The following is a 72,089-nucleotide window of genomic DNA, read 5'->3' on the forward strand; positions in this document are numbered from 1 at the left end:
GATGAGGAGGAACTGATTTGGGTCGTTTGTTATAAATCATTGGTTCCTAAAGATAAAACATTTAGACACCTCTGAATTATGGTGTGATGTTTCTTTCTTAATGGAAGTCTTTCAGACAAACAGGGCTGAGGAGTCACTGCTGAAAGCTTAGTTCCTCTGTTTGAGCAAGACTTCTCAGAAACTTCAGACTCTTGTTGATGTTTTTACCAAATAGTTGTAACTTTACAGAATTGTTGAATATCTGCCCTTTCACTTTTTTCTAAACTTGTAATCATTAGGTGGGTACTCTTAATTACAGACACCTCCCTTGCCTGGGAAGCTACGGTATTTGGGCTGTCACCAGTTCAACAGTACAAAATCCGTGGATAAAACCAGCACCTGGCAAGCAATCGGAGTAGCTACGATCCAGTGTGTGTATCTTTATAGCACTCATAAACAGTTTAATGAAGAACAGGCTATGGAGTTAAAGGCTAGGCCAAAGCCTCACCCTGGGGAGGGAGGTGTCTCTGAAGCCTTTTTCAAGAAGAATGAGAGATTAACCCAGATAGGGGAAGGAGGGTAAGAGGCAAACTATATACATATTCCCTCCCTCTCTCCCTCCCTTTACACCGCCCTTTCCCTTCACTAGCTTCCTGATCATCTGAGTAGCTTAGCCTGAAAGGCAGCAAAAAAAGTGAAGAACATATATTGAAGCTGAAAGAAGGCAGCTTTATTTGGGAGGGGGAAAAAAATCTAACAAAGCTGAAGAGTGAGAGTTTGCAATTATGTCTTCTCTCTGACTTTCTGAAACAGTGGTGAAGACAGGAAGTGTGAGAAGTTGTTGGAGTTGCTTCAGCCAGAGACAGTGGCAAAGAGTTACTACAGCTAGCTGGAGATGACAGCAGGAGGCAAGAACACATGGCTGGATCTGCCATAGGATTCCCAGGCCTGGTAAGTATCCATAACCTATTGCATCTTTGGCAAAGGGGACTGTACAGAGATGAAGACTGAGTGTATAAATGAATTGAGTATGAGTTTCCTCACAATATGTACTGTATCTGTGTGAACACACACACATAAATGAATGGTACTGTGGTTGACAAGCATAAAAGCAGATCAGAATATGTCCCAAAGGTGCTTTTGAAAAGGCAACTGGACTTTCTTGGGGTTCCCCCCCCCCTTGAAAATGTTTCGCTTATCATCCAAGAAGCTTCTTCAGTTCTGAGATCAAAGTATCTTCTCCACAAATTTTACTGATGTGCTGACAGTGCAGTCCTATGGTATTTATGTTTCTTTGGAATTTACTATGTTCACGAGTCTTAATCCCTGATACTTTAGTTTGAGATGACATTAGAGATATAATAAAATATTGTAAAAATCTTAATCAGGAGAATTGCAACTGCAATTTGAAACTTGTAAATATCACTTGTTATATATAGATATATAACATTCAGCTATATTAACATTGGTATCGCCCTAGTCTGCATTCATAACTCATAACATTTCCTAAGTGTTTAAAAAGACATTACAAAATTTACATCATGAGAATCTGAGCTGTCATTTACTCAAAAGTGGTAAGGTTGGCATTACTCACAATGGAGAAATGGTTGGTGAAGACTAAATTAACCTTTTTGATTAGAGAAAAAAGCTGTATCAACACTTATGGCTGAAAAGAAACCCCTTATAAATTTTTTTTGCATGAAACAGAAAAATGCAGTTTTGATTTGTAGTTTTGATGATTTGAAAAAAAGATGGGTAACAGAAAACAATTAGCTTTTCTGTAGTCAGGAAATAAGAGAATTTTGTAATAGTATTTATGTTTGCAGCAAAGAAAATCAAAAGCTGCCTTTTCTTTTCTTTTTGCATGTTTTATTTTTTCTTCCTTTCTTTATGGCTGTTATTCTTTGTTAGTTTGTTAGTTTTTATGTTCTTTGTAAAATATTTATATAAATATTTATATAAATATTTATATACATATGTATTCTGAACTGTCAGTATCAGTACTGAATTTGAAATACAGTGCATTATAAGGATCAAGGAATAACAAAGTGAAATCTTTCTGCATGAATGAAAATAATGGTTTCATTAATTTTAGGACTGAGCAAGAAATAAATACAAACTTTTAATTTTAGTAATTACACTTTAATCTATAGATCAGAGAAGTTCTCAGACCCTGTGTGATACAGTAGGTGTCCACTAAGGCTTTATGAAGGCAAAATGAAGATCGAAATCCAGAATCAGTTTTGATATTCCCACTTTGCCAAAACAAGTCTGATCAAAGACTTTTTTTAATAGTGACTCCTCTCCAAGTTGCTTATAAACTCCTGACATGGTGGTTTCATTCAGCAGATTGAGCACTGCTGGCACATGCTTTGCAGATTGATGCCAACATTCATGACACACCTTTTAAAAAAAGATGAAGTATAAAGTGTAATTATATCTTTCTCTGTTCAAGATTTCAAAAGGTGTATATTTATATTAACCTTTGTTATTATAATCTCCAGCAGTATTACTACAGTGGCCTCAACTGTTCCCCTCCAAATTCCAGTCCCTAACTAACAATGATTCCTGCTCACCTATTTATTCATCGAAATTGAGAACAACTTTGTGAGTCAGGTTAGGCCAAGAAATTGTGAGACTAGACATAGGCCATTGTGAGTTTTAATGGGCAAGAAGAGAGTTATGCCAGATACCACATAATCCTACTCATCATAGAGATCTTTGCTTTCATGAAAAATTTATTTTGGAAAGCTGTATGTTTCATACCACCCATGACCACATTTTATTCTAGACAGCCATAGCCTAAGACAAGGAACCTGAAGGCATTCAGAAGTCCTTTGCAGGAGTGTCCATAGTAGGTATGTCCAACCTGTGTCCTGCAGGCCACATGTAGCCCTAGACAGCTAGTAATGCAGCCCCAAGGATCATAAACTAATGTATTTATATACATTGATTAGGGATGCAGTGGCTCAGTGGGTTAGGACGCTGAGCTTGTTGATCAGGAGGTCAGCAGTTTGGTGGGTCAAATCCCGAGTGCTGTGTAACAGAGTGAGCGCCTGTTACTTGTCCCAGCTTCTGCCAACCTAGCAGTTCGAAAGCATGTAAAAATGCAAGTAGAAAAATAGGGACCACTACAGTGGGAAGGTAACAGCGTTCCGTGCGCCTTTGGCGTCTAGTCATGTTGGCCACATGACCACGGAGACGTCCTCGGACAAGTGCTGGCTCTTCGGCTTTGAAACGGAGAAAAGCACTGGCCCCTAGAGTCGGAAACGACTAGCATGCATGTACGGGGGAACCTTTACCTTTTACCTTTATACATTGATTATATTTTAAATGTGACCCAAGATCATTTATCTTCACTCAATGTGGCCCAGGCAAGTCAAAAGGTTTATACTTTCAGGAAACAAGTGAGTTTAAAATATTTTTTCCAGAAGTCTTAGTTACTGTGTATATAAATTAGCTGCTCCGTTCTATGATATTTAGAATTGTGACAAAGTTTAATATTTGGAACTGTGTGTGCATGTGAATGGCATGCATACTTCTGCCTTGTTATATGTACAATATTGTGCTTCTTGTGTGAATGGAAGTAAAGACTACAATAATTCAGGGGCAACTCATTTGTTCAAGTAATTATGCAACTCCTACCATCTCTCCCCTTTCTACTCCCAGTTTCTGACTACTTTCTTTCTTTTTTTCCTCCCTCCCTTTCTAATTTGGGGTTTCATAAGCACCTTCTGACTCCGAAGAGTGGAATTTTCCTGCCCTTTTGCTGTCAGCAGGTGTGAGTTTAGGCATACAGGGCAATCTCTATGTGTGATTTAAGCCCCAAGAAATGTGACTCTAGCAATAAAGCTGCTATCATTGCAAATGGGAGAATAAGAGCAGAACGTCCGTCAACTGGAATTTCCTTCAGGCCAAAAAAGGACAACGTTCAACTGGCACCGAATGCCTTGAGAATATTTTCCTTCAGACACTTTTTGTTTTAAAGACTATGCCCCTAACAGGCAGTAGAGGGCTTACTTGCTCCATTCACGATAAAGCTTGGCTTTGGTATCTCCATAACTCAGATCAATATTAGGCTATTTCACTTCTAAGGCAAAAAGGCAGTTACTTCAGACCAGGTAGGCTTCTAAGCATCTCATCTACAGAAGTCATTCTTAATCCCGTGGCAGATTGCAGTAGGTGATGGTATTAATTTTTGGTGTGTGTTTTGATGTGTTCTTGGAGCTGATTCTTGCTTGCAGTCCTCATCCTGCCCAGACAATTCTCATCTCTTCCAATTCATTGCTCCAAGATTTGTTCGTTTTATCTTCAGCCTTGTGTTGTCCTTGTATTAAATAAAAATACCCTGCCCCCGCCCCCTTAAACTGATTTTATCCTACTCAGATTAAAGGCAAGCAAAATGTGTGACATCTGTTATCCTGAGTTGTGGACATAAGAAGAGGTGTGTTCAGTGTGTATTTGGCATGGCCATTAGCCAACACCTCCTGAATCCACTTCTCTCCTGGTGTTTGTACTCCCCATTTGTTTCTTCTTATGCTACCATCTCTCTTTATGTTTAAAGCCAGTTTCTCTCCAGGCTTCCAACAAGGGAGGTGTGCTGAGATCAGATCCTCAGTATTTAATCTGAGCAAGAAAAGGGGGATATTTATTCAGCACCAGGTTAGCACTATGCTTAGAAGCAGTATTTTTATTTTCGGGTGTGGGATAGTCACTTTTTTCTCCCAGTAGGATTCTGAAAATCATGAGGGACCTCAAACGGTGCCTTTGTTGGTCATTGGCTGGTTTTACTCACCTTGCACAGCAGCTAGTCAGCTTTAGTTAACCCTATTTAGAGGACATGGTTCATTGCACAATCATAGCAGAATGTGCCTTCTTCTTCTTAGTGATTATTTCTATTCTAATGTTTCTCTGTTCAAAATTTCATATTTTAACTTGGGAGATGTATAGATGGGATGTGACAGGAGGGGCAGGCCAGGCTAGAAAAGAATCCCCCCAACCAGGCCCACCCCATTCATGCTGCAGTGCCCTGGTTGGTGCTGATTTTTCCCACTGCCTGGTGATTTTCTGAAGGAGGATAGCAACTTAACCAGAGAAGACTAACCACTGATTATAATGACTGACATATGTGCAAATCCCTATGACACAACTTGACAGTGGCATAGGACGGATGCCAAAGAGACAAAGTAGGAATTGGTGATAGGCACAGCAAAGTTAATGATGGCATTGTGTTTTGTGCCAACACAAGGAATGAATAACATGCAATAGTAGGGAAAGTCCCACAGTTATTTAGGTATCACTGAGTCTTGTTTGCCTCTGAGTAACTGTTTGAGCAAATGTTTGCTAGCTTGCCTTGTCTTTAATAAAAGTCATAGCTTTTCTAAGACATTCCAGTAAACTCTTGGATTCTATTCATCCATCCAATTGGTTATTTTCCTCTCCCATTTCCCTCAACCTTGCCAAGCACCTGAATTGGCTGCTGGCCTGAGTCCACAGCTTCTGGGGAATACATGACCTTGAGAAGCACCACCTTGTCTCCCTCCCACCTTGTCACTGAAACCACCATGAAGTGGACTAGCAGCTCTTTGCTCCAAATGCTGGTGGTGATTTCGTGCTATTTACATTTAAGCACCAGAGGACCAGGCACTGAGAAGCACTAGGACTTTGGGTAGATGTTTGGGAAGGATTGTGGTGAGTGTTTTTTTCCAGACTGGATATATCCAATTGGGGGGATACCTATTTTCTCTCTGGGTGTGAGATACGTAGTAGAGGCAACAATATCCTTCTCAGGTAATGCCAGTCTGCAGTTGTTAGTGTGGGATGTTATAGTATGTTGATTGATGTGATGGATTATCGATCTGAAGTTCTACTCTGTGCATGAGTAGAAGTGAATTAAGGTTTCTGAGAAGCTAGTTGGTTAGAGAGTAGATGGTTGCATCATATTTGAAACTAGGGGAAAGCTTCCAGGTTTGGGGATGGTTGGTTCAATCGGGGGAGGGGTGGGAAAGGCGGTTGCCACTTGCTGGAGATAGGCAGAGAGAGATATGGCAGGAGATGGGCAGCTCAGGGAAAGTGTACTCAAGTTTCTTGTACCAATTCTGCCTTCTAGACCCCTGGCTCAACTCCAGCACTAGTCACTGATTTCTTAGGGGTCCTTAATGCCATCTTGCTCTGTAATAAACCATTCCTTCATTCTGGATCTTATTATGGATGACAGAGCCAACATAGCATGTCTTACCAAGGCTTGGATAGCCATCTTTGTGTATATTTCCGACTTTGAATTATTTGAGGCATTTGTCATGTAATATCACTTAGATTATTCCTTAGTGGATTCCAGTTTGACACAGCTACCTATCTGAGAAAAGTTTGTGCTTGTTCATCTCAAGGATGAACCCTACCCCTACCCCTAATCCTAACCCATCGGACTTCAGACTTTGGCACAGTAACAGGAGCCATAATCAGAGGGTGGGCATGAGTGGGACTTCCCAATCCAAGAATAGGCAGAGTTGGTGGGCAAGATGAATTTGTGCAAAAGCCTGAGTCACAGCTGCCACCCGCTCTTCATATAGGAATTGTGAATCCTACGTGCATGTGTCAAGCAAGTAATTTTTCTTTCTATGCTGGGACCATCAGTCTTTGCAGCTCTGGTCCAGTTATACTGCCTGGCTGAGGAATTTTGGGAATTGAAGTCCACAAGTCATAAAAGGGCCAGGTTTGAAGACCCCTGCTGTAATGGTATGTGGGAATGATCACAGAAGGAAGAGCGGCAGTCTAGACAGTGATCTGAGAAACAAAATCTGAGTCTGAAGGAGGAGTGGAGGAGGAGGAAGCATCTCAGCCCTCCCTAGTTTTTGACACAGTAAAAGTAAGGAGGGGGGGAAGGACTTTCAGACTTACAAGATTGTGTTACTGAATTCTTACAATAATGGTAGCATTAGTAATTATGATTGGTGCTTCTTGTGTGGACTGCCTCTAGTGGCAAGGCAACTTCAGTATATTTTTGATTGCAACTCTCTTTTTCGGTATGTGTGTGTATGTGTGTGTGTGTATAACATGATATATGAAGCAGCTTTTTCTTAGTCTCATTTTTTGTAGCGGTTATTCTATATTTTCTTCTTCATTCACAAACTCTTTCACTTCATCATTCCACCAGGCAAATGTTTTCTTTTCCCATTAGTGAAAAGATACACACTTCTGTGGCATTTTATAACTGTAAAATAATTGTTTTCAATTTGTTCCAAGGAGCCATATCCTCTGTCCATATAGCCAGTTTCCATTCTTTCTCTGCCTTCCAATTCTCTTTCAGTATTTTTTATTCTAACTTCTGTTCCTTGTTTCTTTTTTCCAACAAGAAACCATTCTTGACATCACCAGTGTAAAGACAGTGTGGGAAGTCACCCCCCCAAGAAGGAAATATTAAAGAGGCAGAAAAGCATGCCCAGTTTTTCTTAATATTCCCAAGTCTCCCTCTCCCAAGCAGAAACCAGATCTGTAGAAATGCAGATGTAGACCATTCAGGAAGGTTGAAGCTAGACCAGGGGTAGGCAACCTTGGCTCTTTTATGACTCATGGACTTCAACTCCCAGAAATCCTGAGCCAGCATAGCATAGCTGGCTCAGGAGTTCTGGGAGTTGAAGTCCATGAGTCATAAAAGAGCCAAGGTTGCCTACCCAAGCTAGACAGTTAAGAAGACACCTAAAATCTACATACCCCACCCAAACTCTAAGACAGGATATAATAGGATTAATCCACAGATGCCAAAGGGACACAGGTCAAAGTACATGACACAGGAAATGCAAAGTCTCAAACAGGAACAGGAAACAACCTCAAGAGCCCCAGGGGGTATAAAATCCCACTCCCTACATGTGCTCACTCTCCTTTCTTCCAGAGCCATCTTCCTGTCTGACTCTTCTCTTCAATAAACTGAAACCTTCTTTCTAAAGCAGTTGCCATGTTATTCCCAGCTTGGACTGAACCATGATGAAGACTTTTCCTTCAACAACAGGAGGTTGCCTGTTTCACATCCAAAACCTTTCACCACTCATATATTCTTCAATAGTTCTCTTTTTTTCCATTGTAGTTAAATCAATCATATTTTTAGATTCATTTTGTGTAACGTGTACATATTCGAAACAACTACTGTAAACCTTTCCTGAATAAATACTCACCAAACCTTCCTCATTCTTTCTGGGTCACTGAATGGGTGGGCCACTTCTGTATTTTCTCAACTTGTTCCCAAACATCCATTTATGTGAATCAACAAAATAATTTTCCTCCTCCCCCAATTGTATTTAATTTTAATAATGAAGATAAAGTAGCACACTTGTGTTGGCCCTTCTAGGTAGGGCAGATCAAAACACAAGACACTACAGGCATTCCAGAAATGCTACTTTACTATTGTAGGTTATAACAACAGAAACTTGAAAACCTACCACATTTTCCTCTGTCCCTTTTTATACTAAACAACATTAAGGTAGGGTTATTTTGAGTTTCTTTCTCATGCTTCCTTCAATCTCTTGTCCAAGTACCTTCTTAACAGCTTGTTCATGCCTTCCCAAAGGTCAGTTTTTAATTCTTTATAACTTGAATCTATGAAAATGGAAGCTTATATAGAATAAGGATATGGTATATATCCTATGTAAGGATCAGATAGAGCAACAATTAGATTAAAATGTTGTGGCTACTTTGATGTTAGATCAATGCTTTTCTACATTATTAAAGAGAGTAATGGGATTTATTAATTGCCTTTGTCCAGTTGTAAGAAACTACTGAGCAACTATTTCATATTTAGCTGTATTGAAAATACAATAGAAATAGGTAACCACACAGTTCTGGACTTTAAAAATGCTTCAACTCCTTTTCCCTAAGTAGAGTTCTTGCATACTTCCATTATGGTCATCTTCCTTGCACTTTACACACACACATTGCATAACCTCTAAGGTTGTAATAAAAAAGATTGTAGGAATGTTCTATCATCTCTGATGCGAATTTGATTATTATCTTTCAACATTTTGGAGGGATGTCTTTAACAAAATGACACTTATAAACAAAGACTGGGTTCTTACCATGTTTAGACCTTCTAGGTTTAGACCTTCTGTATTTGATAGAAGGAGTAAAAAGTTATGAAACAAGAGTGTTGTTGTCTAACTGCAGTAAAGTTAATCATTTCTCACCAGTGGAAATATTCGGATAATCTCTTACTCAAAAACTGGTTTGATAAGACTTGGTCAATAGATCTGCTTGAGAATGTCTTTGATGAAATTTATTTGTGTGTGTGTGTGTGTGTGTGTGTGTGTGTGTGTGTGTGTAAGAGAGAGAGAGAGAGAGAGAGAGAATCTAGCCTCTAGCCCCCTCCTCTTGGTTTCTCCCCCCCCCCATTGTTTCCTTGAGTCTTCTGAGAGAAGGATGGTGGTGGATGGAACAAATTGCTTGCAATGTAGAGAGGTTTTGGTCTGCTTGTAACTCGTTTAGCCCCCATCAGGACGAGTGATAAATTGATGGCAGAGAGGGGTGAAACTGCTTATAGCCCGCTGTTTGTTTGTGTCTGTGTGTCTGTCTGTCTCTCTCTTTCTCTCTCTTTCTCTCTCTGTCTGTCTGTCTCTCTCTCTCTCTCTCTCTCTCTCTCTGTGTATGTGAGAGAGAGAGAGAGAGGGAGAGAGGGAGAGGGAGAGAGAGAGAGAGAAAGAGAGAACATTATTTTATTGGGACTATCAGGATTGTATCTGTTTTATACAAGATGAAATGAATAATCCTTTAGGATATGGAAAATTTAAAGGGCCTATTTAATGTAGGAATGTCTTGTATAATACTATTTTTTTAGAATAAAAAATGCTTTATGCCACAAAGATAAGGGAGTCAAACTATTCACCAAAGCACCTGAAGGCAGGACAAGAAGCAATGGATGGAAACTAATCAAGGAGAGAAGCAACCTAGAACTAAGGAGAAACTTCCTGACAGTAGGAACAATTAACCAGTGGAACAACCTGCCTCCAGAAGTTGTGAATGCTCCAACACTGGACATTTTTAAGAAGAGATTAGACAACCATTTATCAGAAATGGTATAGGGTTTTCTGCCAGAGCAGGGAGTTGGACTAGAGCAGGGCTTTCAACCTTTTCACCCATTGTACCACTTTTAGGATATGGCAACATCCGAGTACCACCAGTCGCCTAGCAAGGTGTCAAAAACTTGATGACCCAAAAAAAAGGAAAAAAGTTGATGAAGTACAGGTAGTCCTCGACTTACAACAGTTTGCTTAGTGACTGTTCGAAGTTACAATGGCACTTAAAAAAGGGCCCCCAAGCCACAGCCGAGCAAGACACCTGCCTGTCCGCCCGGCGGCGCTCTTCCTCCTGTCCGAGGTTTTCATTGTTGTGAACATTTCTGTTGAGGCTTGGCAGGTGGGGTGGGGGTGTGTGTTTGGTTATTATCCCCCCATCTGCTGTGTGGTTACAGCAGGTTTTGGTCACTTCACATGACCCTGGGACCCTGTGACCATCATAAATATGAATCAGTTGCCAAGCATCTGAATGTAAATCACAAGACCCTGGAGATGCTGCAACATTCCAGCTGATTGGTGCTTCTTCTGGGCTCAGAACCACTGGGATCAGTGCCGAGCTCCAGCTGGAGCCTGGCATTGATCCTAGCGCTTCCGCTGAGCCCTGACAGCCCTGCAGCTCCAGCCGCCTCTTGCTTAGGTTTGTGCGGTGCTGCCACCGGTTCAGCTCATTCCCCTCCCCTGCTACCACTTTTCAAGGATGGTCGCGTACCACCTGCCAGGTGCCAATGTACCACAAGTGGTACCCGTACCACTGGTTGAAAAGCCCTGGACTAGAAGGCCTCCAAGGTCCCTTCCAATTCTGTTATTCTGTTGTTATTCAGTTATACCTATTAAATTCCAAACTGCAATCTTCCATATGCCATATAATGACAAGATGAGCCCAATAAATGTTGAATTCTGTTGCCCAGGTGTTATATATCAACACCTTATATAATTTTCTTTTTATTAAGGCACCAGGTTAGAAAGCAGGGGACTGTCACTTCTAGTCCTGCCTTACCGATGAAAGCGGACTAGATGATTTTATGGCAGTCACTCTCTCAGCCCAACTCACCTCACAGGGTTGTTGTTGTGGGGAGAATAGGAGGAGGGAAATACGTTGGATATGTTTGCCTCCATGAATTATTTGTAAAAATAATAAGAGCAGGATATAAATAAAATAATAAAATAAAATAAAATAGGTTACCAAGCTATTCATTTTTATCCTCAAACAATCTGAGTAAACATTCATCATCACTTAGTCTATTCCAGTCTACATTCTGAAACAAATCATGCTACAATTATTTTTCTTGCATACATGACTAAATCCTTCACAAAAAGAATCCTTGGCAACCTTTTGACTCAGCAGGCATTGAATAAGGTTCTTTCTGAGTCAGAGTCTTTCTTCATCCTCCACAGTCTCCTGATTCATGTAATTCATCTCCTAGTGGGATGCTCAGATGGATTGTTTCTATTTTCATTTTGGCTAAAATCATACTTTTCTTGACTTTGTGTTATGCACTTTCCTTTTCCCTGAGCAATCACTCTTTCCAGGTGAGAACTTTAGGTTAATCAAACTCAGAGTGTCAGTGAATACAAGAAACTTTTATTCTGTTACATTTTATTACATTTTGTCCTTGCTATAAGAAGAAAAACCTCTTTTCTCTTGTTTTGCTTTTTCCTTTCACTGCTGGGCTAATTATATTTCTATACTTACTCATGGCCAACTTAGGTTTTAGCGAAGAACAAGCCTGCCTTCTATTTTTTTCCTCCTCCTCCTCCTCCTCCTCCTCCTCCTCCTCCTCCTCCTCCTCCTCCTCCTCCTCCCCCTCCCTTTACCCTTGAGTCCACCTCCCTGCTTTTCTGTTGTTATTCTAAAAAATCCTTGACATTATTGCATCCTTCCCCTACTACAGCGATGGCGAACCTTTTAGACATTGAGTGCCAAAACCGCAACCCAAAACCCCTTTATTTATTGCAAAGTGCCAGGGCTGCATCGGCATTGTGGTGCCCTTGGGGGGGCAGGGAAGCATCTCTGAGTGCTGCAAAAACCAGGGGTGCAAAAATGGGCCACCGTGCTGCAAGGTGCAAAAATGGCCACCGCCACACCACGGGGTGCAGATACAAGGCGCTGCACCATGCAAGAACAGGGCAGGGCTAGTATCACGCAGGCGCTAGCCCCGGCCCATTTGCAGCCCCTCCCTTATCTTCCAATCCACCAATCGACAATGCTTGGTGACCTCTGCTCTACCACCTCTACTCGAGTTTGCTAATCGGCCACTTCACCTCCTTTGTGCTGGATGGGGCTCCTGCTCCGGGCAGTGGTGACAGCCTGATGGACCTGCTGCTGATGGCGGTGGCACGCGTGCCATAGGCTCTGAGTGCCGCCTCTGGCACGCGTGCCATAGGTTCGCCACCACTGCCCTACTACTTAGAAAAGATTACCTCTCCCAGGTAGAGCTCAGTAACCATTGACCTTTACCTGAATAAATGCATTGTTGAATTTCTTCCTATTTACAGTATACTAGGTAAGGCTTGTTAAGTACTTATAAATGAGAAGTTCTGTGAACGGTCCTGCCTAGCACCCTCCTTAACTGCTGCTAATAGCTCAGTATCCTGACCGTTGAAGCCCATCAAGATGACCCCTCTCCCATTGTTTTATAATAATCCTCTTTGTGGTTTGCACTGTTCTATTGACTGAATCTTCTTTGTATATAAAAGAAATGTACAGGTAGCCCTTGACCTAATATAGGAATTCGCCTGGAATTTTGGCTGTAAGTAGTCACGTTCATTAAGTGACTGCCTTACTCGATGACCACAATCTGAGTTCTCCCTTTTGTGATCATTAAGAGACTGCCCAGGGATGCTTCAGGGGAGGCCTTGAGAGGCCTGGTGCCCACCAGCATGCTAAAGTTTGCCATGGGCTGGGAGGCATCAGCCAGCTACGCCCAATGGCGCACAGACCCTAATGCTGCCTCACCACGCCCTGGTCCATTTACCTTTCTGTTTCCTTGTTCCATCCTGCATGGGGGCCCTATTCTCGTGGTTGTATGGAAGGCTCCTTCTTCAAATCGTGCAGTTTGGATAAAAGACCTTCCCAACAATCATGAGACCAACAGCATTTGCTCGTGTTTTCTCCTCCACAGAGGAAGACACTAGTGAAACCAGCATTCTGAAAGGCTCTGAGCCTCAGGCTTTCAAAATGCCAGCTTTGCTACAATTTTCAATAGATTTGAAATCTGCTCTTCCAGCGCACAATCTCAGGTCAACCCCAAAATGTGGCCCTGTGACCTGGGGGAGGGCAGGACAACATTTTTCAATGCTTTATGGCCAGTTATGACTATGGAAAGTAGTAAAATAACTGGTCATAAGTCAAGGACTAACTGTATTTAAAATTTTATCAATATATTTTAAAGAAGACAAGGGTGTAACATGGTAAGGGAAACAAGGATACGTTGAATTCTTCCTAATTCCAAAATTTTAAAACACAGTATCATTGCCTTTTGTCCTGCCTGCATGTACTAGCAGTTGATCATTGGAACAGACTAGAATGAAGAGTGATATATGAAGTTTCAAATTGAATAATCATAATCAAATGCAAAACTTTGATGATAAAGGTAGACCTCCAAAATTGGATATGTTTAGATTAATTATGAAATGCATTGAGTCATGCATATCACTCTGTTTTGGTGGATGCCATTTCAACTGTTGGAGACTGAGATTAATGAGATTACCATTTTTTTCAGAAATATGGTAGTTAGGTTCAAGAGATTTCATGGCCTAGCAAACATTACTTGAATCTATGGGTCTCATCAATCTGCCATATAGGTATCTTTGACTTACGACTGGTTGCTTAACAACCATTCAAAGTTATGATGGAATTCCAAAACATTACTTAAAGTTACTGTCTTCGAAGTTATGACTACCACTCAGTTCTCATAGTCATCGCATTTTGGGTGCTTGGCAAACAGCTCCCATATACAATTGGTGGCAGCATCCCACAGTGATGCCTTTTGTGATGCTTTTGGGTTTTTTTCTGGCAAAAAACGCACTTTGAATAAGCTGGAATTGGACTTACAACCATGTGATTTGCTTAACGACCACATGGTTCTCTTAACAGCTATTGTAAAAACGGTTGTCAAATTGAATCCGGTCATGTGGTCATATGATTGTAACACGACCAAAATTCTGGGCTCATAAATCAAGGACCACCTGTATGCTTCTATAGCACTTTGCTGTACATATTATATGTTCTTCACATCATCAGGTGCTAGGCACATTCATTTTATTGAATATTTTCTCTCCTATGGATAAACAGGCATGTGTTACTTTGTGCACTCTGTTCCCTCTCTTTCACAGGCATCCATACTACCAGCTAGTCTGCCACTTTCGGTCAACAACTGTTACTCCCATTTGTGTTGTCATGTTGTCAGAGTCACACTGGAGGAGTCTCCGTCATACCTTGCTGGTGCTCTTCTCAGCCACCCTTCTCATTGGCATAACCATGCTGGCCATCTCCTCTGAAATCAATCCCATTGGAGTTTTCTTTCTTGTGGCAGGGGGCTTGTGTTTGGTTGGCTACCTCATTAGTGTGGCAGTTGAACAATGCCTGAAGCATCAGAACGCAGAAGAGGAGACTCAGGCAGCCCCAGGAAGACAAAATCACGATGGGTAAGACCATGTAATTGTGCCAATTCCCACATATCTTAATCACAGGAAATAAGCATCCATTTCTGACAGCAGTTTAAGGGAAAGTGGCTGAGACCAAGGAGTTTTCTAGTTTAGCAGCCTAATTCCAGTGATGACTGCTCAAGAGTTTTGGGAAATCTATAAGCAAGACATGAAGATAGTAACCCTTCACTGTTGCCTATCTGTGGCTTCTAGAACTCACACTATTAGACCAACAATTGCAGAGCAGAATGTTGCCAGATTGAAAACAATGTTTCTTCATATACCCACTGAGGGCAGACATGCACATGTGCATTTATTCATTCATTCTGTAATAAAATCACTCAAGGCATCTAGCCTTTGATGCTGCTAGAGTTTAATTCATATTACCACTCTCTGGCTTTCTCCAGATGGATTGAGAATGCAGTTCCTAGAATTCTAAGGCAACTTGATAAGAGAGCCATCTGACAGGGAATTCTGTTCTGTAATCCCAACACATCTGAAGGCTGATCCATTGGATAACATTGAACTTCAAGTAGTCCTCAACTTACAACAGTTTGTTTAGTGACTGTTCAAAGTTGCAACGGCACTCAAAAAAAAATGTCTGTTGACTGTCGTTAGTTCCACTTATGACAGTTGCAGCATCCCTGTGGTCACATGATTAAAATGTGGACGCTTGGCAACTGACTCATATTTATGACGATTGCAGTGTCCCGGGGTCATGTGATCACAACCTTCTGACAAGCAAAGTCAATGGAGGAAGCTGGAATCACTTAACCGTGTTATTAACTTAACAACCGCAGTGATTCACTTAACAACCGTGGCAAGAAAGGTTGTAAAATGGGGCACAGCTGTTTTGACCATTGATCAAAACATTATCTTTTTTAGTTACGTCCATCTGATGTGCTATGATAGTCTGGGGAAGCAGTGTGATAGCCAGAACTAGAGGTTTCTCAGTTGTAGCAGCTCAGTCAGGGAACTCTTCCAAGGGGAAGGCAAGTAGACCCCCTGGCTGTGTTTTAAATGACTATCCAGCAAAGTAGGTGTGCTTCAGGTCCCTTTTATAGAAAACAATGTCACCTAGTGGAACTGGAAAGGACACTTTCTCTGTTACAGTGATTACTCTTTGGAACAGCATAGTCTCTGAGATTTGGATGGTTCTGACTGTGTTGGCTTTCCATAAGGTTTGAAAACCCATTTTTCCCCCTGGGTTTAGGGCCAGAATGTGGGATATGCTCTTCTGTAATGATTTTGGATTAGACTAAGCTGTGACGTGGTCTCAGTTATGCTCCACTGCAGTGCATCTAAGCATTTTGTTCCTTATGCTTTTGTCCATATGTAAACCACTTAGTCACCGTTCATGAGTTGGGTGGCCATACTCAATCATTCAATCAATCAGAGACATGTCGGTTAACCCAGGCATTTTTTTAAAAAAAATCCATTTATATCCCGCCCTTCTCCGAAGACTCAGGGCGGCTTACAAGCTTAGCAGTAGCCTTCATTCTATGTATATGCCTGCTTATTAGGGCTTTCACACACACACCCCAAGCGGCATTATTACAAAGTCAGCTTAATTGCCCCCAACAATCTGGGTCCTCATTTTACCTACCTCGGAAGGATGGAAGGCTGAGTCAACCTTGAGCCTGGTGGGACTCGAACCTGCACTAATTGCAGGCAGCTGGTGTTACTTAAGGAGGCATCAGCCCACTGCTCCACCAAGGCTCTTAGAACAACAATTTGTTCCATTACAGATTGCCTTTTAGGTTGCCCAATTTACTGTATTCCTTTTCTTTTTTTTTAAAGTGAAACTTGTTAATTGTTGTTTTTATTGCATTTAAAAATGGTTGGTTTAATTATTTTCTTTTTCACTTAAGATTTTCTCGGGAACTGCTCTAGGCTTATCAGGGAGAGTTGTACTGAAATAAAATTAATAATAATTATAACCATTGCATTACATGCCCAGTAGTGCATGAAAGAGATGACAATCTACCGGAAGAATACTAGATTCTTGTCAGGGCTTATTTATCTCAGTGATAGTTCTGAAGTTGAAACGTATAGCATAATTTGCAGAAAAAGAGAATGATTTTGTATTCTTGCAGGGTAATAATTAAATGGGATATAGAATGCAATTATGGGGATTAAGTAAAAATTAAACCCACTTGGTTGAAATGATTTAGAATCCTGCTTGTGTCTCATTAAAAAAAATAGGTAACTGTTCCTCATGGAACTAGGAAGCAGTTATTTTGAACTTTCCTCCCTTTTTGTTTTAATGCAGAGACAATGCAACCTACGAAGCACCAACATATGAGGAAGTGGTGGCCACTGGCTACTTGTCAGATTCAGCACCCACAATTTGGACCATCACATCTAGTCCTGGAACAACCCAAGTAGAACCCCCTCCGTATAGTGTGGTTATTGAGACTCCTCCTCATGGAGAGACTGTGGTAGAGACATTAAGTGTCTCAGTGGCACCAGGTGCACGGCGGGCCTCCGAAGCAGATCTGCACTCCAGGCTGCGCCTCCGACTAGTCCTACCCCCAAGACTAAAACGCTTTGTCTCAGATACTCATGAACTCAAAGGGACTGAAGAGCGTCTGGAACGCCTGGAGCCTCTCACCCCACCTCCTGCATATGAGAATGTGACTGGTGATGAGGTCTTTGAAGGACACTTTCAACCTTCAAAACCTTGACTGAAAGGCTGGAGATTGATAAACAGTGCCAGTATTACCACATGACTTCTTCTGAGCCCATTATCAGCTGGCTGCTGTAGCCTGTATTACATTTGGAACAAAAGTTGGTTTGCGAGGGCTTGGCTCTCTTTGATGAAAAATGCATGCGTTATAGACATGCATGGTAAGGATTCCTTTGCTTCCTTTGGAGTTTCTTCCAGGGACCGGGGGAAAGGTAGCAAGGTTCTTAGACATTTCATCTGATGGTTGGACATTTCCAAAGTCATTCATATGCTCTTAGCATTGAACAATAGCTTAGGCTACCTAGGGAGAACGAAAGACAGGTTGTCATACCAGGAGGCAGATTGTAGGCACAGATTGTTAATCATCCTGCCTAGCTCATATAAACAGAAGTCGGGAGAGAAGGAAGAACAGGGCAGGGCAGAGAGCCAGTGAAATAAAGATTTTTTAAAAAGCAGGAAGTTGCCTTTAATTTTTTTAACTCAAGTTCCACTGATAAACTAGTCCAGATCCAGGAATTGCTTAAAAGATCTTCCTGGAAAGATTAAAATCAGCCCATACACTGGTGATGATTCATCTTAAAACTGATTTACCTTATTTTCTGTGTCATACCTGTCATAATAAGTGTTAGCATTTGTATTTGTCTGTGTTTTTCAGTCAGGAGTAGGCAATTTATCCAAACATTTATTTCAACATTTTTCTGAATGGAAGCTAACCGTAACAATGAGCATGTTCCTTAAAGTCAAGTACGGGCAAGTAGGGACTCTGTAAGGCAGAGAATAGCACCCTAAGAATACTATTGAAGTGTCCCCTTTCTCTTATTTATTGAAACTGGGCTTGCTTTATACGAATCACGATATGTACATGAGGAGTATTTCCTGTTATGATGATAATGAATACAGTATGGATCTCTGTCACAACCTTAGAATCTGTCAGGATGAAAATAAGCTTTTATATACAACAGTTCATACAAGCTAGTGCAATTAAAATTTTTCAGATCTGTCTTTGGTGAAGGGGGCTAGTAAATCAGATTTCACTAATTTTACCTGAAATAGACACAACATTGTATGTGGTAACTGCTCCAGGTAAAATAAAGATTTATGAAATAAAGCAAGCCTTGGTGGCAAATTTGAAATTCAAATAATACTAAGGCTGCCACTTTAAGATTTTTTAAAATAGATAAATCTGAATAATTTCCAGGTATGTTCAAAAGATTCATGTCTGAAAATTATGCATCAGTTGCTAAAAGCAGTAGTAATGAGTAATATATGTTCTTTTTATGGCTGTCATATTGATTGTTAAGGTGCAGAAGGATGAATTTTAATATTTTTTTAAATATGCAAAATTTTAAAAGCTGAGTATACAAAATATATTTAATAGCTTGCTAGATTTTAAAAGCATAAATCCAGCACTGCAAAGAATGCTAAAACAAAATAAAATATTTGAATACAGAAAATCTATGGGTTGATCTCTTGCATCCAGAATAACAAGCAATGGAAGATATTAGCTGAGTAAGTCTTTTCCTTCCAAGCAATGCACTTTTAGGAATCCCTGGAAATAGACCAGCTATACGATTCCTGTGTCTATTAGGCTGAGGGGTAGTCACAAAAGAATAGGGCGCTGGAAATGGAAAACAGAACTTTCTATTAAAAGATAGTTCTTTCAGGCACACTCATTCCTGGATAGAGGAAGAGGATTCAGCCCATATCTTCTAGTTTGAATTAATTCTAGGGTGGACAATTGCCTATATTCATGAGTTTCATGTGCCCCACAGAACTCTCTTGGGTTCTTCTAACTGTTCTTCATGACAGTTATTTTGGGCAATCACACATTCTATATGTTGCCAAAATACAATGACTTTCAATAGAAGAGAATATATGTACCTCAGGGCTGAACTATGAAGTCCTTGGTGCTCTGAGCTTTCTTACTTCTGAGAACTTATTTGGGGACATTAGCAGAAAGATGTTCCACCAAGCAGTTTTTATCAAGTGTTGTGAACATGACTAAGACTTCATTTATGCTGAAGGCATTTGGGTATATGAAGAATATAGTAGTGGCATTGTCCAAAACCCATTTGTCATTTAATAGAAACACAACAAACAGTTCAGCACCATATCTATACCATTTCTGAAGTGAGCATACAGCATACACTTTAAAAACTTTTGGACACAGAAGTATTGTATGTTTTTTTTAAAAAAATCTGCAATTACACTTCACTTGCAAGCTTCAATTGCCACAGCATTTTTTGCTTTTGGTCCAATTTTCAATCTGCAAGAATTTGAACACTGATTTTCTGTGTTGAAAGTCAATTTTTATTTCCCCCCAACCCAACCCAACCCAACCCAACCCAACCCAACGCAACCCAATGGAATGTTAGAAAGCTATTCTGTAAAATGGCTTGGGCGTCTAGCAAACAACTTGCACCTGAACATCGGTAAGGCAAAGGAGATGGTGCTAGACTTCCAGAAGAAAAGAGAGGAACCTGCCCCACTTTACATCGGGGTGGGATGGGGGGCTGTGTGGAGAGAGTTTCCTCCTTTAAATTCCTGGGAGTCTACCTCTGTGAAGATCTTACCTGGAAAGTCAATACAACCCAGGTGGCCAGAAAGGCCCAACAGAGACTCCACTTCCTCAGGGTCTTGTGGAAGAACAGGGTAGAATGACCTTCTTTTACTGGTCTACTATAGAGAGCGTCCTCTCGCACTGTATTGTGGTTTGGTATGCTGGCCTGACAGTCACGGGTAGGAAGATATTACAGAGGGTGGTGAGCACAGCACAAAACATCGTGGGCTGTCCCCTGACACCACTGGATGACATCGCCAGGGCTCGCTGCCTTGGAAGTGTGAGGAAAATTCTCAGGGATGACTCACACCCTGGTCAGTACCTCTTTACTCTCCTACCGTCAGGTAGGAGATACAGGAGTATAGCCAGCCATACCAACAGGCTGAAGAACAGCTTCTATCCATGGACTGTCAGGCTCTTGAATGGGAAATAACTTTATGTATGATTGACTTTCAAGGCTGGTGTGTTGTGCAATTAGCTCACATGGTGTAACAAGATGGTGGGTTTGTTGTCACTGTGAGTTGTGGGGGGGCACGAAGGGAGGCTCAGCCAATCTCAATGTATACATGGTTGTTCTTTGACAATAAAGGTTTATTCATTCATTCACATTCTGTAAAATGGCTTGGGAACTGAGAGTGGAATAACTCTCCAAAAACAGAATGGCTCCAAAATTTGGGAGGAGAAGCTGGGGGAAAAATGATAATAATGTATAGTGGCTAGGAGAGCCCTCACATAGGTTTGAATTGTGTGCCAGTTGTGGCCATTTCTAGATTGGGAGGCTCTGCTCACAGTCACTCACAAAGCTATAATTCAGCTATCCTTTTCTTGTATAAGTTGATTACCAGGGTTTTTTAGAGAAAAACATGATTTTCACAACTCATTAAAGTAATAACAAGTCTCATTCAGGTCAAGGTCAATTCTTGATTTCAAGTCCATGTAGTTTGCTTGACAAGGATATGAATATGGCTTGGGGTTGCATTCTTCACCAACGTTTACTGTCAAACCAATCTAATCCAAGGGATTGGATTATTTTTTTCTGGACATAGCCAAAGTTGGACTGATGCTGCCACCTGCTGACTGAATGGTTAAAAGGCTTCCTTATTTATCAGCATCATTTTTCTAGTACTGAATAAGTAAGGTAAAGTTTGATAGCTTTAATATAAATAAAGGTAGTCTTTGACTTACAACAGTTCATTTAGTGACAGTTCAAAGTTACAGTAACACTGAAAAATGTGACTTATGGCCCTTTTCCCCAGTTACAGTTTTGCAGGATCCTCATGATCATGTGATCAAAATTCAGCTGATTGGTAACTGGTTCATATTTATGACCATTTTTCTGTCCCAAGGTCAGGTGATGACCTTTTTGTGACCTTCTGACAAGCAAAGTCAATGGGGAAGCCAGATTCACTTAACAATCGTGTTACTAACTCATCAACTGCAGCGATTCACTTAACTGTGGCAGGAAAAGTCATAAAATGGGGCAAAACCCATTTAACAAATGTCTCACTTAACCACAGAAATGTTGGGCTCAATTGTGGTTGTAAGTCGAGGACTCCCCGTAGAGCCAAAAATTATAAGAGTTTATTTTACCCTAACATAACATAACATACCCTAACGTAACATACATACCCTAACGTACCCTACCCTAACATAACATAACATACCCTAACGTAACATAAATTGTGCTAATTATTGCTTATAATGGACAGTCCTCTCTTTGCATTTCTTTTCCATCTAATTCATATTTAAAGACAATAAGTTATTTGGAGAAATCAAGCATATCTTCATAAATATTGTAATTTGATCTAAACATATATATTACTTCTTTCACTTCCTCTAAGATATATAACTGGGTAATTAATAATGTTGAAATTACTTTAGTAAAGCAATACAAATTTTAGACCAGTTGAAAATACTGGAAAAGGAATAACAAGTTCATTTAATCTCATCACAATATAAGTAATTACAAAGCCTTTGTTAGAAGAAAATGTACTGAATTAGTAGCTCTTTTTATTTACTCCAGCAGTTCATGAGATTTGATGTTTGATCTAGACAGGGAATAGCTATGGATATTGAGATTGTAATTAAAGCAAGACTTAAGAAATGTGGTTATATTTTACAAAAAAAGAGAAATTTACTGTAGAATTTTTCCCAAAAGGTTTAGGTATTTTTCATGTAACAAATTTAAGGCAGAGTAGAAACAACTTTACAGAAATAATGGATAAAATATTTGAACTTTCTATGCAACAGATGAAATGCAATGGAAGTTTGTATTTTTTTAAAAAAAGATCTCAAAATTCTCCAAACTCCTGTGATTCAATGTAATGTGATATATATATTGGACAGTTTTTGGATTAATTTTGGAAGAAACAGGCTGTTTTATAGTAGTTCTTTCCAAAGATAGCAAAAATATATAAAAGTCAGAATGTAACTCCTTCATTCATGCAGTCTCATTTGAACTTCCAAAATGACCTCAGGCTTATTAAAGCAAGATAATTACATACATGGAGAATACTCTATGTGATTGACCTTGGAGAATAACATCAGAATGGCAGCCTACAATACAGTTGCAAATTAATTTGTTTATGCTCATTGCTCTAGTAATGGACTAAAAGTATTAAAATAATTCTTTGCAAAAAATATATCCCCTATCGAAATGTTACTTTCCATTGTATCATTTGTAATAGTGCTGTTTTGGACCACAAGGCTTTACCACAAGTTACAATTTTAAATTCTAACAGCCTTCCAAGAACCATATTAACAGTCTTTTAAGTTCAACTGTTATCAAGGCCTAAAATGTGTGTCAGCAAAACTCCTTTATCTTGAAATGTGTTGCTTTTTGGAAAACTGTATTGTTGTACATTTTAAAAACAAGATTTACAACTGAATTTTCAAGCTACCTAAGTTACCATGACTATTAATTTCAAAGTTAGAACTATTTTAACTGGCCCTTCAAACTTTTAAATTGAAAATAGTGTATCTTTCCAATTCTAGTTAAATTATTTGCAATATTTTCCATAGAAAGAGAACACTATTATTATTTTTTTTCCTTTGGGGTTTACCAAACTGAATTTCCTACCTAATTGTAACAGTAGTGCTTCACTTAACATTATAACTTCTTTTGACCATTATATCGTACAGCTTTTATTTCATAAAATATTATTTTAAATTAGTATTTTATTTATTCAAATTTATTTGCTGCTCATCTTGTGGTTCAAGGCGATTCTCGTGTTAAAATCAGGGCAAATTCCTACTTTTAATATTAGAGATTCTTTGACAAATTAAAATTCTAGCTCAAATTTTCTTATCAGAATGAAAAGTGACTTAGTTTTCAGTAAATCAGCAGGAGAAACAAATTATTCTGATGTTAAGCCACTTTAATCCCATTACAGTCAGTAAGGGGAAGGTTGTGATATTTAGCATATTACACAAAGAAAATCCATTTAACTCACTAAATTTAACTTCCCTTTAATGTCCCTAAGAATGAATTTGAACTAGCTCAACTATCGATGTTTGGCCTTAATTTGATACAAAGTCTTCAGAATTCAGGTCACAGTACAGTAACCATTAATACCCAGTCATGTTTATTCCATTATTTGACCAACATAAAATGTAAAGTAGACAAAACAGTATTCAATAACTTTATATTTGTAATGTTAGGTGTTAACAATGTTAAATATAGGGCATAAAATATTATAAACTAAAATCTCCAAATACGTAATTGTACAAGTTTAAAATCTATTATATCTTTCTATAATAAAATAATAAGGCTGGTAATATTATTGTTAATATTATATTTTTATATCTTGAGTTGCTTCAATATTTACTAAAACTTGTTTAGCTTAAATAACTTAAATAACCTGGCCTTGCTCTAATCCTAACTTGGGATAACATTTAATGAAATTAAAACATTAGTTATCAGTTAACTTTTAAAAAGTCTACAATAACATCAGGTATTAAGATACAAACACAAATATAGCATGTTTCTAACCCCTTAAATATTTTGTCCTCTGTTCAGTTGTGTCTAATTCTGAGACATTGCCCTACACTTGCAGTTTTCTTGGTAAGATTTTAGAAGTAATTTGCCATTGCTTCCTTCCTAGGGCTGAAAGAAAGTGACTGGCCCAAGGTCACCTGCTGGCTTTATGCCTAAGGTAGAACCTGAACTGATAAGTTTTCCAATTTCTAGCCTGATGCCTTAACTACTATACCAAACTGGCTCTTAATTAACACTTACTAGATATAAATCTCGGTCACATTTATATGCTGATGCACAGAATTTGGCACAATTATGAGTAATAGAAAAGTGATTAGATTTCAACAGAACTACTGTGGAGTAAAATTATGTTTGCTGGACACATTTACAAATTTGACTGGCAGTGGCTCAGTGGGTTAGGACGCTGAGGTTGTCGATCAGAAGGTCGGCAGTTTGGCGGGTCGAATCCCGAGTGCCGCGTAGCAGAGTGAGCGCCTGTTACTCGTCCCAGCTTCTGCCAACCTAGCAGTTCGAAAGCACGTGAAAATGCAAGTAGAAAAATAGGGACCACTAAGGTGGGAAGGTAACAGTGTTCCGTGTGCCTTTGGTGTCTAGTCATGCCGGCCACATGACCACGGAGACGTCCTCGGACAAGCGCTGGCTCTTTGGCTTTGAAACGGAGATGAGCACCGGCCCCTAGAGTTGGAAACGACTAGCACGCATGTGCGGGGGAACCTTTACCTTTACCTTTTACCTTTACCCTAAACGATGAGTGAAAAGCTGTGCTTACTCAGCATGCTAAATTCTGGATAGTTGAATCATGTTTTACTGAGCAAAGTAATTGGCGCAGTTCCTGCAACACATTAAATCATAAATTGCTAGTTTACAACAATAGTAATGAAAATGATAAAACCAGCTGTCTGGAGAAGGGTTTAATGTTGGGAAAGGTGCAAGGAAAGAGAAGAAGAGAAAGACCACCAGCAAGGTGGATGGACTCAATGACATTTGCAATGGATGCGCCATGGGAAGAATGGGAAGGGCCAGGTTAGGGACAGATCTTCATGAAGAAAATCTATTTCTGTGGTTGCTAAGGGTTAACAGACTTCAGGGTACATTATCAATTAGCATGGAATTCTTGTACCTATTACTTCAATATATTATGGTTCAGTTAAGGATAGCTAGCAAGCAGGCAGGGTAAAGTAAATTACAACAAACAGGAGTAATCACTAACCTGCGAGATTGCCAAATGTCGCTGAACTACAACGCCCCAAACCCTTTACTATTGAACCTGCTAGCTGAGGTTGCTGGGAGTTGTAGTTCAGCGGCATCTGGCGCAACGACATTTTCCCGTCTTGCTTTTAACTCAGTGAAAACAATGTGCAGAAGGGAAGGACCTGCAAGAAAGCCACAGGGAAATGTTTTTCATTAAGGGACGCAGTTGCAAGAAAGGCAGATTATAACGTCCAAAGAATTGGAGAAATCAGTGAAAACAGCCGCCGCCTGGATGTAGAGCAGGTTAACAATCCCGAATTCTAGTATAAACGAACCTCGGGGACCTTTTTCCCTCGCGCTGGGGAGGGGGGTGGGTGGGTGGGAAAAAAAAAAGAAATGACAGAACTGCGCGCGCGCACACCGCCACTCGCGCAAGCGCCCAGAGGGCAGGAGGCGAAGTGCGCCCACGTGACCGAGGATGCTCGCTCCTTTTCTTTCCTGCTGGCTAAAGAGCGAGGAATTTGAGCGGGAAACCGCTTTTCCGCCTGGGGCCTAGCCCGGGTGGCGCCGCTAAAAAGGAGGACCGGCTAACGCGCCGTGTGTGCATCGCTGGCGGTGGCTTCCGCGGCGCGCTTCTTAGTCAGGGTCCGACGCCAAAGGGACGGGAGTGGAGCAGGTAGAATTAGATCGAGGGCGCCTGGGGGGAAGCCTTCCCGCCTGCAGGGCAAAGAAGGGACGGAGCAGAAGAAGGAGCGCCCGCTCTGGCGGGCTCTGCATTGCAACTGCAGAGCCTTCTTGGGAGGGTGAGGCTGTCCTGGGGGCCGCGAGTTCCCACTTGCGGCTTTGACGTTTCCTCCTGAGCGTCTTGCCTGCTTTCCTCCCCCTCCCGCCTGCCCTGATTTTCCCCCGCCTCTTACTTTGCTCGGCTCGGCATGCCGAAGTCTGGATTGGGAGTAACACGTTAGGTTTCTGAAACTCTTTTCGCGTTCGCTATTTGACTGCCGATTTGGGCAGCCGTCCCATCATCACTTGAGTTTCTCTTCTCCCTCTTTAAGTGCAAGCGGAGCGAGAGGAAATAATGACTTCCTTTTTAGGAGATCACCTGAGGACTAAGAAGTTCATACTCGGGAGAGGCTGAAGGCAGGATTTGCATGAAGGGATGTTCCGATTAAAAAAAAAAATCAGCTTTAGAAATTCTAAAGTTACGAAAGATCGGTGGGCTTGTATAGCATTGGAAGTTTTTTTTCTCTCTCTCTGCAAAGACCCTTGCACAAAATTAAAGCTCTTTTCTGTTTTTTCCTGATTACGGAATAACGGTTATATACATCTGTTGTAGCACTGTCATTGATCTCAGTTATTATATGACTGGAGTTTCCCATTCTTTGTGTGTAAAATGAAAGTGAATTCAGCAAAATCCGTGTCTGGATTATTTAAAGAGCCATGAATGCATCGATCATAAATATTTGCTGTGACATAGCTGTCGTTACCTTGCTGGGGTTTATTTTGAAAATCCGGGTATAGCTTTTAAATACTATCACTTAATAGTATGAAGTTGACATGAAGTTGACTATTATCAGGACTTGAGGTAAAATTGGTTTGGAATAGAGTTGTATTCCTCGAAAAGACAAATTTTCTGTTTGGGAATTCTCCTTGAACCTATTAATAATAATACCTTGGTAATGTGTGAGATATTTATAAAAACTGTATAATTGTTAATTCCAGATAGAATGATGTATCTGTTGAGAGTAATGTTTGTTGACTCTGGTAGTATATAAACATAATAAATATAGCAGAATACATTTTTTTAAAATATATCTTTCAATAGGAATCACCCATTTGGAAAGCGAAAGCTGTGAAGGAAACTTGTTCCAGTTGCCTCAAGTTGATGAGCTTTGGTGTGCTTTTTACTGTTGTCTGAGGGACTTTGAAGTAAATGCTAAGCACATTGTGCTTTAGATTGTAAGCCGCCCTGAGTCTTCGGAGAAGGGCGGGATATAAATGGGATTAAAAAAAATGCCCCATTAAAAACAATTGTGTTGGTTTTATGCTGACTTAAATCACCAAATATAAAATTATTGTTTTGAAAAGAAAGAAGCTATGACCAACATTTCAAGTCACCATTCTATTTTTGAATAGACTTATCTGTCCAACATCAGGTAATAACATACCACATTGGTGTGATATTTCAGTAGCTGATTTGCACTTTATGGTAGCTGTTGGTTTATTGGAGCAGCTAAGTAATTAAGATGAGATAAAATTATCCTATTAAGAAGTAATAGAAAATGTGTATATTTATAGTTCACAGTCTTAGTTGGGTATATTACTGTGCTGCAAGAAGTGGTTTCATATGCGTCCATTGTTTTGACCTTGATCTTAATTGATTGCAGGTCTGAGTAAGTTTGGCAGAGCCTATAATATCTGTATTCTAATGCTTAAGGATAAATTTAAAACTTAAATTGGAAATGTACCTATTATAGACATTAGTAGAGTTGGAATTATACTCTAGACAAAAATGGTTAAATTAAATGTTCAAACACTTGCCTCTTATGTGCTTGTTGTAAGTTTTAAACATTATGTAAGATGGGAAGAGCAGATATAATATTTCCATTTAGATTTGTTTTGTTTCCAGGATGCTGGGTGCATGTGGCATGCAGAAATGTCACCAAGAAGTGTTGAAAAAGAACCGTGTATTCCTAGCAAGTCAGCTAGTGTTGAAGGAATTACTGGAACATCTTATAGAAAAGGATATTATCACGGAAACAATGATGGAGATGATACAGGTGTGTTTGGTTTTATCATAACTGGGCTTAATTTTAATTATCCCAAGTGACCTTTACTCTAACATACTGTTTATGCTTTCAAATGTTAACATTGCATTCTTCATGAATTAATACCAGCAGTTTCAGGTAGCATCTACCGTATTTTCCGGCGTATAAGACGACTAGGCGTATAAGACGACCCCCCAACTTTTGAGATGATTTTCAAGATTTTTCGTCTTATACGCTGGAAAATCAGCGAGCCCGGGAAGGCACACCCTCCCCTCTCACTCTGGAGGAAGCAGGGCAGGCTGGCGGGAGCTGGCAGGGCAGTCCTGTGCACGTGCGCGCTCCCCGGCTGTTAAGGAGCACTCCTTAACAGCCGGGGAGCGCGCACGCACGCAGGACTGCCCTGCCGGCTCCCGCCAGACACCAGCCTGCCCTGCTTCCTCCACAGTGAGAGGGGAGGGCGTGCCTTCCCGGGCTCGCTGATTTTCCAGCGTATAAGACGACTGGGCGTATAAGACGACCCCCCAACTTTTGAGATGATTTTCATGGGTTAAAAAGTCGTCTTATATGCCGGAAAATACGGTAGTGGTATAACTAAACACTTATAGATGAATGAAAGTTTATAGTGTCTTGTTTGATCATCTGTGGTGAGAATTGCCTCTAAATAGAAATGAGAACACTATAAGTGGAACAAATATTTCTCCCTTTTTACTTTTAGTCCACCAGTGCTGAGGCAGGGAAGCTAATAGCAATAGAACCCTGTTTGATAAATTTTCTGTCTTCCAAGCTACTCTGCAGAGTAAGAAGTAGAAGAGGAAATAGAACGAATAAGTTTTAGCAGGCAGTGCTTACATAAGTAATCAAAATATAGCTATTGATGTAAAAACCTATTTTGCTTCCCAGTACTCAAAAGTTATTTGCTTCCCAGTACTCAAAAGTTATTTTTTAAAAAATCATTTGCATCATTAAACATAGTAACTTAAATTATTGGAATGCTTTTGAAATATTCATATTCCATATTCTTCCCAAATTGCAATTGTCTTGCTGTGTGTTGAATGATGAAAATTTGACCAATATATTGTAGGAATGTAAATGTTCGAAAGCATTATAATTTTCTAGCTATCAAGCTGTGAGAAAAACTCCCCAATAACAATAATAGAAAAATTTATTTCTATTCCTATTTATTAAAAGAAAGAAAAACTGTGTTATATAGTACCATATGTTATATTTATGAGGTCTGAAGTTCTTTATATGTCATTGTGCTTAATTGCATGATGAACTTTAAAATTATTATGTAGGGTTTTTTATTGTCACTATCTTAAGCATTGTATGTTCAGTGAAACAAAATAAATCTTTTATATTTATACTTATCATCTATGAGTTTTCTGTCTGGGTATATAATGTTTGAGAGCCAATTTGGTATAGTGGTTAAGGCATAAGGCTAGAAGCCAGGAGACTGTGAGTTCTAGCCTAACCTTAGGGACAAAGCCAGCTGGATGACCATGGATTGGTCATTCTCTCAGATCTAGAAAGGTGACAGGGCAAACCACCTCGGAAAAATCTTGCCGAGAAAACTGCAGGGACTTGTCCAGGTAGTCTCTGTCAATAGGACACGTTTGAACAGAGGAACAAAAAAACCCAAAAACTTAAGTTGCTTTTTTGTGAGACAAAAGATAATATAAGCAAGAGATTAATGAAAACTATGAGCATTCAGTTGACGAAAATATAATTCGGTGGAATATTTTATTTATTGATTGATTTTTTACATTTTTGACCCCCCCTCAATCTCTCTCAGAGAGGGGGACTCTAGGTGGTGTACAATAAAACTCTAAAATATAAAAACAGCATATCATCATCTTCCTAATGTTATTCCCACAGGCAAAGCGTCTGCTTTTCAGATTGACAAATGCCACCTTGCATGATCAAATGCAACATCCTGGTCATGTCTGCATTTTGACAGAGATGGCTATAGATCATTGGTTGCAAAAAAGAAAAAAGAAAAAAAACTGACTGACAGGCTTATTGCCTGGGTCTGACCTTGATTTGGTCTGTGCTCATCACTGCCCTAATAGGCGGATAGTATCCAGCAGCACCACTAGGAAAAGCAAACCTTACTGCCAAAAATAAAAATAGCATATAAGAATTAAAAATTAAAAAATAATTAGAATTTAAAAAGAAGCAAGGTTGATTGAACCCTGTTAAAAATTGGTTAAAAATGTGAAGGGAGAGTTCTCAGACGCCAACCAGCCCCATAGCTGCGGGTCCCTCTGGGGTCCCCCACACAAGAGTACAGAGCCATATTTTAAACTTCTTTTCCAGAAGGCCAGGAGAGGGGATAATGTTCCACAGGGCTGGTGCGATGGCAGAAAAGACTCCTCCTAGATTCTGCCAGTTGAAATTCCTTAACTTAAGGCATCTGCAACATACCTTCCCTCCTGACTGGGTGGGATGGGTTACAAAACAACAACAACAACAATTGAGCATTGGTTTTTAACTGGAAAAAGAAGCCTATGCACAGTCTATACCTGAAAGACATTGAAGGAAAGGTAGATACAAAACTAACAGGGAGCTGGTTGAGATCTGGAGTGCTGAAGACAGAAACTGAAGGCTTCATTTTGGCTGCCCGAGAACAAACCTTGTAGACCAATTCTGTGAAAGCAAAAATTCAACATGTCAGCAAGAACAACAAATGTTGCTTATGCAACGAGAAAGATGAAACAGTGGATCACCTTATTAGTGGCTGCAGTAAAATCTCACAGACTGATTATCTACAACGTCGTGATCGAGTTGCCAAAGTTATACATTGGAAGCTTTGACAAACGTTTGGGTCTGAGTGCAGCAAAAATTACTGGGAACACCAAATTGACAAGGTTCTTGAAAACGAGCACGTCAAGATCCAGTGGAACTTTTGGATCCAAACAGACAGTCATTTGGCCCACAACATGCCTGACATCACTATTGTGGAAAAGAAAAAAGTCTGATTCATTGATATTGCGATACCAGATGATGCACGAATTGAAGAGAAACAATTAGAAAATATAACAAAGTATCATGATTTGCACATTGAAGTTGAGCGATTGTGGAGGAAGAAATCAATGGTTCTACCAATAATAATAGGAGCAATACCCAATACATGGAAATTTTGAACCTATTAGACATGAATATCTGACTTTGTGAAAAACCACCCTACTTGGAACTGCCAATATACTCAGACTCTATCTTAATAGCTCTTAGGTCCTTGGTTAGGACTTGAACTGTTAAGTTTTTACCAATCCCAGACTGTGAATCGAATTGAAGATTAAATTTATAATAGTAATAGTAGTAACAACAACAACAACCATCAAACAACATCTACCTACTTCAGATCCTTTGGATTGCTAGATGAATAAAAATGGTAAATCCAGTCTAAACATACGACTGTGTGAACAACCGTAATTAAAACTATCCTGTTTTGGAACTGCCTATAATCTTAGACGCTATCTTAATCATTCTTAGGGTGTTGGTTATGATTTGTATTGTTAAGTCTTAGACTGTGAATCTAACTATAACAACCATACATTTAATACCATCAAACAACAACACCTGCCTATCCTAAGTTCTTGGAAAGGGTTTGATAGGTGGATAAAAATGCCAAATCCAGTTTAAACAACTGGCTGACTGGCCAGCCATAATAACAATGTTAACGTGGGCAAAATTTCATCATTGCAAGCAATGTTCTCATAGCAAAGATAGTGATAATATCCTCTAGGTCTGGATAGCTTTTTGTTGTTATTGCTGCTGTTTTATATTTTTTCAGTGGTATGTATTTTTGCATCAATACAGGCGAAGTCTGGAAATTTTAGCCAAAACATAGAATTCTTGAATTTGCTTCCAAAGAGGGGCCCCAAAGCCTTTTCAGCCTTTTGTGAAGCTTTACGAGAAACTAAACAACAGCACTTGGAAGAAATGCTCTTCAGCACTATTCCCTGCCATACGACTGAGGCTGTAAAGGTAAGGAAAGATAAAATATAAAATTAAGGAGCATATTTAGTGTTAGTGATTCCATATTGCTCTTTCATGCAATACCAGTATGATATTTTCAGCCCCCCTGGATCCTGTGTATTCAGCTTCCTAAACTTAGAAAGCTACGTAGAGAAGACATTTGGCTTAGTTTTCATTATAAGTAGTTTTACAAGCATTGGGAGTTTTGGATCTCATTGCATCTTCAAGCAAGCAAATTTTAGAACTGATATATTCCATTAGGACTGTATAGTGGTTTGCACACACTTCTTGCTCTGAAGCTATTTTTTCTTATATTTTGAGAAGTATTTACTAGGAATTGCTTTGAAGCTCATTATGGTGATTGTAAGATTAAAAGTGATAGAACCGTATTTCAGCCCTCTTTATTTGTATACTGGCTTAATATGAATTTATAATTAGTAGATTTAAGAAATTTTATTTTACTCTTTACTTTAGATAGTGAAAATAACACAAAATAGGGTTACTTTTGAATTCTTCTGCAATAAATATATGTTATAGCAATTCAGCCTTATCAGGACAGATCTGACAGTGAACAAAGCTAAAGTTATATGGAAGGTACCTGCAAGTTCAGTAAAGTGCTTGTAATGTATTTTTTCCAAATCCAGAATGACTTGTCTAGAATTTAGAGAATTCCATTTGAGATTTTTGAAGAGAATGAACATGAACCTTGCCTTCTCACTTTTCATTCTGCTAGAACAGGAGAGAGGGCAACAGTAGTAGTAGTAGTTACTTAATTAGTAAATACTAATTAATAATATTAATTTAATAAGTAATAATAACACCAGCTAAGGAACAGCTGTGACTTCAATTTTTTTTTAATCCCATTTATATCCCGCCCTTCTCCGAAGACTCAGGGTGGCTTACAATCTAAGCACAAATCAATGTGATTTGTTGTGAACAGATAATAATTGGACACAAGCTGAACTGGACAGTTTGGACTGAAAAAACAAGAAAACTAATCACTATTCTGTATACATTACATCTCCATAATGATATTGATAGAATTGCTTCAACAGTGAGATGGGTGGCATTATTAAATAATTAAATTAATAGATATAGATAGATAGATAGATAGATAGATAGATAGATAGATAGATAGATAGATAGATAGATTGATTATACTTGTTCTGCAGAAATGCATGTTTACTTCAGGTGAAGTAAACTGTTGAAGAAGAAAAGTGCATTCGCTGATCATGTAAAAGACAGCCAAGAACAAGCATTGATGTAAGTTAAAAATTGGAACTTTCTAAATGTATGGGAAACAAAAGTGAATATGAAAATAATATAATAAAACCACGAAGAGAATACTGACAAAGAAAAGCATTACAGGGCCAATTTCTACAAGAGATTGAGGGGAAAGTGGGTAATAATAAAACCTGTGAATGGCTTACAACTGGGACATTAAAAAAAGAAAGTTAAAGCTTGGTTTTGGCTGTGCAAGAGCAAACTATTGGAACTAAATAGTCAATGCCAACACCACGTAAAGAATTGGCAGCTGTGACTTCATATTGTGAACAGATGTAATAATAATAATGTATTACATTGATATGCTGACTGATTCCCAGTGACTGGGTGGTTTGCAATTGTTTAAACTCTTGAAAAACAAAGAACAATACAAAAAAATAACATTTTTTCTTCATATTTGTGAAATATGTGTTATCTACATGCACTTGTTAGAAATGTTCTTTGAGGAGCTTGCTTAATTTTTTTTTAAAAGATCTAGATTAAGACTATAAAACAGTATATATCTTTATATAAAGGTAAATCTGTCCGAGTGATCATAAAATTATAAAAGGCAATATATAAATACATTTGTGCATGCATCTGGTTGAATATGATGAAGTATAGCCTCCGGTCAGAGAATGCCGGCTGGTGGCCCCCAGGGGGAGGGCCTTCTCTGTGGGCGCTCCGGCCCTGTGGAATCAACTGCCGGTTGAGCTCCGGATGGCACCGGATCTCCGCTCCTTCCGGCGCGGGTTAAAGACCCACTTATTCGAACAAGCTGGCCTGGCCTGATGGGGAGTCAATTTAGGGTTTTAATTATTTGTATATTCCTATTGTTTTATTTTGGGCATTAATTTAATTCTTTTTTTTTAACTTTTGTACTTTTGTATTTTTATTATATGCCCTGTTCACCGCCCTGAGTCCTTCGGGAGAAGGGCGGTATAAAAATCCAATAAAACTGAAACTGAAAACTGAAATTTGATTCAGTAGGAAAACATTGATTCAAATTTGGTTCAGTAGGAATCTATTGCGTGGTAAGTTCTGTGGGCAGAACTGTCAATAGTTTCTGATCATTGCTCACTATGACAGGATTCTCTGGTGCAATTAAGTATGTCCTAGCATACTACAGTTGCAAGAAAAAGTATGTGAACCCTTTGGGATTATGTGGTTTTTTGCATGAATTGGCCATAAAATGCGCTCTAAACGTCATGTAAGTCACAACAATAGAAAAACACAGTCTGCTTAAAATAATACTACACAAACATTAGCTGTTGTCATGTTTTAATTGAAGATAAAATGGAAACATTCACAGTGCAGGATGGAAAAAGTATGTGAACCTTTGGACTTAATAACTGGTTGACCCTCCTTTGGCAGCAATAACCTCAAACAAACGTTTCCTGTAGTTGCAGATCAGACCTGCACAACGATCTGGAGTAATTTTGGACCACTCCTCTGCACAAAACTGTTTCAGTGTAGCAATATTCTTGGGATGTCTGGTGTGAATCGCTCTCTTAAGGTCATGCCACAGCATTACAATCGGGTTGAGGTCAGGACTCTGACTGGGCCACTCCAGAACATGTATTCTGTTCTGTTGAAGCCATTGTTTTGTTGAATTACTTGTATGCTTTGGGTCATTGTCCTGTTGCATCACCCATCCTCTGCGGAGCTCCAGTGGCGGACAGATGATCGTACGTTTTCCTGCAAAATGTCCTGATAAACTCTGGAATGCATTTTCCCATCAATGACAACAATCCGCCCAGGCCCTGAGGCAGCAAAGCAGCCCCAAACCATGATGCTCCCTCCGCCATGTTTTACTTTGGGGATGAGGTTTTGATGTTGCTGTGCTGTGCTATTTTTTCTCCACACATAGTGTTGTGTGTTTTTCCCAGACAACTCAATTTTGGTTTCATCTGTCCATGTTTGAAGTTTGCAAAAGAGCACCTGGATGTTCCACAGCATTACTGGCAAAATATACTGTGGACAGATGAAACCAAAATTGAGTTGTCTGGGAAAAACACACAACACTATGTGTGGAGAAAAAATGGCACAGCACAGCAACATCAAAACCTCATCCCCAAAGTAAAACATGGCGGAGGGAGCATCATGGTTTGGGGCTGCTTTGCTGCCTCAGGGCCTGGGCGGATTATTGTCATTGATGGGAAAATGTATTCCAGAGTTTATCAGGACATTTTGCAGGAAAACGTACGACCATCTGTCCGCCACTGGAGCTCCGCAGAGGATGGGTGATGCAACAGGACAATGACCCAAAGCATACAAGTAATTCAACAAAACAATGGCTTCAACAGAACAGAATACACGTTCTGGAGTGGCCCAGTCAGAGTCCTGACCTCAACCCGATTGAAATACTGTGGCATGACCTTAAGAGAGCGATTCACACCAGACATCCCAAGAATATTGCTACACTGAAACAGTTTTGTGCAGAGGAGTGGTCCAAAATTACTCCAGATCGTTGTGCAGGTCTGATCTGCAACTACAGGAAACGTTTGGTTGAGGTTATTGCTGCCAAAGGAGGGTCAACCAGTTATTAAGTCCAAAGGTTCACATACTTTTTCCATCCTGCACTGTGAATGTTTCCATCTTATCTTCAATTAAAACATGACAACAGCTAATGTTTGTGTAGTATTATTTTAAGCAGACTGTGTTTTTCTATTGTTGTGACTTACATGACGTTTAGAGCGCATTTTATGGCCAATTCATGCAAAAAACCACATAATCCCAAAGGGTTCACATACTTTTTCTTGCAACTGTACTTGACTGTTAAGCCATGATAAGAGTCAGTATATCTTGCGAACTGACTGGCTTTAGGAATAATTTATATCCGTGTGCATATGCACACATATTTGCACTATCATAGATAGTGGAAATTACTTCCTCTTTTGTCCCCATCTCTCATCTGAGGTTTTATTTGATGAACACAGTATGTTTGTGATAATTTCAAAGTACTTTCTGATCTTTTTCAGCGACCTTATTGTTATGATCAAAGTTTCCCATTTGCAGTGCCTGAATCCTGCGTCTCCCAGAAAAGACTATATCAGAACAATGGTAAATTTATAATACAATTTCCCTTTGTCACAGCTCTGACATGTCAAATGTTTTTAAAATTAGTATATTAGGAAAATTTTTTTAGTATTTTGAAAGTTGTAATCCAAATGAATTGGAAAAAAAACTGATTAGTGGGATGGGATTTCTGTTCTTTTTGGTGGATGTTTTGCTGTGGTCTTAAACAACAAGTACTTGGGGATGTGTTTTAATTTTAGCCAATCGAAACTATAGCACAGCATGTTGCAAAATGTAAGTATTTTTAATGTCAACATTGAGCATGAAGTATGTCTTTAAAAGCCCAGTGGCAATAGAGATATCCAGGGAGGTTTTATTATTATTTTCATTCCAAGCCATGAAAAATAGTTCCACATCTTAGTCTATTTCCTTGAACAGAGCTGCAACTTTGTGTGCTTCAATCTCCTCTGTCTGAGTGGTGAGATGTGGGAGGATCTTACACAGTTTTTGCTTTATAACATATTCCCCATACTATAAAGTTAATGTAATAGCACTAGCAGATAGATAACTATAAACTCACACACCAGTGAACGTTAGTTTTTTTTAAAAAATACTCTTATTTTTACTATTTGGTTACATAAATTATTTTCTGTTAACTTTATCAGACAGGTATTTTTGAAATCACATACATGGCTTTGTAACCTATGCTACAGTTCTGTGTAGGAGTGTGCTTGGAGACTATTGGGGTAGCTTGTAAAATCAAAGAAGCATTGCTGTGAACTGGCTCTTTGACAGCAGGAACCCTCCCCTCTCATAATTTAATATCTTAAAGATATCCTAAGTGGAAGAAATGCAATACATATGTTTTGAAATCAAGGATAGGGATCTGGTAATGTATTATTCAGGCTTAATCCCTGAAGCATCATCTAGCTCAGGGGTCTTCAGACTTGGCACTTTTAAGACTTGTGGACTTCAACCCCCAGAGTTCATCAGCCATCATGGCAGATTGAGGAATTCTGGGAGTTGAAATCCACAGGTCTTAAAAGTTGCCAAGGTTGAGGACACCTGATATAGCCTAATGCCATTTACTGAATAAAAAGTTTGTCTGCAATTTCTAAGAGAGGAAAGGCATTCTTGTACTTTCTCCTTGTGGTATTAGTTTCATCTGAATAGTTTTTAAAATTCCATTTCCAGCCTGTTTCTTTCAAAAATGGTTTATTTTTATAAATTATACAATATGAATAATTTTGTAAATTATTAAAAAAAGAGAAAATATTTTGGACATCTTTTCACGTTATTTGTGGTGCCCACACCTTTTCTTTCAATACAGGTCCTGGTTGAGTTATTTTTGGGGCTCCCAGACTAGGGTCCTGACTAAAGGATATACACAAATCAATATCCCTATATAAAATTATAACTTTTGAAGGAATAATGGAAAAACAAAGAAAAACAATCCAGATTTAATGCTTGGGATTTAGCTGCATCCCACTGAGATTTTAAATTGCAAACTGTTTTACTAGCTAATAATTATATAGATTATTCATTGGATGAGTCTACTATTCATATCCCATGGCTATGACTGTAGCCTAGACGTATTCACAAAAGTTAATTGGCTGCTGTTAAGTCATTTTTCATTGTTAATGTGTTGTGATATAAACACAGATTTATATACTTCAGAAAATGGAAGAATATGAAGCTATTTAAAGAATGTCAAAAGTTATATATGTGTTCAGAATACATGAGTTAGAGTTGTTTAATGCTGTAGAACATCTTAAATCAAGGAAGAAAACATTGGGTCCTTATGCTGAATCCAACTACAGATCTCCTTTTCCCCCAAATCCTAATTCCTGTTGCCTGATACCTCTGTCTAATTTGCTTGCATTTCGTCCTCAACGAGGAGAAAGATAGTAATGGTGAAATACCAATTTGTCCTAAGGTTGGGCAGCAACTTTACTAATGACTGTCAATGAGAAGACCTTTCCCTTCCTGATATTATAATATATAATATTTTAAAATATTACATACTCTGCACAAATTTTGTTGATGTTTCACATTTTTAATTTATACTTCATCCATGGTAACCTTACTCTCTTGATACTCATAATAGCTCAACTAGTTTAAACAGCTATTGTTACTTAAAGGAAAATTTCAGTTGAGACTTAATTTTTGATGGAACTCTGATAGGATGTGAGATGGTTAAATTCGAATCATTTGGATTTCAGTATTTCAATAAGAAAAAGAAACATTGCATTACCGTACAGGTAATCCTTGATTTATGACCACAATTGAGCCCCTGATTTCCATTGCTAAGCAAGTCGGTTGTTAAGTGAGTTTTTGCTCCGTTGTACAGTCTTGCCATAGTTATTAAATGAATCATTCGGTCATTAAACAAATCTGGCTTCCCCCATTGATTTTGCTGGTCAGAAACTGGCTGTGAAGGATACACCTGGTGATCCCATGACCCCAGGACAACGCAACAGTCATAAATAAATGCTAGTTGCCAAGTGTCTGAATTTGTTTTGACATGACTGTGGTGATGCAGCAACGGTGTGAAAACTGGTCATTAGTCACTTTTTTCAATGCTGTTTTAACTGAATGGTCACTAAACAAGTGGTTGAAAGTTGACGACTACCTGTAGAATACTATTTAGTACATTCGATAGAGGTAAATGTTTAAATTAAGCAATGCATGTATTGTGTAGTGTTTTTTTTCTTAAGTGTCCTCACCTTGCTGTAAATCTAAAGCGTGCTGTTACACAGTGGCCTGCTTTGCTGCTGACCCCTTTACATATTGGTGATTGATTTGCAGCAGAGCCAATGGAGCATTCCTTAGATGACGGAGATGGCCCTCACTATCCTCAGGTGAAACCATGCACTCTAGAATTTTATCGCACTCATCTGCACTTGGTAAGTAAGCTGCAAAGTGGACATTGAGAAATTTTTGTTGTTTTTTTTCATAAATATGTCTGGGGGTTTTATTTGCAGGAAAGCATTTAAATAAATAGGCTATGTGGAAAAACTGCCCTCACACAAAATGTAGCAGTTTCTTTTTTTCATGTATAGGATTATAAAATTTTGAGTAGCCCCATAACTTTGAAAATTCAGAGTAAAAATGGAGGGGAGGTAGGTTAATCAGTCTGGGTTGATAGGGTCTTCTTCTCGAGTTGGGGTTTGGACTAGAACAGGGGTAGGCAACCTCGGCTCTTTTATGACTCATGGACTTCAACTCAGCTACGCTGACTCAGGAATTCTGGGAGTTGAAGTCCATGAGTCATAAAAGAGCCGAGGTTGCCTACCCCCGGACTAGAAGAACTCCAAGGTCCCTTCCAACTGTTATTCTGTATTTGATGAATCAAGAAGAATGTTTCCCAAACTCAGTTCCACAAACTACCATTGTTCCCAAAGAACTCAAAAAGTTCTGCAAGCTGAAAAATCAACCGGAAGAAGACTTGGAAGGCTGTTCATAGATAATGGGCTTTTGAATAAGAGCATTTGGGGTTCTGCTATGTTTTCCTTCAACATAACTTTGCAAAACCAAATTTTCAGCAATTACGTTAACTAAGATCAAATATAAAAATAAATAGAATGTTATACTGACCCTCTTTAACAAATCTCACTCCAGACCTTAAATGAGTACACAATCATATCCAAACTCAGTTATTAACTTAAGTTATAAACTTAAGTTATAAACTCAGTTTATTAACTTAAGTTAATAAAACATTTGACTATTCATTTGTTTTCATGTATTAAAAATTACGGTATTCATATATTTTTGTTTAAAAAATAGTTTTCTACAATCTGGAAACATTAACTAATACTGTCCAAGAGTGTTCAAATTTGGCATTTTGACCTCTCTTCGACTCTGGTGGGGAGTGTGGTATGTTTTCAAAGCAACTTGTGATTTTACTTTTAGCGTATAGGCCAAGAAACTGATATATATTATCTGTGTTTAATAGGCATACAAGTTGAAATCACGCCCACGAGGCCTGGCTCTTATCCTTAGCAATGTGCATTTCAGCAAGGAGACTGATCTAGAGTTGCGTTCTGGAGGAAATGTGGACCATGCTGCTCTAGATAAGCTCTTCAAGCATCTTGGATACCAGGTGGTTGTACAACATGATCAGACTGCACAGGTAAGTTGAAAAATGTGATAGTTGTGACAAATGTTTGCATAAGTTTCACGAAATTTATTTTCCAGAATTGGCTGTTTTTAAGATAGCATCAAGATTATATTAGAGCGAACGTTTCCTCTTTGTATTCCTTTTTATATTTAAAAAAAATTAATTATAAGATTGTTTTTAACTTCCATTCCTTGATTTTTTCATTATCTAAACTTTATTTCTTTATTTCTGTATAAATATATATTTGACTTATTAACAAAGATTTCCAGACTTAAATTTAAAAAACTGAAATTTCCTTGCAGTTTTTTGTTTGAAAATGATATCAATCATGCACTTTTAGAAACCATGCTCATACGTTTTAATTCCTGAATCCTTTATCTCCTAGTTAGGCTATTTGGAGGTTATATCCTCTAATTTCCAACTTTGTTTGCATATATTATTATTATTATTATTATTATTATTATTATTAATAATAATAATAATAATAATAATAATAATAATAATAATAATAATAATAATAATAATAATAATAATAATAATTTTATTTGTATACTGCCCTTCTCCCGAAGGACTCAGGGCAGTGAACAGGGCAGTATATGTTAAAAGACAAAATACAAAAATTAAAAGAGATTAAACAAAATGCCCACAATTCTTACAATAAGTTAAAACACATTAAAATAAGTTAAAACACATTAATAAAACCCAACCCCATCCCATCAGGCCAGGCCAGCTTGTTTGAAGAGGTAAGTCTTTAGATCGCACAGGAAGGAGCGGAGGTCGGGCGCCATCCGGAGCTCAACCGGAAGATGGTTCCATAAATCCGGCGCGCCCACAAGAACGCCCTCCCCCTGGGGGCCACCAGTCGACATTCTTTGACCGGTGGCACCCTGAGGAGGCCCTCTCTGTGGGAGCGAACTGGGCGGAGGGAAGTTGATGCCGGCCACAGGTGCTCCCTAAGGTATTCCGGACCCATGCCATGTAGGGTTTTGTATGTCATTACCAACACCTTGAATCTCACCCGGAAGACAACTGGAAGCCAATGCAGCTCGCGGAGCAGAGGTGTAACATGGGAGTATCGGGAAACTCCCAACACAACTCTCGCGGCAATTCAAGAGATTGCTGATTAGGGATTATTTTTTTTGTCCTCAGGAAATGAAAGAACAGTTGGAATTTTTTTCAAAGCTTCCACTTCACCGAGACTTAGATTCCTGCATAGTATCACTTCTTTCACATGGCATAGAGGGTGGAGTCTACGGAGTGGATGGGAAGCTACTTCAGGTAACTCAATCATAGGCAGATTCCTTCTTTGTTTTGGAATGTGATCATGCAGGGAATCTGAGGATCAAACTGGCCATCATGAAAACAACGAAGCCTTAAACAGCTTTAACATATTATGAGATTCTGCCTTAAAGTAGAATGGAAGATAATTCTGGTGAAGGGGAGACAAATAGAGGGGGGAAAACTGGGCAGAGTAGATGCCATGCTTGCATTCTAATAAAAGAAATGGCAGCCTTTATATTCTTTTAATCACTATACAGTAAAATAGTAATAAAAAATGTAAAATGATAACTGGTTTAACAATTTCCTTTCAAAACATTGTTACCTTGTCTTCTTGTTTCTTTTCCAGCTGCAGGAAATTTTCAGGATTTTTGATAATGCGAATTGTCCTAATCTTCAGAATAAGCCTAAAATGTTCTTCATCCAGGCATGTCGGGGAGGTGAGTGACTGGGGAGGGTGACCTGTGATTCACGACAAAGATTTCCCTTTTTGCACGCTTGTGCTCACCTCTCCTCTTTACTTCTCTCAGGTATAAGCGGAACCCATTTCACCTCCCTGCCTTGCTGTTGCCACTTCCTCTCTCTGTAAGTGGTTCTGGCTGTGCATGGCTTTGGTCAGCAACTTGCGGACCTTGCAGTAACATGGAAAAAGAAGAAAGGAGATTTGTAATCTCCTCTTCTTGCATGTGTATGGGGGCACTTACTAACCACACTCCCAATGAGATTGTGTGCTGGAACCTTTGTTCTTTCTCTCTTTGGCCCGGACTCTGGTGTTTCCTACTTGTGCTGAACTTTTTATCAGATTGAATAAATAGTAGCCTGAGATCATATTGTGTGAAACATTATGAATAGCTTGAAAAAGTTTGCTATTTTGAGTTTCCATTTGATTCAGATGCAAGGAAGAACAGCTGAATTTTAAATACCATTAAGATCCAGAGACATCCTAAAACATCTAAAGCAAATTATAGGAATGTAAGAAAAAAATAGAATATAGAATGTAAGACTGACCTTAGCCAGATTATATCATAATCAAAGGATTATAACTCATGTAAGGAGTGGGGATGATTCAGCAGATATTTCAACTGATTAAAATTTGTAGGAAATATATCAGTCCCTAAACACAAGCATACCACCATAATCTTAAAGGATTCCCAGTGATTTTCAAGTAAAAGTATCCAAAGTGAAAATAAAAAAATCATCAATAATAAGGACCAGTAAAAAAACAACAGGCATTATAATTCCAAATTATTCTCTAAATGCTGTCTTATAAAAGACTTCAATTTATCCAACTTAGGGAAAGATAAAAGCAGGTATATTAATTTCTAGAAAGAGGTGGTTCCATAAAATATGGCCATTGCTGTGAAGTAGTCTTTCCGGGCACCCACACTCATCTCAAAAGGAGATAAGGAAGTTAACTTCATCTAGGCAGCTTTATTCAATTTCTCCATGAAGCCAAGTAGCATAAAGCATTGACTCCATCTTATATAAGTACATATCTAGAGCTTTTTTTCCCCTTTATACCTACAGCAACTTTACAGCTCCCATTATTTGTCATGAGTTTCTAAGGATTTGGATTCAACAACATCTTGAGGCCCTCAGATCCTCCCCCTTTCCTTAAAGAATATTTTCTTCTGATGAACCTTCAGACAGTGTGTCTGCAGTGCAGATGAACTCTGAAGTATACTGCTCAAAAAAATAAAGGGAACACTTAAATAACACAATGTACTGTATTTAATAGTAGGATGTCTTATCTTGTGTTCCCTTTATTTTTTTGAGCAGTATACATTAGAAACAAGCGCCTAGAACAGGGGTAGGCAACCTTGGCTCCTTTATGACTGGTGGACTTCAGCTCCCAGAATTCCTGAGCCAGCACAGCTGTCCACGAATCATAAAAGAGCCAAGTTTGCCTATCCCGGGCCTAGAAAATTCGTTTATATAGTTCTCCAGAGGCTTGCCTTAAATCTTCGCCTTATATAGGAAATACATTTTAGGCTTGAAAAGTGTTTTATAGGGAATAAAGGTTGAAAAGCTGACTGCACGTTTTTAATAGGGACACTTAAATGGTCCTTAAATTTAAATTTATTTTTTTAACCAAGTTTCAGATCTTAGGAGAATAGCGGTGGTGCTCATTGATGTGCAAAACCAGAATAGAGCTAGTGTTCTATTACTGTGCCAGGGCTGCAGACACCTTATTTAAGGTAATATATGCTTTTGAGGTATGTGTAAAAGACATTTTTGGTATTACAGTAGCACTTCTTGATAAAATTAACCTGTTAAGTTTATTTAACGCACACACATGCACACATAGTTTCATAGTATCTGTCTCCTGCATAAACATTTGAACTAATCTGTAACATAATTATTATATTTTTTTCTGTGTTGAAATTCAAGTGCTACAGATCATAACTGAATGGAGTTTGCCTCTAAAACTAGGGATATTTCATCAGGAAAAGCAGGAATCCAGTATGTGCCTAGCACAGAACAACCATGAACTGTGCTATGCACTACTTTGTGGTTAAATAAATGGTATTATTTATTGTTATATTATTTTACTGTATTTCTGGACCACTGCATTACCACACAACTCCTAGAGGTTGCAGTATTTCTATTAAAAATAATAAAGCCAATACATAAAATGACAATGAATACTAAATTCTCTGTGGTGTTTGTTAACAGCAGCAAGCTGTGAATTAAAAGCCATATGAAACAGTTCAGTCTTCTGATAATTCCAATCAGCATACTATGGTTTGTGGATAAAATATGTTATTAAAGAGAATCCTGCACTTATTTATAGCACATAGGCAAGTAGAACCTTCATTTGTTTCTTTGGCCTAATTTTAATCTAATTTAATTTTTTAATTTGCATTTGTCCAATTTAAAATTGACTAAGAACTATTTTAATCAGCTGTGCTAAGTTTTCAGTGAATAATAAACTGGATCAAGAAATTTAGCTAGGACAACATGAGTAAATAAATTCAGGGTTAATCTTTTAACTTAGTTGGACATGAATGTACAGGAAGATAGCTCAAGCCAAACCCTAATCTACTTAATGGCTTGAACTTGTAGGAAAGTAGACTCGCATGATGTGCTAAGCCATAAACCATGACTCAGAAACCACAGTAACTAGGTTAACATCTTGTGCTAAGGTAGAATCTGCCAAACCTATGCTTTATGCTATGGCATAAAGTTTCTTCAGTTAGGGTTAGAGTTAGGATTAGGGCTAAGGTTGAAATGGAACGCCTCAGAAGAAGCACATTCGGGACCTGTGTCCCTTTCTGTGGAATTGTGGAGCTGTAAAATTTCTAGAACTATGAAAGGAAAAATACCAATGAATGCAGAGAGCTGCTTGGAACTTCAGGAAGTAGAAAAATGCTTTCCTTTGCCTGACATAGCAACATCTTCCCCAAATTTGTTTGGTACTGGTATCTTTCTCCTGAGTTTTTCTACTTTATCTTCAGTGGATTGATCAGAGAGACAAGCTTTCATAATTGGATTTTTTTTCTTACCTATATACATCTTTATTTATTACTAAGGAGTTTTAATGCATGGTGAAGAGTTTATTTGCTCGTGTACCAAGAATTTTTCTTTTTACAACCTAGCTTGTAGATTCTAGTTTCACATGTGAATTGATCTCCAAGAAATTAAATGTTTGCCTTAAAAGCTGTGCTAGCTGATCTGTTTAGCTTTGTGTTGCTAAACCTATAAAATAAAGAATGACCTGCAAGAGCTTCATTACGCAAACATGATATTTGATGCTTATTTTGATTACCATGTTGTTACATTGTCTAAATGCACGGAGGCTTCTTGTTTGTCCTACTTTGACCCAATCTTCCATAGCATACTGTTGCAGCTTCAGTATTGCATCTCCCACTGCGAGGCGTTCATCTGTCCACTGGCTGCTGTTTCCTTCCCAGTAGGTGTGGACTGGCTCCTGCTGTTTAGTAACCTTACAGCTGGAATGGAGTGGTTATGTCTATTCTACAGTCTTTCTGGCAGTAAATACTGAATGCTTGGATTGATTTCATTTTAAAGCGGAAGGGAAAAGTAGGAATGTTATTTTAGTTAGGAATAGCAAGGGTCAGCAACAGCGCCTTGCTTTCTCTAGAGGCGTCTTATGATTTCACCATTATTATGAACTGGTTTCAAACTGATTATGTTAAATATAAATAGCAGAGGGTAGGTATGCAATTTAATAATGATAGTGTGCATAAAGCAGTTTGAAAGCACTTGGTATTATGAGTCTAGCTGCATGTATAGCCTTATTAATGCCTAGCATGCAACAAGAACAATGAGCGAGAAAAAATATAAGATAAAATGGAAGTAAATAATGATAAAATTAGCTTTGAAAATAACCTAATAGTCTAATAACCATTTTTGGGGTGGGAGGAGAGCTTATACTATTAGTAAAACTCAATTTTCTGGACTGAATAGAAAACGAACAGGAACAGGATTAACTGAAATTGGATTTGCCGAAAGAATAATTAAAAGCAAGGAAATATAAAGATATACAGAGTGTAAGCTTCTTTCTCTCTCTATCCAAAGCTCTTGAAAATATGGTTACTTAGTTAAGAAACCACTTGTGTGGAGCAGAGAATAAAAGAAAGACCTAATATTTGAAACCTGGTGAAAGCTGTGGTTATAAATCAGCTATTCCCCTTCCTCATTTTTCTCTCTTGATATATTTTCCATTAAAAAGTTTTTTTTAATCCTGCCTCCATTTTTGGAGCCCTCGAAAGCCTATTGTTTCATTTTCCAGGAATGCCTATGGTGTTTTCAAAGCATACCATAAATTAATAATTATTTAAAACTATTAAAGCAATATTTAAAAGGAATGCTTAAACTACAGATTGTTAGATGAGTATTAAGGGGGATAATGGCATTTATGATGATGTAGTTACTCACATATACTCTTGAAAATCAGGTGATTGAAGTGCTCTGGATTGTTTTAAGTATTTGCGTACAAACTCAAAACAATTCTCAGCTCGCATGGTACAAAACTAAATCAGAGCAATATTGAAAACTTAACGGTATTTTCAATTCCAGTTGTATTCTTAGCTTGTTTGTAAAAAGCCTGCATGTAGAGCTTCATTCTTTATCCAGTGCTGTATTGATTGGAAAATTTTCCCTTCCCTTCATATATTCTTTTTTTTAAAAAAAATACATATAAGGGTTTCCCACAGCTGAAGATTCCTGAGGCTATCTTGGAAATAGCAACCACAAAGAGTGTATTAGAGACACTGGTGACCTTTCCTTAACTGTTGGAAATTGGATACAATAAGTATGGAGGGAGGTTGGCAGAAATTTATTGGTGATTTTAAAGTAGTCTGTAGGCTCTATATGTAGTTCTTGCAGTATTAGGAATCTATATGGTGCCTTCAGATTTCTCTGTTATTACAACCTGATCTATAATGGCTGTTTCTGACAATACAATCGAATGTTAAGTCTAGCATCAAGTGAAAGCTTTAAAAATTACAGAACTAGCTGCAAAATTAGTAGCTAACTGGTCTGTGTAAGCTGAACAAACAATGGCTAGACGTTTGAGAAATAATAGCATAACAACTATAAAATGACTGTGAATTCCAGTCAGTAAGATTTCAAATATTTACAGCAGAAAATAATGCTGAATTAAGCATTAAGATAATTGTAGTTTGCATAGCAAGATGATACTGAAAATATTTACATTACAGACTGCAGAACTAAATACAAAAAGCTGGAGTAAAAATACAGATGTAGCAGTACTATTAATGAGTTATTGCCAAATCTTTCTTACTGCTGGTGCAGAATGTAACATCATAGGATATTCTCAGAATGTAATTAAGAAATATAAAATTGATCTGTATGGCTTGGCCATTTAGAGAATAAAGAAAGAATATCAATACTGCCAACACTATTGAGTGAGCAGTAGAGAAGGTTATGCTTGATAATTTCAACTTGTCCGTCATCACAAGGGCACAATTGTTCTGGGAAAGATATCTTCCGAGCTCAGTTGAAGGGAAAGTATTATATTGAGCCAAAATAAAAGCTCTTCTATGAGAAAACTTCTAGTTAAGTACTGGGTTTTACTGTGCCCTTTAGACTTTCATGATTTTTTTTTAAAAAGTGATGTATTTAAATCAGATTGGCACCCCCTGTCCATTGTATACAGCCATCAGTGGTTTTGACTTGCTCATAGCCTAAGGCAGGGGTCCCCAACCTCCAGGCTGCGACCCAGTACTGGGCCATGGTCTGTTCGGAATCGGGCTGCGCAAGTGGCTGGCCAATGCATGTGTGCAACTCGGCTTGCTTGAGTGGCAGGTGCACTAGTCCGCCTCTTGCGCAGGACGGTTGCCGTCTTCCCCCCACTGGGCTGCCAAGCCATAAAGGTTGGGGACCACTGACCTAGGGCAGGGCTTTTCAACCAGTGGTACGGGTACCACCTGTGGTACATTGGCACCTAGCAGGTGGTACGCGACCATCCTAGAAAAGTAGCGGGGGAGGGGAATGAGCTGAACCGGTGGCAGCACCGCACAAGCCTGAGCAAGAGACGGCTGAAGCTGCAGGGCTCAGCGGAAGCGCCAGGATCAGCGCCAGGCTCCAGCTGGAACTCAGTGCTGATCCTGGTGCGTCTGCTGAGCCCAGAAGAAGCGCCGATCGGCTGGAATGTTACAGCATCTCCAGGGTCTTGTGATTTACATTCAGATGCTTGGCAACTAATTCATATTCACAGTGTCCCAGGGTCATGTGAAGTGACCCAAACCTGCTGCAACCACCCAGCAGGGGGGGGAATAAAAACCAAACACACCCCTACCCCACCCCCGTGGCCAATCCTCAACAGAAATGCTCACAACAATGAAAACCTCGGACAGGAGGAAGAGCGCCGCCAGGCGAGCAGGCAGGTGTCTTCCTCAGCTGTGGCTTGGGGGGCACTTTTTTTAGGGCCATTGTAACTTTGAACAGTCACTAAGCAAACTGTTGTAAGTCGAGGACTACCTGTACTTCATCACTTTTTCCCTTTTTTTTGTCATCAAGTTTTTGCCACCTTGCTAGGCGACTGGTGGTAATCGGATGTTGCCGTATCCTAAAAGTGGTACGATGGGTGAAAAGGTTGGGGACCACTGACCCAGGGAAAGTAAGTGGCAGAGGAGGAGCCTGAGTAACGTTGGCTTTTTCAGTAAAGTTGCTTTAGATTAGGGTTAGGGTTTGTTCAACTCATACTCTTCTATTGGTCTCTATAAACTGTACCAACTTTAGCTAGTTGGACCTACAATACCCTTCTTTGTTTAAAAATAAAAATTTCACAATTTTATTTATTTTTTGCTTGTTTTGGGCAAAATAGTTTCCAGGAGCATTCTGGATGCCTGAGTTTGGGAGACTGTCCCCAGATATTTAGAATATGAGACCGGCTCAATTATAGCCCTGTTTATATACTAGGTTTCCTGGAAAAATGTTTGGTTTGAAGGTTTTTCATAATTTGTTTTCAGTTATTGTATTGAGCTAGGGTTACTAAGACACAGCTAAGTCCCATCGGGGTTCTTATAAGAAAGGATTCTTATATCATCTATGTAGAGCAGAAAAAACTATGCAGGAGGAATGGGACAAGTATGCGCCCTTGTTTAATATCCTTGTGAGTTAGAACAGCACTTGATAAATGGCTTTAAGGGTTGCATCTGACTTTCAGGGATCTGCTATTGTGAAGAGCATGACTAAGAAACAACAAGTATTAATTAACTGGAGAGGCTTTGGGTTTTTCCCAGAGTTTAGTTCGTCATGGAGTCAAAGCAGGACTTAAGTCATGAGAAAATTCATACAGCAAACCCTGAAGTGTGTAGAGTAGCTCTTGATTAGATGTTGCAAGCACTGTTCAGTCATGGATTGATCACTCCCTAAAGCCAGCCTGTCTCTCCAGTAGTTGGCTTTCCTTTTCTAGCTAATCTCTTAACTTCTACTAAAAACTTCTGACGGAAAATATCCCAAGTAAAGTAAAGGTCTGCAATTTACCAGTTATGTCTCTTCCTTACTTTTGACATGGGTGTTGCATAGACTTTTAATTTTACCTCCATCATGTATCTGTGCTTGTGAATGCTGTGTAAGGTATTAATAAGAGAATTGTTCTAAGAAAAATTGGTTTATATCACATTGCAATAGCACTTAGACTTATATGCCGCTTCACAGCACTCTCTGGGCAGTTTATAATGACAGCATATTGCCCCCAAAAATCTGAGTCCTCAGTTTATCGATCTCTGAAGGATGGAAGGATGAGTCAATCTTGATCGCCTTCAGGATCAAACTGCAGGCTGTGGACAGAGTTCGTTTGCAATACTACATTCTAACCACTTGAGAGACCAGGACTCCTGGTGAATACACATATATCAATGTCTGTATCTAAGGGTTGCAACCACTAATTGAAGATTAAATGAGTATGCTTGTCATTTAGCAAAGATATATAATAGAGCTGCATGGAATTGATCTGCCTTTTTCCTTTTGTAAGATGAGACGGACCGTGGAGTGGATCAGGTAGATGGGAATGACCGGGCCAATTCTCCTGGTTGTGAGGAGAGTGATGCCAACAAGAAGGAAAATCCTAAGTTACGCCTCCCTACCTGCTCTGATATGATCTGTGGATATGCCTGCCTGAAAGGTATTTTGGATAATACAAGTGCTGTCGTATTATTACACTATTTATCCTGTTATGCAGCTAAGGTATTTCTATTTCTTTCTCCTTTAATTGGCTTTGGTTGTGTTTTTTTATAGGTACAGCTGCTATGAGAAATACCAAACGTGGATCATGGTATATAGAAGCTCTCACTTCTGTGTTTGCTGAGGATGCCAGAAACATGCATGTGGCTGACATGCTGGTCAAGGTGGGCAGGGGTTACTGTGCTTTGTTTCTTTTTATGTTTTGTCTAAACTTAAAGTAGCTTCTTTGTACTAGGGATATGCAGCAAAAAAAAACCCCGCTAGTCTCTAATAGTCCATGCTTAAACCAAAACACTTGAGTTCCAGATAGCAGTATGAGGAGGGGGATGGTAGGTAGGGAAGGAAGGAAGGCATTGAGAAGAGAGTACGGAGTGGGAAATGCTGGTTGGATAATCACTGCCAGTATCCGTAGCTTTAAAGTTAGCATATCCAAGTGATCTGCCTTTCTGCTCTCTGTCTTCTTGGAGCTTTTCTCTCCTTATCTTTTTCTTATGTTGCTCTTATACTGTCAAGAATGCCAACCATGGTAACTAAAGGAAGGATGGAAAGGAAAGTCCTGGGAAGGTAGGGTGGGTATGTTGGTTGAGTGGCTCCCTCCCCCGAGCTAGCCATAATTGTTGCTGATGTCCTTGACTTCAAGAGCAAGATAAGAGACAGAGCAAAAGAGGGTGCTGGAGAGATAAGTCTGTCAAAGCACAGACCGTGCAGAGGAGGAGGGAGAAGGCGCACCATCCTTACTTTATTCAGCCACCGAGACCCCACTGGATTTGGTCTTAGCCAAAACCTAAAACAATCAAGCTGTTCTTTGGCCCAGTTTTGCCAAACTGCAGCCCACCCGACATGACCCAGCATAACTTCTGAGACACAATGTTATGGGTGTGAAACAAAGTTCATTTTTTTCTTTTTTCTTTGTAGCTATCTACATTTTTAGATAATCTTTTGTTGTTTTCTGCCTTACAGGTGAACAGATTGATCAAACACCGTGAAGGCCATGCCCCTGGCACAGATTTTCATCGTTGTAAGGAGATGTCAGAGTATTGTAGCACTCTCTGCCAAGACCTTTACCTGTTTCCAGGGATAGTTTCTGAGAATTAATTCTGTTGTTCTTTTGGCAATGGAATTTTTTTCCTGTTCCTGTTCAGCATTCATGAAACATCCTACAGTTGCCTGTAGATGTTTATGATCTACAGTATCTTCCTTCATGAATGACAGTGAAAATTGGACTGAAATATGCTATTTGCTTTCTTTATTTCTGTTTTTTTTTTTAAAAAAAACCTGAGATATCCTAAGCTATAATCTTTTAAGTAAATAATGCCTGGCCATGCCAAATTTCTTACGGTGTGTGCAGAGTTTGCTAAAATTACTCTCTAGAGTAGGATTTGGCTATTGTTCTGGGGGTTTTCTCCCTATGTGCCAAAAACAAATTGATGGGGAGCACTTTAATGATGTTATGTGTTTGTAGAAAGTGTGAGTTTGAAATTTCATGTCATTATTTTTCTAAAGAAAAAGATATAAAACGTTTTTTAAAAGCTACACGTTGAATTCTTTTTTAATTTGAATTGATATTTGGTTGCCCATAGCAGTAGGTTTGAAAGGGAACCTAAACTCTAAAAATAGAGGCTGTGCAGGCTATGAAGGCCAAGTTAGAGTGGCAGGCCAGTGCTAATGTTGCTTTATATGTATAGATATTCAAGGAGTCACTAGGCCACTAGTTTTTGCTACAAAACCTTTATTGAATGCTTGCTGCTTGCTATATTTTCTACGGTGGAATTTGATCATTCTTGCAGAAAATTGAGAGCAGGACTTGGAAATAATCACAGCGATTTTTCATTCTCCAAGATACTTCTGGTTACATAAAATTATATTTCTAAGTTCCAAAGGTTCATAATATTTTCACTGTGCATAATACTACCTGTTTATCTGATACTGATTTGAAGTTATACTTAAGACTTCACTAGGCAACATAAGTACTGTACGCTGCCATGGATTAACCTACCTTTATCCGTTTCTGATTGCCTATGTTCTTTCTATCTTGTCCTGAAGTTTGTTGTAGGGAGGAAAGGGTTAAAATACTTATTCAGTGTTTCCTGGAGTCCTGATAACTACCTGCTCCCCTCAATGAATAGCATTATTTTGAGTGAAAGCCTTCTGTTTATTATTGTGTTTATTATTTTTATAGTGTTTTAAAAATGTTTTGAAACAGTTTTATCATTTGCCATAAACTGGAAGCGCTTTTAATGTAGAATAGGAAATATTTTGCTCTTCTGCTTGTAAGGATGCCTGGAGAGGCACAGGATAGAAAGTAGAGAGGAAGAAACCATCATTTTTCAGAATCTAGTTTTACTACTGTAAACGACCCTTTGGATGGGACTTGCCATGTCTTTGACTTTCCAGGGGTCAGTAAAGGACAGTTTTCTTGATATGTGTGAATATACTCTTTCGTAACAAAACAATCCAGGCACTCAGCAGCCCCAGTAATTAGATTGGTAGCCCCTGGGCTTGCTGCAGTGCTTGAGAAATAACTCCCTTTCCTGTATTTAACTTGAAACCTTTGAAAATACTTTTGAAATATTTGGTGCTTTTTTAAAGAAAAACTTATTTTTGTATGTTTTAAAAAAAATGTTTCTGCAACCAAAGTGACAGGTTTTCAAATCACTGCCTATATATTGTATATAAATTGCTTTCATATATGCCAAAATAAAAACTAATCTCATTTTCCTATTTCTGTGTCTCTTTTTTTCCCTCTTGTGAGAATTATATCTAGACTTTTCCTGCAAACCTGTCACGCCGTATTCCTGAAGCTACTGTTAGACAAAGATAGAATAAGAAAAGGTTAATGCTGCAATTTTTTTTAAAAAGACCAGTATTGAGCATTTTTAAGTTCTGCACATTTAATATATTTGGAAGTATTCCTGATAGGCATCCTTGAAATTAAATCAGGAAGAATTCTCTTAGACATATTCTTACCTTAAAGCTGGAGAGAAGCATGAGGCTTTTTGGCTGGACAGCTCTGTCTGGAAAGCTATGAATAAGAAAGAGCTTAAGATCCAATGTGGTATCTTTTTTCTTTCTTTTCAACTGTCCAGAATCTCTCATTGAAACAAGAAGAACATATTAACCAACCGAACCAGTGGTGCTATTTTTATCTTTACAGCAATTAGCAAAAGTGTCTTTCTTGCCGTTTTTATTTACCATGTTAGTTTTCTGTGTGAAGGGTGGAATGTATGGGTTGCACTGTAGTATCGTCCCTGAAGATAATAATATTTCCTTTTAAAGTCACTTTACCAAATATAAAAGTATCCTTGGGCTATTCAGTGTTGGGATTTTGCTAACAGGTTCAGAAAAGCAAAAAAAAAAAAAAATTACTTCAGGACTATCTGAGCTTTCTTTAATTAGATTGTGCAAAAGCAGGAAGGATGCACTATGCAAGCCAATGACTAGTGAGATGTGTTGATTCTTTTGTGGCTTTGATTCCTAATCTCACAAGCTATGTGTATAGCCAATGGGGCTCAACAGGCCGATTACCCTTTCTGGCATCATTTTCATAATTTATCAGAAATCTGAGAGAAATAGGTAGAATTGATTTCACGGGATGAAATTATGGATGTTCTTATTCAGTAAGCTTACCATAGAATTATGGTAAGCTTACCATAGAATTATGTCTTGCTGATTTCATTTCCCTGTTTGTCACAAGGTTTGCAACCACAACCTTCTTTCACGTCTGTGAAGTTTGTGGGATTGGACTTTAACCTCCTGGGAAAATTAAGGGTTGAGAGGGCATTCAGAATCCCCTAAACATGGTGGATAATGATCCTGCCTTTCTAAGAGGGAGAAGTTGGCAGTGCCACCACAATATCCCTGTAAATATAGTAATTATGGTAATTCATCCTCTCCATTGTTTTCTTCTGTTTGTCTCTATGGGTCAAAGAACTGACATCCTCTTACTCTCCTCCTCCCCCACAAACCCTGGATTGTTTTCCCTTCTCATTCCAGAATCAATTTCCAGGGACAGAAACTTGCTGTAGCCAGGAGAAAGAAATCTTACCACCTTTTAATTTACTGGGCTGACTGAATGCCAGGGCAGCAGTTAAAAATTATTGAGCAGAGCTATGACGCCTGTGTCACAGCATAAACAAGTGGGGGTCTCTGGTTACATAACAACACCCCCCCCCACCCACACATACATAGAGCAGCTTTCAGCCAGAGCACTCAGACGGACATTTATTCATTCCATGAACCTGTTACAGGAACGCTAAAGGGAAGGCATCTCCCCCACAATGCCCAGTTTCCTTATTTGGAAATTTTGGATATGACTGGGAACACCCCTCTAAAAAGGACACTATGGTATCAGCAGTCACTGGTGAGTAGAGTGGTATCCCTTTACTGTCCTTGTCCTCTACCCCAGGCTATAGCTGGAGACCTTTAAATTGACAGTGGGCATTTTATCACTTGCAGAGCGGGGGTTAAGATCCTTTGCATGGACCTTCCGTGCATTCAAGCGTCATGACAGATCAATGTAGTAGATGGCAAATGTTACCATGCCTACCTTCTAGATTAAAAATGCTTTTGATATTTTGAAGAGGAAAAAGATGACTGTGCACACAATTCAAATATTTCAGAAATTAACTTTGAAGGCAACTTTCAGGTTGGTTTTGGTTTTTGAAAATTATGGATGGTGTTGATAAAATCAGAACTGATGTGTTTTAGTTTCCTGGCTGAGGCTCAGACTCCCCACTGACCCTCCACTCCCAGCACAGAAAAGTTAGTGTGTTTGAGTGGAAGACTCAATTCATTGCTCTTGGTAATGAAATCTGCCTTGATAATTGTTCTTGTCTTTTGCTTTGATACTTCATTGATCTGTATTGACATCCGTAGCATATACAACCCTTGTATTTGTTCCTTTGCAAAGAAATATAGCTTTTCAGTTTTGGATTTTTTTAACAGCTGTGCCAGCTGAAAATGTTGGGAGCTGGGCTGTTACTCTTGTTTTGAAGTTATCCATCAGTTTAAGCTCCTGGCTAGCTAATGCTTTTCAGAACTACAGTATTTGGTTTATTTCTCAGCATCCACAGTTATTTTAGAAAAGACTGTGATGAAAGAAGATGGAATTTTAGCCAACACCTAGCAACTCAGCCTGGCAGTGATCTTACCAGAGTTGTTTCCTAGTCTTGTCTTGGATTTGAATCTAGCCATTTTGTCACTTGTTTTGAGAGATTAATATAATCACACATTCCCACGGCAGAAACATTTGAATAATAGAACTGTGTGGGACATTGTGCTTCATATGGGATTTATTCACAGCCTCAGTGGCTTCAGTGTTGCGGTGAGCACATTGTGTATCATCCAGCTATTCCCAAACAATATATGTTCAAATACTACCAGAGAAGTGTAGAGTTAATCACCAAATAGCAACCTCTAAATATTACATGTATCTGGTTAGGCTTAGGAACAGAAAGGCTGTATCCTAACTTAATTTTGTTAAGTGAAGGTATGTGGTTTTGTGTGTTGCATCCCATGGATGGGGCTTTGCTTGTTTGTGTGGATCAGTTGCTGGCATGCTGCGGCCCGGTACTGATGGACCGGGGGTTGGGGACCCCCGCCATAGGCCAGTAATATAATGTCGTTCACAAGATGGGAATGAATCAGAGTAAACCCACAATTAAGCTACATATTCCTCTGCATGATTGCATTATAAGAGATGGCCCAAACAAGCAATTCTTAGCCATGCTAGTTAAAGATTTTACGGTGGTTCTGACAAGCTATAATTCGCTAATAATTCACAGCAGTGTTATTGTGTTAAGGAGCCATCTTCAGTTTACCTTCTCCCCTATGGGAATCCTAATCTGTTATTCCTGAGGAAATAAAAGGATACTTGACCATTCCAGGTCAATCACTCTTTGTTGGTAAAATCCCTCCAGGAGGTGACACAAAGCTGGGTTAAGATGTTGGCAATCAGTATCTTGTTTTGCAAGTGGTGGTGGTATATCCCTTCCTCAAGAAGCAATCCCTCACACCAAGCATTTTGGATGCTACCAGCCAATTTGTAACCTTTTGAGGGAAATATGTTGAGAAGGTGAGGTGCTTACACTTCCAACTGAGCTCCATAAAGTATGCTTACCAGTGGAAGTTTGGCCAAGAAAGGCCTCTTGATTTAAGGAATCCCAATTTCTTTGGACATTCATACTACTGCAGTTGGCATTTGTTTATTCATATCCAGTTCTTCTCCCCTAGCTACAATCGGACAATGCTTTCTCTTCGAAACTAGAGCAATCCCATCCCCATTGGTAATGTGTGCGTGCGTGCGTGTGTACTGTATATAGAGAAAAATGAAAAAGGTATTTATATCAATATTTGCTGGAGAATGGAAGGAGAATGTCATGAAAAAGGCAATCTTTCAGTTTATTGGGGAAGGAAGCATCTAGCACAGGGGTCAGCAACCTGAAACAATGAAAGAGCCACTCGGAACCAGTTTCCTCACAAAAGGAAAAACTGGGAGCTGCAAAAAAGGTGTGCACATGTGCATACATGCGCGCATGCGCAGAACAGGGTTTGACTGAATAGTGGAGCCAAGGCGAGATATGCACCTACCCTGCATATTTGAATTGATTGGTTGAACTTTTTTAGTCCCACTTTTTTTTTTTGGGACTGCACATGGCAGAGGACTGGGAGCCGCAGGAGACGGCTGAAAGTGTCACATGCGGCTCCGGAGCCGCGGGTTGCAGACCTGTGATCTAGCAGGACAAGACACTGGCTCTGAAATTGGGATGTGGCTTGAACAGCACCTCCAAAACAGTGCAATTCCTTCCACAGCCAGAGGTGGTGTTAGCCTTACATTGCAGTTGTGCTTTGGGTGTCTATGATTCTCTAGGAGTTGTTTAGATCTTGGCAGGCTGAGCTGATTAAATTTTGGCTGTCTACTTCTGAAAAAATATTGTAATGGAGCTACAGGGCAGATATTTTCCGACTGACTGAAATTCCCACCAGATGCCCTTCTAGTGCCCATGCCGTCCTTCCCAGTCCTTCTGAGGGAGTTCTCTGCTACTTCCACACGCATACTCCAACAAGGGCTAATTGTTGTTTTGTTAGTTTTGTTTGTCTCCCACTCTCACATACACACACTTTTAAGAGCAAATTTGGTGGGAAGAGAGCAAGGATGGAAACCTGGTGCCATCTGTCTGTTGCCTCTTGCCTTCTGCCACTGACTGGCTAGAAAAACCAAAAGCATGAAAAAGGATGGATCAGCGCCGTGTCTGTGTTTAAAGTGTGCTGTGACAAGGGTATTTGTGCATGTATTCACGCACAATATTCCATACAGTAACTTGGATATTTCAGCCCCTTGCTTAAAGGCAAAAATGAAAACTTTGATTAGGAACATTCATAGTTTTAAAAAATAATAATAGTGAGACAGGCATATTAAGGCAAAAATCACTGATTGTGACTAACCAGTCAAACAGCTTTACTCAGATTTCAGCTTTCCAGGTGGGTGAAGTAAGCAGTGAGCAAGAGTTAGGGCAGGGATAAGCAACCTCGGCTCTTATGACTCATGGACTTCAAGTCCCAGAATTCCTGAGTCAGCATAGCTGACTCAGGAATTCTGGGAGTTGAAGTCCATGAGTCAAAAAAGAGCCGAGGATGCCTACCCCTGCCTTAGGGGTATTCCAGGAGCAGATCTCCAGTGATATGGCTTCACTGGATGGGGAAGCTCAGAGGCTTCTTGCCCTTAAGGTGATTACAGTAACATCAACACTATCTGCATTTGAAGTTGTGTGAATCATTGGTGACTGTTTACTAATTTACTCAGTTTTCATCTTGCCGAAACCTCGTAATTCTTAGTGGCCTGAATAGAATTAAAGCAACATACAACTCAAATTGCAGTAACAAAATTGAAGAGTGATAGAAAAAAGTGTTGCAACAAGAGGTTGTGAGGTTACTCTTAGAAATAGTTCCATTTTTAATAGCTTTCTAAATGGTATCAAGGTGGGAGTAATCTGAACTCGGTCTTTAATTGATGATTAATTCCTAGGGAAAGAAACAACGGGCACATTATTGCTTAGATGCTATCAATGTGTAACAGTATCTCAGTTTTCATACTGGCTCTTAAGGAAAACATCAGCTCTTGAGCCTCTGGAATACGTAACTTAACATGCACACTGAAAGCATATGCAAGCTCATAGCTTGCATTTGGTGGGGAAAAAAACCAGTCGACTTGTTAGTATGGCATTTCATTGAAGAGGAGCTGCAATCTTCACTGGGTTTGTGGCTGTCCTGGGTATTTTGCAATGTGATTAGGTGACTCATATGATCAGAGGGGCTTGTATTATTTATCGCTTTGTGCAAGTCAGCCTGGAGCTTCATGAGAATCACTGCTTGGCTATAACTTCTGGCCAGAGATCATAAAGAGAATTGCCCACCTGAAATGCAAAGGAGCTTTGCAGCCCCTTCCTCCTGATAGCTGTCCTTCCTGTGGAACAATGGCAGTTGAGAAATACCCCTAAAATTCAAGGCAGCATTGAGAATATCCTTGGAGATAAACGGTTGCTGGGGATGAGATGGGAAAAGAGTGCTCATACAGTAAAGTAACAATCTCTCCCTCCCAAATGACTTTCAAGTTCATATTTAATTCTGCCTTGCTGTTTTTAAAAAATGCATGTGTGTAGTTTTACTATTTAATACTCATGCTTGTGAACCATCCGTTGACCTAACTATGGCAGTTGTATAACGAGGATGAGCAAAGCAATGTAGTTTTAAACCATCCAGTTAGCTGAACCATGGTCATTAAAATCAGTCAGCAGACAGTGAAAAATTCTTTCACCACAAGGCAAAATTAAAATTTAAGCCAAACTTGGGAGCCGGTCAGAACTGAAAATAATAATAAAAAAAACAGTGGGAAAAAATATTTTCTGGAGGGGAAGAAGACTCAGGCAGGGGAAGATGCTTAATAGGCACATGTGTAGTGGCGCCATTCTGCCTTGTTAAAGGGTCAAGCTGAGTCCATCTCAATCCATCACCCTGCCTTGACAAATGGCTTCTGCACGTGTCCTGTGTATTTGCAGAAAGGCAGTGGCGCATTCCCATGGCTCCAAAGAAGGAAGCTGTTTGACATGCCCTTCTGAAGCTTTGCATAGCCCCTAATGCATCATCCGTCCACAGCACCTTGGCACCATCAACACCATTCCTTCTGAGATGTATTTGAATATTAGTAGCTCGGTTTGGTAGTTGGCTTGTTGGTTTGATCTCCGAGCTTGGCGATTTGGCTGCAAATGTTTCATCTCCATTTGGGGGGGAACATCTTTGGTGCACTTTGAATTGTGCTCATCTCTCAAAGTACTGGCCTTTAAATTGGTGTGGGTTTGTTTGTCCAGATGTTTCTGAGTCATGGGCTGGTTTAAGACTGTTTGATTGGCTGGTTGTTTTCACTGGGCCATGGTCCTTGGTGTTTTAAGTATCGTCTGTGTTATGCAAATGGTGTTTGTTCGTTGGGTTGCCTCTGAGTCATGGTCTAGTTTCGGGTTGTTTGTTTGATTGGCTGTTGTTGTCGGGCCGTGGTCTGGTTTTTTGTGGTTGCAACCTCACCACACAGCAAAAGTGACAATGCCCCACAAGAAACCAGACCACGTCCCGACAACAACAGCCAATCAAACACGCATCTAGGTAGCACATTCTTCTCTTAACATATTTCCAAACCTGATTATCCCTTATGAATGACTATAATCAGCTTCTGTAACCAGGGCAAGTACCAAATCCAAGAAGGTTTTGCTGCCTGTTTTACCACAGCCAGCCATCTCATGCTCCGCTAGACTTCCTTAGCAAAGATGAGGCCCAACAGGTACTGAATCAAGCTTTAAAAGTTGGCAGTAGAACCGTGAACTGGTCTTAGAATTAAGCTGAGAATCACCACAGCACAACTCTGTGTTTCCTCCAGTAAAGACCCATAAAGCAGGGATCCCCAACCCCTGGTCTGTGGACCAGTACCGGGCTGCAGCATGCCAGCAACTGGTCCTCACAAACAAGCAAAGCCCCATCCGTGAGACGCAGGCAGCACACAAAACCACGCACCCTCCGGTCCGCGGAAAAAACTCCACAGAACCAATCCCTGGTGCCCAAAAGGTTGGGGACCTCTGCCATAAAGGATCTCACTGCTGTATTCTAGATAAACTGATTCTGAGCTGGAAGTGCCACAGATGAATGATCTTAGTCATTTCCTCTAAATAAGTAATAATTTATAACTGATTCTTAACAAAGGCTGTCGGCTGCCCATGATTCTTAAACTTTGTTTTTATTCAGTTTTTAAAACTAGGTCTAGATCTGCAATATGCAGTTACCCATGAACAGCCGGAGTGTAGCCTAAAGCTTCATCCCTGTGTTTAAGGATTAATTACAGTCTATTTGGCAGACATGCCTATTTATTTTCCCTTGGCTTGTTCTTTTATTTGCCAAATCTCATTAGATAGGCACTTGTAAATGCTTGAGTAAATCTAATATATTTATTGAAAGCTTATTGAATAGGGCCATATATGTCAGGCACAAGAAACCAGGAGCTGGGATAGAGTTCAAAAATACTGTGAGTTTATTTCATGCTACCTATACACAAGAATCTGATCTACTAACAGGCAAGGCAAATTGGCTCTCGATAAGGAAATCATGGGGGAGGCTGGACTCAGGTCTCTTGTAGGAGCATAGAGACTCCAAACTGATGACGTATTTGACCCTGCCCTCGGGCTCAGGCTGGTCAGCTCCTACATTGCAGTGCTTCAGATTCAATTCCAAAAGATGTTTCGAGGGCAAATGATATACTCTTTAAAGCAGCTGCATCTTTTCTTAGGGTTACATGGCAACGATGGAAGGCAGCCATGTGATCCCCAAAGAAGACAGAAGAAGGTCATTATATAGTCTCCAAAGCACTTTTTAAGAATTGGATCCAAAACGGTGTAAAGTTCTATTACTCAATAATTGTCACAACGTTCATTCAGAACATAATCAGAATTAATTGGAATTCCCACAGAAAACTAATTTTGTCCTTCATAGACTAGCTACTATCTCTTCGTTTTCACATGCAGTATTGCTGCTGGTATACTGTACATGAAGCATGGGTCTTGTTTTGTTTTTTGCTAAGTTCTTTTTATGGTTCTATGCTTTCAAGAAATGGATTTTGTATGGAGTACACCTACTTTCTACAAATCGCCTGGAAGTCTCAAGCCTGTGTTAGGCAAAATTGTAGTCTATCAGTGGCTTGATGAGCTTGGCGATGTTACAGAAGCTTCCTGGAACCTTTTCCATCATAGCACTGCAGGAGAGCACTTAACTCTCTGTTGCATTTAAATCACATTTTAAACGTAAAAATTCCAGATTCTTGAACTGGGTGATGCCTGAAGATGAAAGTCAGTTAACACAGAAACAGGCCAGATCTTGATTTACTACAAATATATGTTCAGTAAGGATCCTTCTGTTAAACCAATTAATTAATCTTTTCCCCCCCCAATTGGGATTAATGCTAGTTTCAGAAACCTCCTTTGTTCAAACAGTGCAAGGCTATGGCTACACAGCAGTTAGTCCCATTAACTCTTCCCCGATAGGAAGATGTAAATCCAGAAAAACTGCTTCTTGTGCAGATCATTGTTGCAGTGCCTGTCCTCCGCAATAGCATCCCCCAGTGATCTGTCTGGCTCTCACTCTGATGATGTTCTGAAAGGCATTGAAAACTTGGGCTATTCTCCCAGGCCTGGGCATAGGTTGCTGGTGAGCCACAGTAAGATTCTGTAATGCTATACAGCACACACACACACACACATACTGGGCACACACAAATACACATGCACCTCTCTAGATGTGTATCATTTTTCTATTTTTTTTCCTAAGTATTATAATGTAAATTGTGCAGAGTCGCTTGGAGTCAGGTATTCTTTGTGTCTATCTAAATAAATACATAATCAGTATATAGAGCCACAATGTAATATGACAAAAGGCCAAGAGAGGAACTATTTTAGGGAACTGCCTGTTAATCTTTTTATCTACATTCTGTTAAATTACTCAGTGTCACAGAAGAATGAATCGATATTCTAGACTATGCACAACAAACTGACTTCTCTCTAGTGGCAAAACGTCTTCATGCTGTAAGCAAAATCTTACGTGATTCTCAACTCAAATGGGGGCACTCAAGAAAAAAAATGTCAAGGAGAAAACGTACTGCTTTTCCCAAATGTATATTGCACAACACAGAACAATCTACAATGTGAATCTCCATCTATACCTGAAAGTGTTTTTTCCCCTCCCAAACTAAAGGTAGCTAATTATCCATGTGAATATTCTAAGGCTTAAGAGGAATCTGCTTCAAAAGAAACATATTTTTTTTTAAAAAAAGCATTTTGTTTGTTTTTCTGTTTGAAAAATAGTGCAGGTTAATTGGAGAGACAGAGATATAGAGTCCAAAGGGAATTAAATGGCAAGCTCCTCACCTAACAAATGTATCTTTAATTCCCAATGCTGGAGAGAGGAGTAGGTAAAGTGTTATTTTTAAAAGAGTCAAAGTTGATCTTATATAATAATCATACATAATGGTGTAGACGATATGGGGGGATTTTGATCTCAGATACTGTGATATGGTACAGATACGATTAGTGGGAGGCTGCAGCAAACTTTAAAACAGTTGAGTTGCATACATGTAATGGAAGACTTCAGAAATTTTAATGCAGACTCCTGCATTATGTTTTGATTTGCTTTGGTTTGGATTCAAGAATACATAATTGTTCCCCTAGCACTAGACTGAATCCCAAATAATTTTAAACTTATGAGACTAAAAAAAAGAAAGTACCATCAATGATTTTGGACTGCCACTATAATAAGTCTGCATACAGTACTTCTTAATACAGATTTGGAATTTTCCCTCAGACCTTTCACAAGAGAAACAGGCCTTTAGAGTATGACTGGGTATCTCTGGGTGCAAGGTAACGGTGGAAACTGGTCTAAAAAGGGCACCTGCTTCCACTGATGGTGTCAAGGATCATCTTAGTGGGAAGAAAACACCTGATCCAAGAGGATATATATTCTGTACGAACCACTTTTTGGTTGTGTCATTCTTTCAACGCTGCAGGGTTAGCAACTCTAAGCTTCACAAACATAGATGGCCACTAGATAGCAGCAAAGATACACAGAAACATCTATTTCTTTGCTCCCACCTGGTGGTCCTTCAGATGTTTACAGCCAGGTCCTAAATCCGAAACAAAAAGTAAAAGAGATCCACTTTTTATTTTCAATCCTTTTCTTGATTTCTCTCTCTCTCTGATCCCCTTTGCCTCACCTCCAGGATCCTAGATCTGCTGACTTCCCTGCTGTATCTCTCACTGCTTGCAATACTTCTGCAATACTCGTTCTAAAAATATTTCCCTGTGGTCTGATTCCTTGGGCAGAAAGTGTGTCCCTCTGGCACTTTGCATCTTCCCTGTGAATCATGCAGAAGAGCGGGAAGGGAGGGGATGGTCACTGATGGGGGATCCCAGTGCTAATTCTAGCCCTGGAGAGAATAGCAAGCTGGATGGACACAGGGTCGCATTAAGTCAACAGGGTTGCAAACACATGCTTGGGCTTTGCTCTCACTGATGCCAAATGGTTGACCTCTCGCTGCTGTTAGGGAGGGGAGAAAATCCAATCTGGGAATTACTCAGATTAAGGTTGGGGGATGATTTCAAGGAAAGAAAGCCAACACTATTAAATAACTCCTTACTCTCACTTTGCCAAACAGGACTATAATGAGCTTAAGACAATAAAGAGGGCTACTCAATTTTTTTTCCCTTGGGAGGACAAGTGACAAACGGGCTGAGAAAGAAATGTGGTTTGTATCTTTATCTATTACAAGATGAGTTGGCTGAGCACAGACTACTCCTTTGATAATAATTAGGTGGCCATGGTTTGCTGGCCTCACGATATGCAGTTTTTGTGGGCAAGGGTTTTAGTGCATAGGCCCCTGTCTTGCCCACAGAGACTTTATTTGGGTGAGGTAGTCTGGTCCAAACATTCTCATTTTTAAATAAAATTATCTTGCAGCTTTGGGTGTGTTGTTGCTCTGATATGTTTAGATAGTTGTATGGGTGATGCACTGTATTCCTGTTCATTGCATTTTCTTCAATATTGGGAAGGAGGATGATGATGATGATTGTTATTACAACTCAAAGCAGCATATATAAGGTTACTGCTTCTTATTTTTCTCACAATAGCTGGGCTGGGCTGAGAGAGGGACTGTCTCAAGGTCACCTAAAGTTGGCTTTTGTGGCTAAGGGGCGAATACTAGACCTTACAGTCCTTGGGTACTTTCTGTACTGCATCAGACTTCATCAATTCAATGAAAGACAAAGGGCTTGTTGGTTGTTTAAAATAGTATTTTTTAAATATTGTTTGTTGTTCAACAAGTACTGAACTTCTTATGGGAACAGAATCAACTGCTATGTTTTAGGACGATAAGGAGCAGGGATTATTTTATCATCCACTTTTCTTTTGTGGAAATCAAAATAGAGTTTGTAAGACAATCTGGAAATCTCATGATCATGTTCTGCACTTGTTTAGCTTCATTGTGAGGATTGCGTCATCATGAGCATTTGGACTGTGTCCTGCCTGGGATGCCGGGGAATAACTAGTGCATTGGAAAGAGCTCAAGGTGAAAAAAAACCAAAGCTCCCACAGCAGAGAATACAGTGTCATATAACACTGGTAGTTAATTCCCAATCTTTTATTTCTGTTAGAAGGAATGATGACTCTTAACTTGGCAGATAATGCTCATGGCTCTCAAAGGGAAAAGTCACTCCGTTATAATTTCATATGCATATTGCTAATACAATTGTGCCAAACGCAATAATGAAGACCAGGAATAGGAACAAATAACTTCATCTGTTTGCAGAAGGATGCTCTTTCTTTTTAAAAACATAATACACAATACAGTATATTAGGACAACTTTATAGGATAGGCAAATTCTGTCTTCACCCTTAACAGGTGACAAGTACAGATAGTTCCCAACTTATAATGGTTAGTGACCGGTTGAAATTATGACACTGAAAAAAGTGACTTTTCATTGTTTTTCACACTTACGACCATTGCAGCATCCCCATGGTCAAGTGACCAAAATTCAGAAGCTTGGCAACTGCTTCATAATTATGACGGTTGCAGTGTCCTGAGGTCATGTGATTACCTTTTGCGACCTTCTGGCCAGCAAAATCAATGGGGAAACCGGATTCACTTAACAAAGTGCATTACTAAATAACTGCAATGATTCATTTAACAACCATGGAAAGAAAGGTTGTAAAATATGGGCAAAACTCACTTCACAGCTGTCTTGCTTAGCAACAGAAATTTCAAGCTCAGATGTGGTCATATGTCGAGGACTACCTGTATTGAGAGCAATGCCGTGTTTTTTTTCTTCTGAAGCCAGCTCCGGACTGTAAGGAATAGTAATTTATTTATTTATTTAAATTTACTGGCCACGCAAATATAGCTTAATATATAGCAGTAAATTTCCACAAACATCTGGAGTAGTTAGGAGTAGGAGTTTGGGATCAAATTTGCATGTAAAGTTCTTTCTCATTGATGGTGATGGAAATAAAGGAAGACAATGCATACACCTTGTCATTCGCAGTTTTGAATTCCCAATGTTCCTAAGCATCAAATCTTATCAGACCTTTCTGGCGGCTAATAGTGGTTAGAATGCAGTATTCAGGCAAACTCTGCCCACAGCCAGGAGTTTGATCCTAACCAGCTCAAGGTTTAACTCAGACTTCTATCGTTCTGAGATCAGTAAAATGGGGACCCAGATTGTTGGGGGCAATATGCTTTTAAAGTGCTATGGGGAAATATATAAGTCTAAGTGCTATTGCTAATACAGAGGAATTCCAAATTTCTCAAAACAATTGGACCTTAGAGCTTTTCAATTATAAGAGGTGGCAAATGTGCTGATTCTAAGACAATTCATGAGATGAACTGTTCAATGGACAATCTTGCCATTTTAACCTCCAACTCTAATTAGCTTTTGCAGCTTCTTGAGTAAAAAACAGAGGTTCCTCCAATGTAAAATGTTAATGTTAGCCCAGATATTTTAAGTGCAGCCCACCTATCCAAATGCATTGCAGTTGATCAAATTGGATAGCAATCTATTTAAATTCAGTTTCTCAATTTTGAGCTGTATCTCTCAGGATTTTCAGTTTAAATTAAACTATTGCTTCTGGCTTCAGCAAAATTGCCTGAATGAAAGTGATTTTGACATCCTGATCATTTCCAAGGGCAATTGTTCTTATTTAAACCAGTTAAGGGTATATGCAGAAAAGGCTGCCAAGCCACTTATTAAATTCATACATTTTGGTAGAGAAGATTCAGGAAGAAAACTCTACGTACAAACCTGTTTATTTTTAGCTGTTGTTTTGGAAAACAATAAAAATGGAGAGCTACTTTAAGAAAAAAGTATTTGGAAAGAATAAACAGTTATCACCAATGAATTTTATCAAAGATTTCTGCAGATCCCATGAAATAATTGCCGTAGTTTCTATCTTGATGTTGCAAAGGTGCTTTTTCCAAAAGGCAACTGGATTTTCTTTGTTCTTTTCTTTGAAAGTGTTTCACTTCTCATTCAAGAAGCTTCTTCAGCTCTAACTGACTGATGGGGAATGGAAGGATTTATATTCTTGCAGTCATCTGCTTATTAGCTCTCTGAGGTCATCCGAGAGTGCAAATGGGTGTGGAACTTTCTTGAAACTGCTGAATTGTATTGAATTGAATTGTAAATGAGATAGGTGGTCTTGTATCTTTCCCCCTCTTTTGAGAGAGCGCTGTTCAATTTTAACAAAGATGGCTTCTTTGACTCCTCTTTCAAATCAGTGGTCCTCCCTGTTCAGAATGTGGACTTTGCTGTCTTCAAAAGAGTGACCCGTGTCTTTCAGATTCAGATGGACTGCCTAATCCTGTAATGATGAGTTTGTTCTAATGCGTTGTGGTATGCGTTTGTGAATGGTTGTTTTGTTTGCCCAGTATTCAGATCTACACATGTCTCGCTGCATTGCACAGCATATATCACATTGTTAGAACTGAAGAAACCTTTTGGATGAGAAGCGAAATGTTTTCAACGAAACATTTTCAAAGAAAAAAACCAAGAAAGTCCAGTTGCCTTTTGGAAACAGCATCTTTGGGAAAACCATGACCTGGATGATTGAGAATCTCCATTTGATATTCTATCTTGGTGCTAAAAACCATACAGATATACTACTACATTAAGGTGATCAGGTCCTTGATTATAGCAAACAAATCCCTATTGAGCAGCGATTATCTTCTGGAAGCAGCTAAGAAAACACCCAGATATTCTTTGACATCTACATTCATTAGTGAAATCCATCTGGACCTGGTTTAGAAACTGAAGTTATAGAACAGACATGTCAAACACAAGGCCCGGGGACCGGATCCGGCCCGCGAAGTGGTTTCACGCGGCCCGCGAAGCCATCCTGGAAACAGTGAGGGAACGGCCCCTGCTGCCTTGGCCCTGGCCCAGAGACCCTCCTCCTGCCAGAGACCCTCAGATCTGTCCCACTCCTGCCCAGGCCTCCATAGGCACCCTTGATGCGAACAATGTAGAGCTGGCCACGCCCATCCAATAGGGCATATGCACTCTAGCCACTCCCACCCAGTAGGCCACTCCCACCCAGGCCACACCCACCCAGCCCCCTGAGGGCAACCGCAATGCTGATGCGGCCCTCAATGAAATTGAGTTTGACACCCCTGTTATAGAAGATTGGTGTATCTCAGCAGGTGCCAGCACCTGGATGACCTTCTATGAGTTTGGGCTCGATTAAGACTTGGACAGGAGACCAGCCGAGAAAATCAGGCCTGCAGGCTAGACTGTGTAGTCAAAACGCATCCCAGAAGAACAACTGGCAAAATCTTTTTGCTTTCTTGCCAAGAAAACAGCACCAGGGGTCTGCTAATGCTGGGGGTGGGGATGCCTTTACTTTTTCAAAGATTTGTTAATATAAGTCTGCAAACTACCAAATTCAAGCAGTTTCTCATAAACCTTGCCAAGTTCAGTCAAAATATCTCTGTAGGCTTCATACCATTCTACTCTATAGGGAAACCATCTGGCTGTGGTATTTTTCCACTGTCTCTGTGTAGTGTATATCATGCATTAGATTTCTTCCTCCTGAAAAGGCTCTGAAAGTAGCTTTTTCTGTGAACTATCAAAAGATTCAGCTAGGAGAAGAAAGAATCTTATTCATTTTTGTAACATTCTTCTGAATAAATGTCTTCAGGCATTACAAATGTATTATCAATTCTCTAAACCATTGGAGCAAAATTCTTGGCACGGTGGCTGCTTTAGTTTATATGCCAAAATGTTACCTGGGCATTTGCCCAGTTCCTAATATCTCTGCCATAGGTATAATAGAGCAAAAGGTAATTTATTCTGTGAGCATCTTGCAGTTCTTGATAAAAACCTGTACAGCAAATTGAAAAAAAGAAAATAATTAAATTTATGATATAATGTTCTTTCTTTTTTACAAATGTTACATACAAAATGATTTCTCCTGGTTATATGCCTTATTTACCTACCTACTCAATAATACAAAATGATGCTGGCCTTTTTGCCTTTATTTCATTAAATAGAACAGAAAAAAAGAAAGGAAAATTTATATGACAGCATATCATGCATATGTATAGGTTTATAGCATTGTACATAAATGTTTCAATTAAGGATTACTTATTTCATTACAATTTTGTATATATTTTCTATGTCTGTAAGCAACTTGTTCGTAGGTTGCAAATAACACTAGGTTTTCTGTACATTGATTAATTGGGTTCATACATTTATTTTTCTAATGTTGAAGAATAAGTCTCTAAGCAATAAGGACTGTATGGAGAATTCATTTCAATTGTCCAGCAATAGATGCATTTTTAAAAAGAATATGAATATCTGAAAATATTAAATCCTATCTCAATTTTTATGTGTACTTATTTCTTCCAAAATATGATAAATGTAGGGCACTTCAAAACCATGTGTTTTAATGACACATTATTCTCATTGTATTTCCAACAATATTACTCATTTCTTTTCTATACAGCTACACTGCTGTTCAACAATTCTGAAATATTATTTTTGTTGAATAAGCTGCGTTCTACATTTTAGTAAACGTTTTCATACAGATGTTAAGATAGATCCAATTATTTAGACCAAATAGAGATTTAACAATTTCTTTTTTTCAGTTGCTCTTTATAACTTGCATGGCAAATTGACATATTGACAAATATCTATAAAGATCATTTGTAGGATTTTAAATTTATAAAAATGAGTAATTATTTAAATAATTTATATAATAGTCTTTGAATCTGAAATAATAATCTTAGAATCTCAAAATGCTGCTGGTCTAAATTAAAATGTAATTATTTGTGACATTTATAGTTGTTCTAGTTGTAAATATTGCAGTTGCATCTATGTGGCAGTTAATTACATTCTGAAGGATTGTGAAAGAAATAAAATAAATGTATGAATGTTGATTTATGTAGGAAGGAAAATATGGTCCCTATCAATTGGTTCAGTAAACACCATTTTTTAAAACGGTTTTTATTTATAGTCTCTCCATACTAATCAAACTGATATCTGCAACTTCTTTCATCAGTCTTTTTTAGACTTTTAACAGTCATGGACCGCTAAAACAATCTGGAAAATGCAGAAACCATGTAATTAAATCAACACCAAAGTTTTTCTTTTTTGTTCTAAAGACAGTGGTGGGATTCAGCCAGTTCGCACCAGTTCAGCAGAACCTGTAGCTAATTTTTTGTTGCCCAGGCCCAAAACGGACTTCTGCACACAGAGAACTGGTTGTTCACATATTTGAATCTCACCACTGCCTAAAGAGCATGGGAGTTCATAATTTTATGGTCACATTTTTACAGGCCTTCTGCCCTTTCCATTTTCAAACATATTTTATGTTGTGTAGTGGGTTCTTTGGAAGAAGGAGGCGAGACGAGGGGGTTCAAACAGGAACATTGCTTTATTGAAGTAACAGGAACAGAACTGAATCAGAGGCTTCTGCGCAGCTACTTATATGGTTGGCCACTAGGTTTAAAGGAACCCATTCCTGCCTCAGAACCAACCAGTGATCGCCTTGGAGACTGCATGTCTGGGCAGTCAGCGACCGTTACACAGACATCCTAATGAAGCAATCTTAAGCAGCATTCAAAAGACACATGAAAACAGTTCAAGTAAAAGGCCCAATACATTACATTTTATATAAAAAATGTAAGCAAAATCAAAGTACTGAGTACTTGAATTGCTTTATTTTTTCTCTACCATCATATGAACTCTTAAAATGTTCAGTATGTACTGTCTGAGGATCTCTGAACGTCATGGTTTTAGAAGCAAATGTATTTCTAACACAATGAAATCTCATGTTTAGATATTTTTCATTGTGTTTCTTATTTGCCCATGGGGGGCGTTACCTGGGGGTATTACAGTAGAAAACTTTTGTCTATTTTTTTTAGTTTTCTATGTGTTTTCACAATATTGTCAGATAAGCAGTTCACTAAACCAGTTTTCAGCCATTGCCACATTCTGTTGGATCAACTTTTGGGGCGGAGGAGGAGGAGGAGGAGGAGACTGAGGCATGCAGATTTTCAGTCTTTGAGGGGAGGCCGGGGGCTGAGGTGGGGAGATGGCTCTTGCAAATTGATTGTTAACTTGTATAGAAACAGGGTTGAAGCAGTGGTGGGATTCAGCCAGTTTGCACCACTTCGTCAGAACTGGTAGCTAATGTTTTGTTGCCCAGGCCCAGAATGGACTTTCGGAAGTGGCATCCACACAGAGAACCAGTTGTTCACATATTTGAATCCCACCATTGGGTTGAAGCAGTAAATGATCTTTTCCTGGCTGATTGTTGGCATTCATGAGGTGACTTGGGTAAGCAGGCTGGGGTAGATCACCTAGTAGACCTCTGCAGACCACCAGTGGTTCATGGACGACTCGTGGGAAACCACTGTCTTAGATGAAGAACTTCTACTTCAAACTGTATCAGTAATTTTATTACAAACTTCATTGGTGTTTGATAAACAAACTTTTTTTTAATCAAAGAGTTAAAGGCAGTAGGACTTTGACAGTGATGACATGCCATAGTTTATTGGTATTAGGATTACACATGTTAACCAAAAGAATTACTACTGTATTTGTAAAAGAAATGATCACTATTATTAGCTTGTCTTTAACATGGTCATCTTGATGTTGGAGAGTATTGGTGGAATATGAAAAGAATAATTTAGATCAATTAATAAAGCCAGATGATGAATTTTTCCATTTAAGGAGCCATTTTACCATTTAATAAAGGATATAGCTATTATTCCCCTTCATGGAAGGGGCTTGCGTAATTCAATGAAGCTATGAGCTATGCCGTGCAGGGCCACCCAAGACGGACAGGTCATAGCAGAGAGTTCTGACAAAACGTGATCCACTGGAGAAGGAAATGGCAACCCACTCCAGTATCTTTGCCATGAAAACCCTATGGACAGTACCAAAAGGCAAAACGATATGACGCTGGAAGATGAGCCCCTCAGGTCGGAAGGCATCCAATATGCTACTGGGGAAGAGCAGAGGGCTAGTACTAGTAGCGCCAGAAAGAATGAAGCGACTGGGCCAAAGCCGAAAGGACGCTCAGCTGTGGATATGTCTGGTGGTGAAAGTAAAGTCCGATGCTGTAAAGATTTTTTCTCCATAGGAACCTGGAATGTAAGATCCATGAATCAAGGCAAGCTGGACGTGGTCAAACAAGAGATGACAAGACTGAACATCGACATCTTAGGTATCAGCGAACTAAAATGGACAGGAATGGGTGAATTTAATTCAGATGACCATCAGGTATACTACT

General features: G+C 39.2%; 2 protein-coding genes across 5 annotated transcripts; both read left to right on the top strand.

Annotated features, from left to right (window-relative positions):
- The first annotated feature begins 693 nt into the window (after positions 1-693).
- On the top strand, positions 694-18,810 carry TMEM139 (transmembrane protein 139). Its single transcript, XM_083355103.1, has 3 exons — positions 694-930; positions 14,373-14,684; positions 16,957-18,810. Exons 2-3 carry the CDS (start codon positions 14,437-14,439, stop codon positions 17,369-17,371), a joined length of 663 nt encoding a protein of 220 aa, XP_083211229.1. The 5' UTR covers positions 694-930; positions 14,373-14,436; the 3' UTR covers positions 17,372-18,810.
- Positions 18,811-25,591: 6,781 nt separating this feature from the next.
- CASP2 (caspase 2) lies at positions 25,592-52,936 on the top strand. Of its 4 annotated transcripts, none has more exons than XM_083355070.1 (12): positions 25,592-25,797; positions 26,947-27,277; positions 27,751-27,901; positions 31,709-31,876; positions 36,112-36,193; positions 38,957-39,054; positions 40,104-40,280; positions 41,418-41,546; positions 41,896-41,986; positions 50,014-50,163; positions 50,277-50,386; positions 51,183-52,936. In XM_083355070.1, exons 3-12 carry the CDS (start codon positions 27,752-27,754, stop codon positions 51,315-51,317), a joined length of 1,290 nt encoding a protein of 429 aa, XP_083211196.1. In that variant the 5' UTR covers positions 25,592-25,797; positions 26,947-27,277; position 27,751; the 3' UTR covers positions 51,318-52,936. The 4 variants fall into 4 exon arrangements, with proteins under 4 accessions (XP_083211196.1, XP_083211198.1, XP_083211197.1 ...); XM_083355072.1 differs by having other exon boundaries at positions 27,210-27,277; XM_083355071.1 differs by lacking the exon at positions 26,947-27,277 and having other exon boundaries at positions 25,634-25,797.
- The last annotated feature ends 19,153 nt before the right edge of the window (positions 52,937-72,089 follow it).

The sequence above is a fragment of the Vipera ursinii genome (genome assembly GCF_947247035.1).
Source record: "Vipera ursinii genome assembly, chromosome: 2".
Lineage (NCBI taxonomy): Eukaryota > Metazoa > Chordata > Lepidosauria > Squamata > Viperidae > Vipera > Vipera ursinii.

Bases quoted from the DNA above. Each gene is read 5' to 3' on its own strand.
- TMEM139 (XM_083355103.1), top strand. From the start codon at position 14,437: ATGTTGTCAGAGTCACACTGGAGGAGTCTCCGTCATACCTTGCTGGTG. The intron at 14,685-16,956 runs GTAAGACCATGT...GTTTTAATGCAG, and splicing joins GGAAGACAAAATCACGATGG to AGACAATGCAACCTACGAAG.
- CASP2 (XM_083355070.1), top strand. From the start codon at position 27,752: ATGCTGGGTGCATGTGGCATGCAGAAATGTCACCAAGAAGTGTTGAAA. The intron at 39,055-40,103 runs GTAAGTAAGCTG...TGTGTTTAATAG, and splicing joins ATCGCACTCATCTGCACTTG to GCATACAAGTTGAAATCACG. The intron at 41,987-50,013 runs GTGAGTGACTGG...TCCTTTTGTAAG, and splicing joins CATCCAGGCATGTCGGGGAG to ATGAGACGGACCGTGGAGTG.